Below are 60,948 nucleotides of genomic sequence, written 5' to 3' on the forward strand. Positions count from 1 at the left end.
CCTCAAGTGGAGTTCAAGGTGTCTAACATCCACCAGCTCCGTGATGTCATCATGGAGTAGTGGAAGAGGATTCCAGTAGCAACCTGTGCAGCTCTGGTGAATTCCATGCCCAGGAGGGTTAAGGCAGTGCTGGATAATAATGGTGGTCACACAAAATATTGACACTTTGGGCACAATTTGGACATGTTCACTGTGGGGTGTACTCACTTATGTTGCCAGCCATTTAGACATTAATGGCTGTGTGTTGAGTTATTTTCAGAAGACAGTAAATCTACACTGCTATACAAGTTGTACACTGACTACTCTAAGTTATATCCAAGTTTTATTTCTATAGTGTTGTCCCATGAAAAGATATAATAAAATATTTGCAGAAATGTGAGGGGTGTACTCACTTTTGTGATACACTGTATCTAACATTATGGTACACAGTATACCTAACACTATGGTACACAGTATATCTAACACTACGGTACACAGTATACCTAACACTGTGGTACACAATATATCCAACATTATGGTACACAGTATACCTAACACTATGGTACACAGTATACCTAAAATTATGGTACACAATATATCTAACACTATGGTACACAGTATACCTAACACTATGGTACACAGTATACCTAACATTATGGTACACAGTATATCTAACACTATGGTACACAATATATCTAACATTATGGTACACAGTATACCTAACACTATGGTACACAATATATCTAACACTATGGTACACAATATATCTAACATTATGGTACACAGTATACCTAACACTACGGTACACAATATGTCTAACACTATATCTAACATTATGGTACACAGTATACTTAACACTATGGTACACAATATATCTAACACTATGGTACACAATATATCTAACATTATGGTACACAATATACCTAACACTATGGAACACAATATATCTAACACTATGGTACACAATATATCTAACATTATGGTACACAATATATCTAACACTATGGTACACAGTATACCTAACACTACGGTACACAATATATCTAACACCATGGTACACAATATATCTAACACTATGGTACACAGTATACCTAACACTACGGTACACAATATATCTAACACTATGGTACACAGTATACCTAACACTACGGTACACAGTATACCTAACACTGTAGTACACAATATATCTAACATTATGGTACACAGTATACCTAACACTATGAAACACAGTATACCTAACACTACGGTACACAGTATACCTAACACTGTGGTACACAATATATCTAACATTATGGTACACAGTATACCTAACACTATGGTACACAGTATACCTAACATTATGGTACACAATATATCTAACACTATGGTACACAGTATACCTAACACTATGGTACACAGTATACCTAACATTATGGTACACAGTATACCTAACACTATGTTACACAATATATCTAACATTATGGTACACAGTATACCTAACACTATGGTACACAATATATCTAACACTATGGTACACAATGGGTGTGTTCGAAAACCTAGGGAGCTGCCTTGCTGTCTTACTGTCTACATAGGTAGCTGACTTAGTAGAGAGGATTCTAATAAGTCAGTGATTTAAAAGGCAGGTTATTCGAACGCACTACTTAGATAGCGATAACATCGGGTTTAGCATTTCGCGTTTAGCATTTAGCATCTCGCCATTAAAACCAATAAACTGAGGTAGCACAGCATGCTAACGTCAATAACATCTTCCTTCATGTATCGATAACGGTTAAATTTCCTGACAAGCCCGAACTTGCAAATAAAAACACTCGGTACAAGTTTATACAAGTTAAAAATCAGTAATATTTTATTTACGTTTGAAAATAACTCCATTCGTTTCTCCGCCCCGTCAGCCATGAATGCTGGGATTGTCTTGATCACTAAGGCAGCGTCCGATGCTCACTCGTTCTTGAGCCAAAATAACATTGAAATAATAAGATGCCTCAGAAGTGTGGATTTTAAGGCATCTAGGATTTCGAACAGCCTCCTTCTCGGGAGCGCGCACAGGATGACGTAAAATGCGTCTATGTAGACAGCACACTAGCTTTTCGAACACACCCAATATATCTAACATTATGGTACACAGTATACCTAACACTATGGTACACAATATATCTTACACTATGGTTTAGTGGTTTAGGTTATTCAGTGGTACCTTGTAACTCAATGTCCCCTAAACTCAAAATCTTTGAAACTCAACGCAAATTTGCACTCTTAAACTCAACGTTTTCCTTAAACTCAACGTGTTCAGTTTGTTTTTTTAAAATGTATTTATTTAATTTCAAATTAACAATGAACAGTTGCTTTGTTCAGAGCTCGGCTTGGACGGTGTGGTATAACGTTATCAAAGTGTGCATATGAGACAAATCTGCATTTGTGTGGAATAACCATCAGATTCACTCTGACCGTCTACATATATCTGTGTTTAGCTGGATTTTCCTCACTGTTTCACTTTTAAACTTGTGTTATAGCCTGATGTTCTGAGAAGTTGTGAGAATCAGCTTTTTATTTCAGTGTTTTTATATTATATTTGTGTTATTTTCAGTGTATTAGTGTCAAAAACAACCCCATTATTTTACATATGCCTAAAATATATGCAGGTCTACGGGACCATGGGATGCATTAATAGTTTTCCCATACATCCCTTTGGAAAAAAATACCTTGAAATTCAATGCCTATTAAACTCAACGCTAGTCCCAGAACCAATTGATGTTGAGTTTCAAGGTACCACTGTATATACTGTATATAAAAACTCTTTTTTGTGTTCCTAGTGACACAAACGTAAAAAAAAAAGCAGATGTTTGATGCATAGGAATTTAGTTCCCTGGGTCAATACTTGATCAAATCACCTTTGGCTGCAACTACAGTTGCAAATCTATTGTCTTTATTAGCTTTGCACATCTGGATAATGATATTTTTAAATACTTTTAGTTTGCCCAAATTTAATGAAAACCATTACTGAACAACAGCTTACCGTCTTTGCACATATTCTCAATAAAAAAAACAAAAAAACAAAAACACTTTGGTTCTAACAGGTTTCAGCAGATTTGTGTTCTTTGACTGTTGTTTACTAAAACTTGATAAATGAAATGTTTACTATGGAAGCACTTCTGTAAGTCGCTCTGGATAAGAGTGTCTGCTAAATGCAGAAAATTTAAATTTAAATGTAAAATCAAGGTCTAGGCATTGAATTCATTTTAACACAAAAATTTTCTTGGTATGCGCCATATGTAACAGTAAGGTGGTGAAAGATGCAAGGGCAGAAATAATGGAGAAAAGCTAAAACAAATGCACTACACGACTTGAGTAAAATCACCCAGAGCAGGGCTCAAACTAAAGGTGCAGAGCATGGAAGCACAGCACTATGCTGACTGAATTATGCTGCCGGGTTATTGTCACAGAGTAGAATGAGCTTAACTCTATTTTGTGAAGCCTAAGCAGTTCTGATATTTCTGCAGACACTCATCAACCTGCACTGACTTAAATTACTGATGAATTCGATCAGCCAACAACCCGACAGCACTGATTGTTATTTTCAGGGCAATTATTATTATTTTTATTTTTTTAAGTGAACATGATTAGCCCTCACTACCATCCAACAACACTGATCACGTTCGAATAAATGTTAGAAGTTTGTATCACGCAGGAGATGTCAAACTAAGTTAAACTAAGACACTCACACACAGCCATCTACCTTACCAGTTTTCTGTCATGAATTAAGACTTACAAATGCAGTGGCTCATTGGAGGTGTAGTCATTTTGTAGGTGTAGACTACAGGGCTTTAATCATTTCTTCCTGTCACCTATGAAAGCAGTTGAAGCTGATCGCCCTGTTACACCTTTCCAGTGTAGCTTGCCACTGTGCTTATATTTGCTGTATTGTTGAAAGGTAAAGCCCTGCCCCAGTCTCAAGTCTCACAGACAGGTGCAGGCTTTCTTCTAGAATCACTCTGTATTTTGCTCCATTTATCTTCCCTTTAACCCTCACTGTTCCTTTTAATTAACAAAAATCCCACACTAAGATGTGGTGGGGTGGTGCTAAGTTTCAGCCCAGTGCAGTTCTTTGCGGCAAGTGCAAAACATTTTCTTTGTCTTATTATACCAGAGAACCATGCTGTAACTATTTGAGGAGTCTCTTAAAATCTTTTCATTTTTATATAGTAATTTTTTTCTCCAATCCCCCTCCCCAATTTCTCCCCTAATATAGTCGTATCCAATTACTCTGATTGCGTTACTTTTCACCTCCACCGATACAACCCTCCACTGCTGACTGAGGAACTTCGCAACTGACACATGCCCCCTCCGAAACGTGTGCAGTACCGACTGCATCTTTTCACCTCCACAAGGTGAGTTCATATGCGGATCAGCCTTGTGCACGGAGAGCCACACCCTGATCAGCATTATTCCCCAACTCTGCGCAGGCGGCATCAATCAGCCAGCAAAGGTCACAATTGCACCAGTTATGAGGAACCCTGGTCCAACTTGTCCCACCCTGTGAACAACAGCCAATCGTTGTTCATGTAGCCACCCAGCCCAGCCGGATGGCAGAGCTGGAATTCGATACGATGTATTCGAAATCCCAGCTCTGGTGTGCTAGTGTATTTTACTGCTTCACCACCTGAGCAGCCTATATAGTAATTTTTAATAACAGCCTTCTTCTTGTCACTCTTTAATAAAGAACACCTTTGTGTCCAGCTGTGTGCTTATATGTGAATAGTTCCTCTTTCTAAGGTGTGGATCTTTTTAGTTCCAAGTTAGTTATTTTTGGCCACTTAGTTGCTTGAATTATAAATGGCATAGATTTAATAAGTAGTAGGAGTGTCTAATGGAGTGGACATTGAGTGGACACAGTATTTAAAAACTCCAGCAGTGCTGCTGTGTCTGATCCATTCATACCAGCACAACACACACTAACACACCATCATGTCATTGTCACTGCAGTGCTGAGAATGATCCAACACCCAAATAATACCTGCACTGTGGTAGTCCTGTGGCGGTCATGACCATTGAAGAACAGGGTGAAAGCAGGCTAAAAAAAAGTATGCAGAGAAACAGATTGACTACAGTCAGTAATTGTACACACAGATTGCTTCTATTTGGTAAGTGGAGCTGATAAAAAAGTGTGTGTAGAAACAAGGAGGTGGTTTTAATGTTATCGCTAATCAGTGTATGCTTTTAAATGTATTTCTTGATTAAAAACAGTTTTAGTCAGGGCACTTTAAATATGTTTGTCCCCAATACAGGCATACAGAAAGAAGCTTTTCAAGATGATAGACATCAATTATTTACTCTGTACAATCTTTTCTTTGCAATATAAAACAAAAACAGTGCCCTTTCAAACATATATGGGTCCATAGGCACCAGTGGAATACCTTTAGGCACAGGTTGTTCTAGGTTCCTTTTATGGGGGACAATGAGTCCTTAGTAAATCACTCAGCACACTAAATGTGCAGCTTCCCATGCAGGGTTATTACCTGTGCCTACTTTGAGGACACAAAGCTTGTGGTCTCTATCATAGACAGTCCCATCTCTGAGACCATGTATATCAGCTGAATTTCTGTTGCCACGATTTTCAAACACATTTTAATGCCTGATTCATACTACATGAAAACCATATTACCAGATGGCTGTATCATGTTAAGTTTTGAGATATTTCATGGTTGGTTTGTGGTCATCTCATCTGTACAATGGGAGATAAAAAAATACAAACCACGTGTCTAAGCACAGCAGGTCTCTAAAAGAGGTTTAGGCATGCTGATAGCTAGGCAAGCACTGCTGATAATAAATATTAAACATAAAGCAGTAAAGTGGGATATAAAGAAAACAATACAATATATTATTACGAGGGTTCTTCAAAAAGATTCAACACTTTTTTTTAAAAACTCTATTTATTAATAATTTCAAAAACAAATGACATCACTTTTCTACACTCACCTTCTGATGCATTTTTCCCAGTGTACCAACTTTTTAATGCCATCAGCAAATGTTTTTGGTTGAGCGCGTAGTCACTGATGCACCACTGCTTTCACATCATCACATGAAAATCTTCTTCCCCATAAAGCTTCTTTGAGTGGTCCAAAAGGTGGAAATCAGATGATGCTAAATCCGGACTATAAGCTCTCTCTCAGTCTCTCAGACATGACCAGTTACTACTCCTTTTGCCCTCACTGTTCCTAACCAAAATATATAAGTGTGGAAACTTTTTGAAGATCCCTTGTATTATTATTATTTTTAGATAATTGGATTATTGGTGATGATAATTGGAATATTATTAACCCATGATGATACCTGATTATTTTACCTGATTATTTTACCTGATAAACTGTGTTTCATGTTTAACACATGCAAACTGTGTTTGCATGTGTTAAACATGCAAATGTCTAATGTTAGTAGAGCTTTACACCCATCTAGCCTTACATTAGACATGGTCATCCCATAATTATGATGGCTTGTGCGTGGCTGATTGGTCTTGGAAATTGTTGTAGTTAATTTATTGACACTGCTTCTAGGTAATTCATTTTACCATTACAGGTCCCATCTTGTGAGTTTAAAATTGATTATGTGGACACCTGACCATGTTGGACACCCCATTTCAAAACCATAGGCATTTGCATTATCTACATACAGAGTTATACTGCACCAATAAAGTATCTCTGAGTTATCGCTGAGAACAGTTATGTAAACAATAATGTAATTGCCACTGTTGGATGGTGGAGGATCTGTGATGTTTTGAGGCTGTTGTTTTGAGCTATGAAAACCTTGCTCCATTGCATGATGGAGATTCATGGGTCACAGTTGGATATTTCAGTAGGACAATAAATTTATATTCCAACCAATACATAAATAGATATCACAGATCTAAGCTTTTTCCCAGGTCCTTTAAGTTTCTTGACTAAAGATAGGACCTTTGAGCTTTCAGGATCTGGAGAGATGATCTGTTGAGAAGAGCTTTTACATTTATTGCTCTTTAGTGAGAGAAGTTTTTTGCTCTGTAGACTCAGTGCTGTTATATTGCAGTAAGGATGCACAAAATGCTGAGTGCAAAAGTGCATGTAATTTTTTATATATGTGATGTATATATGAGTGTTTTTGTTCTAAAGTTGTATGTGTGAGATTGATCTTATAACCATGAACACATATTTTTATAACCATTGTAGCCATCTGCATCAAGGGTCCCAATAAATTTTGGAAGTGTACCAAATAGATGACTATATTCTTGATTTATATACATTGATTTTATTTCATTTCCATTAACCACTTTATCCTGGTTAGCGTTGTTGTAGGTCTGGCTTCACCCGGAAACACTTGACGCAAGGCAGGAACACAATGGACGAAACACCAATCCATCACAGGGCTTCAGCTTTTTTATTTAATAAAAATGTTTACTTGTGATTAAGTTAAATAAATTTAGGGTGAAATTAACCTTCTAATTTTGAGGTTCATCGCTTGGCCCAACTTCCCACAGTTTTAACAAGGTCTGGAAACTTGTGTACTCCAAAGCTGTGTATAGTATTTGATAGTGAATACACACAGCACTGCCCTCTCAGAATACTCAATGGAAAAAGCTGGACAATGTCCTGTGTTATATTTCCTCTCAAACGATGCATGCAACTTTAAACTTTGGTCCAAAAGTTCCAGATCCTAAGCTTCTTACCAGTCCATTTATGACATACAAGTTCCTTTCCACTGACAATAAAACTTAAATTTAACATTAGATATCTGGGGATATCTGTTAATGGTAAGTGTCATGAGATGATGCACACAGTATTTGAGCAGCAATAAAACAAAACAGTTTTACTTCTGCTGGATCTGTTGTCAAGAGCTGAGGTGCTTAACCTCATGTTTCTCTTGGGATCCTGCTACTTTAAACTACATGTACTTTGCAACATGTACTTTACTGGTTTTAGTGTCACTGGGTAGAAGTGTAGGAAGTCTCAAAGACTCATCTAATAATAAATTACATTAATATTAAAAAATTATAAAAAATAAAACTATATGTTTATAATATATACAAAATAATGAAGTTACAGTCAAATTAAACATGAAATTCATTATTTGAATATGGTAACTGACAATACTGTACTGTATTTGCTTGGTGTTCAAGTCGTTAATGCTACAAGGACACTAGTTCTAGTCAACTGAGAAAAGTAAATGCTAACTATTCCTCACATCCTGTCTACAAATGAACAAAAAGCTATTAAGCCTAATTAGTTAGCTAGCAGTTACTCACCGTATCTTTTATCTGGAAAAGAAGAAGGACTTTTTTGTAATATCAGGAGAGTTGAAGATGAAAGGAGAGTTTTTGCTGTTTCAACTCCTAATTTGTTTAATTTTAAGCAGGAAAATACAACCCCAAATCAGAAAAAGTTGGGACAGCATGGAAAATGCAAATAATAGTTTCTTACATTTACTTTCACTTTTATTTCATGGGAGACATGATGAACATGATATATTTCATGTTTTTTTTCTGCTCAACTTCATTTCATTTATTAATAAACATCCATTCCTGCATTTCAGGCCTGCAAAACATTCCAAAAAAAAGTTGGGACAGTAAAGCATTTACCACTTTGTAATGTTGCCATTCCTTTTCACCACACTTAAAAGATGTTTTTAAAAGTTATTTTGTCTCATTCTTCCTGCAAACACGTCTTAAGATGTGCAAAAGTATGGGGTCGTCATTGTCGCATTTTTCATTTTAAAATTATCCACACATTCTCTATTGGGGACGGGTCAGGACTGCAGGCAGGCCAGTCCAATACCCGTACCCTCTTCTTCCGCAGGCATGCCTTTGTAATGTGTGCAGCATGTGGTTTTGCATTGTCTTGTTGAAAAATGCATGGACGTCCCTGGAAAAGATGACGTCTTGAAGGCAGCACATGTTGCTCTAAGATCTCAGTGTACTTTTCTGCATTAATGCTGCCATCACAGAAGTGTAAATGACCTTTGCCAAGGGCACCAACACAGCACCATACCATTTCAATAATTTTCTCACGCATTTGTTGACAAACTGGAGATCCTCTGGCCATCTTTGCTCACCAAACCATGATCACCTGTTGACATCACCTGTTTGGAATCACATCATTATTTAGTTTTTTCACATGATTTCTAGCCCTAAATTGCCCCCGTCCCAACTTTTTTTGGAATGTGTTGCATGCCTGAAATGCACGAATTATTATTTATAATTAGTATAATATATTAACGAATGAAATGAAGTTGAGCAGACAAAACATGAAATATCTTGGGTTCAAACTGTCTGCTATCAAATAAAAGTCAAAGTAAATGTAAGAAACACTGTGTTTTTATTTTATTTGCATTTTTCATACTGTCCCAACTTTTCTCTGATTTGTGGTTGTACTAAACAATGACTAGTATTTCCTCACTGTATTAAAAAAGTTAGTTATAATGATGTCATAGTATTTAGTACAGTTTTTAAGAACCACAGCTATGTGAGGGCTCAGGCATTACTATTTTCCCTTCAGTATACTGTTTCAGCACGACCTTTCTCCTGTGCACAAATCAAGCTCATTAAAAAGTGGTTTGACAAATTTGGTGAAACTTATGTGACCTGTACCGAGCTCCTACCTTAACCCTTGTGAACACCTTTGGGATTAATTAGAATGTCAGTTGTCCAATATCAGTGTCTAAGCACAAAATGCTGTTTTGACTAAATGAAAAGATGCACTCCAAAATTGTATGGATATATTTTTATAAGAACGAAGGCTGGGGAATAGTGTATGTATGGACAACATCAAAATTACACAATTTAAAGTTAGGGTTTGCTTTTTACTGTTGCAATAGCTTAAAATACTATACATGCCAAATTAGAAAAAGTTGGGACAGTGCAAATAAAATAAAAACACAGTGTTCCTTACATTTACTTTGACTTTTATTTGATTACAGACAGTTTGAACCCAAGATATTTCATTCATTTCATTTTTTAATATACCTCCATTCCTGCATTTCAGGCCTGCAACACATTCCAAAAAAAAGTTGGGATGGGGGCAATTCAGGGCTAGTAATGAGGTAAAAAAAAAAAAAGATGTGATTCCAAACAAATGATATCAACAGGTGATTGTAATCATGGTTTGGTACAAAAGCAGCATCCAGGAAAGGCTGAGTCTTTGATGAGCAAAAATGGTCAGAGGATCTCCAGTTTGTCAATAAATGCATGAGAAAATTATTGAAATGTTAAAAAACAATGTACCTCAAAGAAAAATTGGAAGGGATTTGCATATTTCTCTATAGCTCATGCATTGCCTTCCTGCAGCAGGGCATGGTTACCCATTCTGTCTAGTTTAATCAGCAAGTTTATGTGGCTTTATGTGGCAACACAATTCCACCTGTTGATATTCAAGTTCTCATGTAGTACCTCCCACAGTAAGATGTGTAAACTGGCCATGTGTTGCAGTAAATGCACAAGGCACTGTTGCTTGATAATACTACATGAGGTCCATAATAACTTTAATAAGGATGCAGAAATTGACTAAGCAGTTGCTATATAAGCTGCATTCCTAGTAGCAAGGGGATGGGCGAGGAGGGAGAAGTTGAAGCTGTTCACAGGTCTAAGCACTTTATTCAGTATGAGATTGACAGTATTACAAGGGGCTCTGTGTACAGTCAATGAAAAGCACAGGACCTTCTGGGGATCCTCTGGTCTAGAATAAGCTGAAACCACAAGCAGCTTATTTTACAGCCCCCTTACCTCCATTTTTAGCGGAAATCTCCAGCTTCAGGGAAACACGCCTCTTTGATTGATCTCTTGCGAATTGAGCAGACTGCAAGTTTTCCATAGCCAGCTCTACCACTCCTGCCAATGTCAACTGCTCAATGTTATAAAATCTCTCTGTAAAGCCGGACCACAATTTACTTCTGAATGGGCCTTTCTTCAGAGCCCAGGTGTTAACAATAGAGGGGTTTAAGGAAGCCCCTCGGCTGAGCTTCTGCTTAAAAAGATGCCAGTATGTACTCTGAGAACCAACCTCTAATTCAAAGATGAAGGAGGGTTATGGAATCCTTTTACTTTTTTTTTTTAAACAGTGGCAAGCAAAAGTGTGTGAACTCTTAGGTAACACCTAAATCACTTCATTTATTACATTTAATGTCTGGGCTAGCGTGCTTTTTTTAGTATATGTGAGTTTTTCCAGTTAATGAAATAAGATGGAATGAGTGGGTTGTAGATGCAGCCTGCTTTGTAACATTGCAAACAAAGTCTGAGTTTACAGACTTTACTATAAACAGTTTCAGAGGACCCTAAAAGAAAAATGTAATACAGGGTTTATAAAAGCATTTTGACATACACCAATCAGCCATAACGTTAAAACCACCTTTTTGTTTCTACACTCACTGTCCATTTTATCAGCTCCACTTACCACATAGGAGCAATTTGTAGTTCTACAATTACTGACTGTAGTCAATCTGTTTCTCTGCATGCATTTTTAGCCACCTTTCATGCTGTTCTTCAATGGTCAGGACGCTCCCAGGACCACTACAGAGTAGGTATTATTTGGGTGGTGGGTCATTCTCAGCACTGCAGTGACACTGACATTAGTGTGTGTTGTGCTGGTATGAGTGGATAAGACACAGCAGCGCTGCTGGAGTTTTTAAACACCTCACTGTCACTGCTGGACTGAGAATAGTCCACCAACCTAAAATATACAGGCAACAGTGCCCCGTAGGCAGCGTCCTGTGACCACTGATGAAGGTCTAGAAGATGACCAACTCAAACAGCAGCAATAGATGAGCGATCGTCTCTGACTTTACATCTACAAGGTGAACCAACTAGATAGGAGTGTCTAATAGAGTGGACAGTGAGTGGACATGGTATTTAAAAACTCCAGCAGCTCTGCTGTGTCTGATTCACCCATACCAGCACAACACACACTAACACCCCACCACCATGTCATTGTCAGTGCTGAGTATCATCCACCACCCAAATAATACCTGCTCTGTGGGGGTCCTGACTATTGAAGAACAGGGTGAAAGCAGGCTAAATAGGTATGTAGAGAAATAGATGTACTACAGTCAGTAATTGTAGAACTTTAAAGTGCTTCTATATGGTAAGTGGAGCTGATAAAACAGACAATGTGTGTAGTGTATTTAATTGTCTATTATGATTTGAACAATCAGACCACAGTTTATAAATAATTAATTCACAAATCTGGTTAATTCCAAATGGTTTAGACAGTTTTATTCTCCAGCAGTACACTTTTTTGTTTGCACGTATTAATTTAATAAAGTGTAGCTTTGCTCAGTGCTACGCAAGAGCAGTTTGCAGGTGGGATTCAGAATTGCTCCCAGGTGCAACAAACAACATTGGATTTGCCTTTAGTGATCCTCTTCCCCTCAAAGCTTTGCAGCCTAAAGGACAAAACCTGGACATTTGTCTTGACAAATACCAGCTGTTTAGATTTACTTCAAAGAGGTAAGCCTTTGCCTTCAGGCCAATCTAGGTAATATTATACAACACAGTGCAGGTGAATGGGGGTCTATGGGCTTTGTGTAGATTTGTATTTACCTTCTTTTGAAAAATTGTATGCAATTACAGATGTTTTAGCTGTTTAAGAAGATAATTTCATGTCATTTCAATTAGATAATACTGTATGTTTGAAACACTATGAATATATGACAAAAATAGTATGCATCCCAACATCCACTCCAGAAAACAATAATGATCATTGTGCACAAACTTAAAGATCATGTAAAACCAGTACCTTATTAATGCTTTTTTTAAACAATGTGTAGCATTTCCGTAGTGTAAATGAGATGAAAGTCTTGGTTAGTCAGGATCTCTTTCAATGCTCAATGTAACAGTGCCTCCTTCATGCTCTGTGCAGAGATTGTCTGTGAAGTCATTGCTTCAGGACACCGGGTTAAGCCATCAATGACTGCAACAGTATCCCTGTGCTGGCCCAAAGAGATTCATGCCAATTTACTTTATTTAAATCTCTGTTAACTGAAGTAGTGCAGTGGCACATTTGGGGTAGCTGGTGGATTTACCAGCTTATGGCTTATGGCACTTAATTGTATTTGAAAATTATTGGATTTAAAATTTGTCTAAGCATACTCTAATTAAACTGGTAAATGTCTGTCCTTCAAATATTTTAAAAATATATTGTCATGCATTGTTCAAATCCTTGCATTTGAAGAATAGTTAGTTGAATTTGGTTTCATTGAATTTATTATGCTATAAAGGGTATAGGCAAAGGACAAAAATTGATGTCTGGTATATTTTGTGTTAAAACAAGAGTTATAGTAATTCGCTTAAAGCACAACATCAAACATCCACCAATCTTCTGAATTTTATATGTATTATAATAATAAACAATAAAAATAACCATAGAAAAGATATATAATAATTGTTCTTTGTATCCATCCCTCTGCCATGAATAGCTTTTAAGAAACTCCCTCTTACTCACCCACTGACTAAGCTGCTAATCCTTATTAGGTTCAGTGGAGTGCTGAAGCCTATTCCAGCGCTTATTTTCTAAAGGGTGGGGAAACACCCTGGCCAGGTCAGACCGGAGTGTCGCAGGGCAGATACACAGACAAACACATTCACACTCAGGTGCAATTCAGTATCTCCAGAAAGAATCCAGAGCGCCCTGCCTGGAAACTGAAACCAGGACCTTCTTGATGTGATTCATGAGCACTACCCACCACTGTGCCTAAAAACTTAAAGGCAGTGACATCAGACATATGAGTATATTAAAATCGTTATATTTAATAAAAATGTTTGACTCTGTAATTTCCTTTAGAACAGAGCATTTCACATCAAAACATTCCCAATGACTTGATATACATCCTATCAGATTAATTGTCTATATATATATATATATATATACAGTGGGGAAAATAAGTATTTGATCCCCTGCTGATTTTGTAAGTTTACCCCCTTACAAAGACTTGAACAGTCTATCATTTTTATGAAAGGTTTATTTTAACAGAGAGAGACAGAATATCAACAAAAAATCCAGAAAAAAAACATGAAATAAAAGTTATAAATTAATTTGTATTTAATTAAGGAAAATAAGTATTTGATCCCCTACCAACCAGCAAGAATTCTGACCCCCACAAACCGGTTATGTGCACATGAGGCACACAAATTAGTCCTGTCCCTGTATAAAAGACTGTCACAGAATCAGTTTCTTCTATTCAAATCTCTCGACCACCATGGGCAAGACCAAAGAGCTATCAAAGGACATCAGGGACAAGATTGTAGACCTGCACAAGGCTGGAATGGGCTACAAGACCATCAGCAAGAAGCTTGGTGAGAAAGAGACCACTGTTGGTGCGATAATTCAAAAATGGAAGAAATACAAGATCACAGTCAATCACCCTCACTCTGGAGCTCCATGCAAGATCTCACCTGGTGGGGTAAGAATGATTCTGAGAAAGGTGAGGTCAGTCCAGAATTACACAGGAGGAGCTTGTCAATGATCTCAAGGGAGCTGGGAGCACAGTCACCAAGAAAACCATTAGTAACACACTTCGCCGTAATGGATTGAGATCCTGCAGTGCCCGCAAAGTCCCTCTGCTCAAGAAGGCTCATGTACAGGCCCATCTGAAGTTTGCCAATGAACAACTGAATGATTCAGAGAAAGCTTGGGAGAATGTGATATGGTCAGATGAGACCAAAATTGAGCTCTTTGGTATCAACTCCACTCGCCGTGTTTGGAGGCAGAGAAATGCCCAGTGGGGATGGTGTTCTTGGGGTCATATCCAGCATTTCTCTGCTCCCAGCTCTCTTGAGATCATTGACAAGCTCCTCCCGTGTAATTCTGGGCTGATCTCACCTTTCTCAGAATCATTCTTACCCCACAAGGTGAGATCTTGCATGGAGCTCCAGAGCGAGGGTGATTGACTATGATTCTTCCATTTTTGAATTATCGCACCAACAGTGGTCTCTTTCTCACCAAGCTTCTTGCTGATGGTCTTGTAGCCCATTCCAGCCTTGTGCAGGTCTACAATCTTGTCCCTGATATCCTTTGATAGCTCTTTGGTCTTGCCCATGGTGGTCGAGAGATTTGAACGGAAGAAACTGATTCTGTTACAGGAGTATTTTATACAGGAACAGGACTAATTTGTGTGCCTCACGGGCACATAACCGGTCTGTGGGGGTCAGAATTCTTGCTGGTTGGTAGGGGATCAAATACTTATTTCCCTTAATTAAATACAAATTAATTTATAACTTTTATTTCATGTTTTTTTTCTGGATTTTTTGTTGATATTCTGTCTCTCTCTGTTAAAATAAACCTTCCATAAAAATGATAGACTGTTCAAGTCTTTGTAAGGGGGTAAACTTACAAAATCAGCAGGGGTTCAAATACTTATTTTCCTCACTGTATATATATATATGTGTATATATATACATACACTGATCAGCCTCCTTGTTTTTACACTCACTGTCCATTTTATCAGCTCCACTTACCATATAGGAACACTTTGTAGTTCTACAATTACTGATTGTAGTCCATCTGTTTCTCTACATATCTTTTTAGCCTGATTTCACTCTGTTCTTCAATGGTCAGGACCACCACAGAGTAGGTATTATTTAGGTGGTGGATCGTCTTCAGTACTGCAGTGACACTGACGTGGTGGTGTGTTAGTGTGTGTTGTGCTGGTATGAGTGGATCAGACACGGTGGCACTGCTGGAGTTTTTTAAATACCGTGTCCATTATTGGCCACCAGTAATGTCATGGTTCCAAAGAGGGCCTACAATTTAAATAAAAAAAAGTGCATAATAAAACCTCAAATCAGAAAAAGTTGGGAAAGTATGAAAAATGCAAATAAAAAAACAGTATTTTTTATTTACTTTGTACGAACCCCATATATATTCTTATGTTTTGTTTGTTCAACTTAATTTAATTTGTTAATATACATTCATTCCTGCATTTTAGGCCATACAACACATTTAAAGCATTTACCACTTTGTAATGTTGCCATTCCTTCACACAACACTTAAAATATGTTTTTGTCACTGAGGATACTAAGTGATGAAGTGTTTAAGGTTTTAATTTGTTCCATTATTCCTGCAAACACGTCTTAAGATGTGCAACAGTACATGGTGGTGGTTGTTACATTTTTTTGTTTCAAAATTCTCCTCACATTCTCTAATGGGAATAGGTCAGGACTGCAAGCAGGTCAGTCCATTTCCAGTACTATCCTCTTCCACAGCATGCCTTTTTATTGTGTGCAGCATGTGGTTTTGCATTAAAAAAAAAACATTGGAGCGTTCCGACTCTGCTCATATCATCTATTAGTTGTTATTTGTTTATTACTCTCATGTCTATAATTTTTACGTATTTCTTCCAAATCATTTTCTTTTGTGTTCAGGCAACAGATACGGTAGGCTACCATAGACCCTTTCAACTGCTGGAACCCAACCAATCCAGTATCCACCAGCAGCCAATGAAGCCCAGTCAAATGTCCACAAAATAGTGGGGGGAAAGGTGGGGATAAACTGCCACTGTCATTCTCTAGATTCGTCCCTTGTACTCATTTTCCAGGGCCACCGATGAATAGGTGTGCACATCTCCAAGAATACACCTCACTTTCACCTTCCATTGTGTATCCAATGATATTTTTGAATCAGGCATTTTTGTTCTATAGTTTGGGCCACTAATGTCTAATGTACCTGGTACCCTGTATTTTGTCTCCAGAACAAGAGAGGCCTGTGGGTCAGCTGAGACATGAAACATCTGGTCTATTTCCATTTTGGGACACTCTTTCCACATATGCTTAGGGTCTCTGCAGTGCCTACAGACCTGATCAGGCTCAGCTTCAGCTCTGTGGTGATCAATGATTGTACTGTGTTAGACAGAAAAGAGAACAAAATGCACAGAAAGGTTGAGGGGTTTACACAGCACCAGAGCCAGTGCATTTCAGTCAACTTATGGCTCTTTCCATCAACTCTTGGTTTCTGTTCTTTGCCATTGGGTGCACTTTTCCTTACAGTCTCCCATTTCACTGTTTTCTTGTCTGCCACTGACACCACTGAGAGGAGTTGCTTTTGACCTGGACAGGACACAGGTCCTGCAGTGGTTTTAGATCTGATAGAATGAGCTTTTGCTTGAGTACAGCCACAGGTTGTGTGGCTTTCTTGTCACTATCCACAGGTTCAACCTCCACTGCTAGGGTATCCACCTACAATAAGTTGTGGCTACAGCAGGCATCAAAAGGAGGAACAAGGCTACCTGACCTCTTTCATATATGGCAGATACTGCCAAATGATCCTCGGCCAGCTGAACTGTTATGTGGAGAGTGTCTAGTTTTTATTATTATCTGCAGGCAACACCAAACTGGGTGTTGTGGTTGCTGTATCCCTGCTAGCCTATGAATGGCTGAGCTGGCAAGTTCCCATGACTGAATAGTCCATGTTCTATGTGCTCCTGGGTTTTTAGCAATATTGTAACATGTTCTTTGGGTATCAAAGAGAACACTGAGAACACTCAGTGTCAAACAAACAGCTCAAATTACAATAAAAAATTGCCTTTAGGACTTGAATTCTCAGGTCTCCCATTCCTTCACAGATCAGCTTTTCAACAGCAACCTTCACACACACACACACACACACACACACACACACACACACACACACACACACACACACACACACACCAAGACAGAAAAAGGCAAAGGGGAAAAGCACAACTGTTATATGAAGGTAATTATAAGCACTGTAGGTGCATCCACTCACTCCTCCCATATCCTCCTTCTCTGCTACATCTCACACTCTTACCACACCCCACCTGTAAACAGCCATCTCTGCAGCATTCTATAATTCCGGCTTTTTTGGCAGAATGGTTAAAGTGGCCTTTATTGAGTAAAAGTCATATAATTGTAATGGGCCCACCTCCCTTAAGACAAAGCAAAGAGGCATGGATTACCTTACATGCCACCCAAAGCCAGCAGAGGGGCTTTGAGGTGCAGATGACTGACACGGCTGGTTCTTTCAACTGAAGATCTCTGCACCTATTTGAATTAATCCACTCCAGGTAAAGAATGTCCAGGCTTCTCTGTTGTAACCTGTTTGATCCTGCATTACACTTTTTCTGAGGCCATGATGCTGAGCTTGGTCTGGCCTGGTTTTTTCACCAGTGCATAAGTCGGCATTCTTTATCTTCTTTTTGTAGAACCCTGCCTGTGTTGAGGCCACTCTCAACTATCAAGTCTAAACTGCCCCAGACGGCAGATGTGTTATGAAGTCATCTCTATAAGCGAACAAATGTATCCATGTTGGATGCAGGCATTGTCAGTTGCTCTTTTTATAGTCATGGTCTGTTTACTTTATTATTATTTTTGGAGAACCAAGGTTGCCACATGTTGATGGACTAAGCAGCTGACATATTTTTGTGACAAACAGTTCTCATTCAGTCTATCCTTTTCCTGTCCTCTCCCTTCTCTCTCTGTTCAGCAAAGTGAGTAGAGAGGGAAAGAAAGCTCGGTGTCTAAGTCGACTGGTCCTGGCAAGTATACCACTGTATCTCCTCCCAGATGGCAGGAAATTATACAGTGTTTGGCTGAGGTGGGAGGGTCTCCAATTATGCTGTGTGCTCACACAGTGCAGGTGGTGGAGGTGATTTATTACCATAAATGCACAGACCTCCTCCTTTACTCTAACCAAAGTGTACTGCCACTCTGTCTGCTCTAAACACGCTTCTACTGAGGATGTTACAATTTAGGCAAGTCTCTTTCAGTATCATGTTGCTACTTTTCTTGATTCATCTATGTTCAGCAAATCCATTTCGTTCTCCAAAGATTGTACATTGGTGAGAAAAATGCTGGGAACTGGGGATCGATGCGGGTTTAGCTTTAGCTTACCGGGTTTCCCCTGCTTTTGTTTACGTTCTCAGCATTGGCATGAACTTCGCTCTGCTCTTTGAGTCGGTTCTGCTGCGTTCTGGAGATTTCTGGGGGAGTTGCAAGTCATTAAATATATTATTTATATAGTATATTAAAGCCAATTATAGAGCCAATATCAATCGGTGTCTGTTGGCTATATGAGATACTTAATAACTACTAAAAAGCAAAGTCTGGAGAGATGCTGAGCCTCACGCTGTGCATGTGCCAACATCTTGGTCAATCAACTAACCAAAACCTGAGCTACCACCTAAGCAAAACCATCACTACAATAAAACATGGTGGTACCAGGATCATGCTATGTGGCTTCTTTTCAGCAGCAGGGACACATTGATTGAATTGCCAAGGCAAAGCCCAGATTTAATAGAATAAAATTATTTATAGAATAAAATAAATTGTCATATACACTGATCAGCCATAACATTAAAACCACCTCCTTGTTTCTACACTCACTGTCCATTTTATCAGCTCCACTTACCATATAGAAGCACTTTGTATTTCTACAATTACTGATTGTAGTCCATCTGTTTCTTCACATACCTTTTTAGCCTGCTTTCACCCTGTTCTTCAATGGTCAGGACCACCACAGAGCAGGTATTATTTGGGTGGTGGATCATTCTCAGCACTGCAGTGACACTGACATGGTGGTGGTGTGTTAGTGTGTGTTGTGCTGGTATGAGTGGATCAGACACAGCAGCGCTGCTGGAGTTTTTAAATACCATGTCCACTAACTGTCCACTCTATTAGACACTCCTACCTAGTTGGTCCACCTTGTAGATGTAAAGTCAGAGACGATCGCTCATCTGTTGCTGCTGTTTGAGTTGGTCATCTTGTAGACCTTCATCAGTGGTCATAGAACGCTGCCCACAGGGCACTTTTGGCTGGATATTTTTGATTGGTGGAATATTCTCAGTTCAGCAGTGACAGTGAGGTGTTTAAAAACTCCAGCAGCGCTGCTGTGTCTTATCCACTCATACCAGCACAACACCCACTAACACACCACCACCATGTCAGTGTCACTGCAGTGCTGAGAATGTCCCACCACCCAAATAATACCTACTCTGAAAAACAGGGTGAAAGCAGGCTAACAAAGCATGCAGAGAAACAGATGGACTACAGTCAGTAATTGTAGAACTTCAAAGTGCTTCTATATGGTAAGTGGAGCTGATAAAATGGACAGTGAGTGTAGAAACAAGGAGGTGGTTTTAATGTTATGGCTGATCAGTGTATGACTATGAATGTCCTTGAATGACCAAGGCAAAGCCCAGATATAATATAATAGTATGCTTTTATTTGTCATATATACATATACAGGTGTACAGTACAACAAAATTCTTCCTTCACATATCCCAGCTTGTTTGGAAGCTGGGGTCAGAGCGCAGGGTCAACCATCGTACGGCACCCCTGGAGCAGAGAAGGTTAAGGGCCTTGCTCAAGGGCCCAACAGTGGCTGCATGGCAGAGCTGAGATTCGAACTCTCAACCTTTTAGTTGACAGCCCAAAGCTCTACTCACTAGGCATTTAAACCCCATCAAATATCTGTGGTGAGACCTGAAGATAGTTTACAGATACACACCATACAGTATGATGGCGCTTAAGAGGATCCATTAAGAATTAGATAAACTGCTGAGATTCAGGTGTGCATAGAGACGTACCCAGGAAGACTTGCAGTTGTAAGTGCTCACAATGAGCTTGAATAGATTGTAGTTTGATTTTTATTATTCATTAAAATCAGATCCATAACACAAAAAACTGTGCACAAAAGTCAAGTGGTCTGAAGACTTTCTGCATTCACCATGTTGGTTAAATTTAGCCTTGGCATCAAAGCAATTTCAGATGATCAGATAATTCTTGGAAGTTGAGTTAAACTGCAACAAACCATGCCTGATGAAATCAATTTTTATTTGTCCATATGATTCAAATTCTTCCTGACTAAAACTGAATGAAGAGATTTGAGCAGTGATTACAACATAAGAAGTTTATTCTCTTCCATGTGTCATTCTTCCAGAAGCCTTGCTGTGAAGTGTGCAGTGCAGGCTACGGGATGTAGGAACTACACAAACAGTTTCTTCATGGTGAATGAGTCAGTTTAGTTCTTCAAAGTGCTGAAAGTGGTGATTATTGATTCAGTGCACATTTAAATATTATGTGGCACAGCTGTAACATATGGGAAAAAACCTAAAAATGGTGAAAATGGTTTAAAGAAAACGTTTTAAGCAATCACAGCTGCTCTTAAGAACAAAACACCAAAGTACATGGTAAAAACTTTTAGAACCTGCACAATTATACAACAAAATTATTATACTAAAGGTACAACAGTGTTTCTTACATTTACTTTGACTTTTATTTCAATGCAGCCAGTATGAATCCAACATATTTCATGTTGTCTGGTCAGCTTCATTTAATTTGTTAATACATCTCCATTTCTGCATTTAAGGCATGCAACACATTCCAAAAAAAGTTGGGACGGTAAAGTGTTTACCACTCCGAATTGTTGCTATTTGTTAAACAGTTAAAAGATGTTTTGGCAGCAAATATACCAACTTATGTGTGTAGCATGTGGTTTTGCATTATCTTGTTGAAAATTGTATGGACGTCTCTAGAAAAGATGACGTCTTGAAGACATCATATGTTGCTCTAAGATCTCAGTGTACTTTTCTGCATTAATGCCGTCATCACAGAAGTAGGGCACTGATGCAACCCCATACCATGACAGACCCTGGCTCTCGGACTAGTTGCCGATCAGTCTGGATGGTGTCTTCTAAAAAAGATCTGAAATACTGACTACAAAACATGTTTCCATTGCGTGATGGTCCAGAGCCCATTGAACTTGAGGCTTCTTTTTTGCACAGTAAAGTTTTAAGTGACATTTGTGAATGTAACTCCATACTGTAGTACTTGACATAGGTTTACCAAAGTAATCCCCAGCCCATGTGGTTACATTAGCTATTGGTGAATAATGGGTCTTGGTGCAGTGCTGTCTGAGGAATCTGAGATCGCAGGTGTTTAGCATAGACTTGTGCCCTTGCCCTTTATGCACAGAAATTCCTCCTGATTCCTTGAATCGTTTAATGGTATTGTGCACTGTAGAGGGAGAAATATGCAAATCAATTTTAACCTTTCCTAGAGGAAAGTTGTTTTTCAATAATGTTCTCATGCATTTGGAGATCCTCTGCCCATCTTTGCTCCTCAAAGACTTAGACTTTTGTGGATACTGCTTTTGTACCAAATTATGATTGCATGATTACATGATTACCAGTTGTGTGAGATCGAATGCTGTTATTAGTGATGTCCATTCTCCACTTCTGCTAACTCCTGCTTACATGAATGTGTGAGCATTTATGACTTCATTGATGAGGTGTATTTGTGTTTGAATTCATTGAGCAAGTAGGCCTGTGTGTAGTTTTAATGAATTGGATACTGAGTTTATTGTGCACCACCAGGCTTTCTGTACCAAAGATCCCACCTGTTTTCAGTCACTGGAGTTACTCTTATTTTACCACCCGTTCTGAATTTTGCTAATTACCCTAATCTGTTGCAACTATTGTAAGTTTGCCTTGGCTTTGCTTTTTCTCCCAATTTTCTTTAGCACGTCCAGTTTTTACCCAATTGCATTATGCTTCCTCTTTACTGGTGCTGACCCCCACTCTGATTGAGGAGAGCAAACTGACACACGCCCCCTCCGACACGTGTTCAGTAGCCAACTTCATCTTTTCACCTGCACAAGGCAAGTTCATCTGCGGGACAGCTTTGTGTACAAAGAGCCACACCCTGATCCCATTATTCCTTGACTTTGTGCAGACACCATCAATCAACCAGCAGAGGTCGTAATTGCATTAGTTACGAGGTCCCTATCCGGCTTTTCCCCCCCTCGTATGAACAACAAGCCAATTGTTGTTCATATAGCCGCCCAGCCCAGCTGGATGGCAGAGCTGAGTTTCAAACCGACTAGTTTGAAATGTCACCTGAGCAGAGGCTTTGCTTGTTTTGCAGGCAGTTGTAGCTTAGTGGTTAAGGTACTGGACTAGTAATCATAAGGTAGCTGGTTCAAACCCCACCACTGTTAGGTTACGCCTGTTGGGCCCTTGAGCAAGGCCTTTAACCCTCAATTGCTTAGACTGTATACTGTCTCAGTACTGTAAGTCACTTTGGATAAAAGTGTCTGCTAAATGCAGAAAATGTAAATGCTACCTATTTAAACCTCTTTTGTGTGTGCAGACCAGTTAGGTATCAGAGCAGAATCCTAGCTTTTTATGAGTGGTTTGTTTAGAATATTGAGTTTGACCTGTTTGTATTTCACTTTGCAGCATCCAGATTACAGATTTGCAATGTATTTAAGTTGGCCATGTGCAATGTGAGTAAAAGATTTCTCTTTATATAAGCCTTGTGTGGAAAGTCCCTGCTAAAATATAGTTTTTAAGGGGACAATGTGTGTCAGGAAAAGTAAACAATGCATGAAACCTCTTGCAAATTGGATGTGAGGTAATTTGTCTGCCTGCATCCTTGAAAGGATCCTTGTGTTCACATTCACTGTGCAATAAGATACCTATAGAAATACTTTTTTTCTAGGAAGGAACAAAAAGATGGAATTTTATTCCATACTACTGACTCATGACTGACTTATACAATACTTTAGCTCTTAGTGGAATACACTGATCAGGCATAACAGTAAAACCACCTCCTTGTTTCTACACTCACTGTCCATTTTATCAGCTCCACTTACCATATAGAAGCACTTTGTAGTTCTACAATTAGTGACTGTAGTCCATCTATTTCTTTACATACTTTTTTAGCCTGCTTTCACCCTGTTCTTCAATGGTCAGGACCACCACAGAGCAGGTATTATTTACTGTAGGTGGTGGATCATTCTCAGCACTGCAGTGACATGGTGGTGAAGTGTTAGTGTGTGTTGTGCTGGTATGAGTGGATCAGACACAGCAGTGTCCACTCACTGTCCACTCTATTAGACACTCCTACCTAGTTGGTTCACCTTGTAGATGTAAAGTCAGAGACGATCGCTCATCTGTTGGTCATCTTCTAGACCTTCATCAGTGGTCAAAGGATGCTGCCCATGAGGCGCTGTTGGCTGGATATTTTTGGTTGGTGGACTATTCTCAGTCCAGAAGTGACAGTGAGGTGTTTAAAAACTCCAGCAGTGCTGCTGTGCCTTATCCACTCATACCAACACAACACACACTAACACACCACCACCATGTCAGTGTCACTGCAGTGCTGAGAATCATCCACCACCCGATAATACCTGCTCTGTGGTGGTCCTGTGGGGGTCCTAACCATTGAAGAACAGCATGGAAGGGGGCTAACAAAGCAAGCAGAGAAACAGATGGACTACAGTCAGTAATTGTAGAACTAAAAAATGCTTCTATACGGTAAGTGGAGTTGATAAAATTTTAATGTTATGGTTGATAGCATCAGTGTAAGCATCATGTTTAATATCATGGTGTGCTGGGGCTCTTGTTTGTAAAGTTTAAATTAAACTGGGGTCATGGGTTATTTCAGCTTTTACAGAGAAATGTGCACTCTTAATGCAGGCTCCAAACATACCACTATAATGTACCTTCAATTTGACCTAAACACCATGTAATAATGTGACCCAGATGGCAGGATTTTTTCACAGGCTCTGATTGAACATAATTTAGGGATGTACACCCCCCATGGAACATGAATAAGAATAACATGTGGAAACATGCATAAAATAAACAGCAAAACATTTTAATTAGATCGGGTTTCAGCAGCCGTGCTGACTGATTGTAAGCTGACACTAGAAAAATAAACCAAGAGACAGGGGAGGAAAAGAGATAGAAAGAGAGAGAGAGATTATAAAGTAATGCAATTTAGCAATGGCTGACAGGAGTAGAATTTCACACACCTCCCAAAAACATGCATTGGCTCCTCTAAAAATGCCCCTAGATCAAAGTAAAAAAGTAAAGGATGTGACGTAATGAAATACAGCCCTGTCCTAGGTGAATTCATTTCATTTTTTTTTTTAAACAGTGCACAGCTAAATAAATATTATATTGCATTTATTCAGTTTAACTAAGCACTTCACCGCTGTGTATTTGGTGCCACCCAAAAACACTGGAAAAGGAAGGAGTACAACTATGTATGTCACTAAATTGCTCGATGTCTAAATAGTGCTAAGAAAACAACATTGCTTTTGTAAATAACTGATCCACTATTGGAGGGAAGATCTGGTCATTTAAAGTGGGACGGTGTCTACTCTTCATGGAAGAGTGCTGTTCTCATTTCTTGTAGCATAGCTGGCAGGCTTTATGGTGTCAGTGTAGAGACAAATAGTGGTAATTAACAATGCAGAGCCAAACAGGCTAATCCGACAGTCTGCGAGTCACCATCAGACATTACCTACAACATTTAGGTCCCAAACTATTAAAACTGTCTCATTTAATTAGTATGAGTTTAAATTACTCTGATTATTACAATGAGAAAGTCAGATTAAATTTACTACATTTTAATAGATCACTTACATCTAAAGCTGTAATTATAAATGAAATCTTCATGCACAATGTCTAACTGATTCCTGGATAAGTCTGAATGAGTATTTGGGTTTAAATGAAGCAGCTCCGCTTGAATAAAAGTATGCGCATACACAATATGTCAGGGAAAAGGAGCAGGCACCATCTGTGACAAAGACATAGGCCTAACTGCTTAACATCTAATTTGAAAAGCTAATTGCTGGCGCAGCGAATCACTCCTCATTCGATAAAAAATGGCAAAATAGAAAGAGGATTTCAAATTCAAAGTGTGCCACCTTGCCCTAGTAAGGAGCAAGTCACTTGGAACAGCATGAGCGAGATTAGTGACTTATGCAACAGTGCTATCCAACCTAATTCAATTATTCCAATCTTCCTAACTGAGCTTACTGCATTGATTGAATCATTAAATCCATCAGCATGTATTGTTGCTTCTTTTTCATTCTTTTTATCTATTTTATTTATGCATTTTCTCCTAACTTAATGTAGTCAATTTGTCTTCCGCTTCTGAAGGATCCTTGATAGAGTAGAGGTGGGTATATTTCTGCGGGTATATTTTTTTACCCATGCATTCTGTATCTATCTGCTATTCTCTATCTGCTAATCAGGGTCCTTACACAGCTTTAAAAGACCCCACCCACATAGTCCAGCCATCCTGCCCTAGCAGAAATGTGTCTGCTGCATTCATAAACATGGAATCAGTTTTCACTGACATGCAAACGACACACAGCTGTGTATATCATCCAAACCCAACAGCAATACAATTAGTAAGATTAAGAATTTTGTAAACATTATAAAAGACCGGATGTCATGTAATTTGCTTCTACTTAATTTAATTAAAACAGAGGTTTTACTTGTTACATCTAAGACCGTGAGGGATAAGTTGTCTAACCTGGTGCTAAACTTTAATGTTTTCTCTGTAACATGAAGCTCAGTTGTTAAAATTAGGGCATCACAGTAGATTCAGACACCCTCCCCTCTTTAATGCACATACTAATAATACTACAAGAGTTTTTTTTTTGTCCAGTTGGTTTAAAATGCAGCAACTTGAATGCTTACTAGAACTAGAAAGTTTGATCATATTAGTTCTACTGCATCATCTCTGCACTAGCTGCCTACTGTATTCTGCATTCATTACTTTTAATATTACTTTTATTACTATTATTACTATTTAATATTAATATCATATTACTATTATTATTACTAATAATAATATAACTAATATTACGATTACTTTTAATAACATTTAAAGCACTACACAGTCTACATCCAGAGTATCTTAGTGAACTTTTTGAGCACCACAACCTTGCACCCTTACTTTGTTCACAAGGTGCATGGCTACTTATAGTTCATAGAATTAAAAAAAAAAAACACAGCAGGGGAAAGAGCATTCTCTTACATAGCCCCACAACCACACAAATAATCTCCCTGCCTCTGTTTGTGATTCAGACAGTCTCAATTTTCAGGTCCTGATTGAAAACATACTTACTAACTTGCTCAGGCTTTTGATCAGTCTTTCCAAACCAGAGATGTGTGGTTCTGGATGCTGACAAGTTGCTTTGAGACAATGTCAATTGTAAAAAGCTTATACAAATAAATTTGACTTGACTTGACTGGTCAGAGCCCAGATCCACACATTTACTCATTCACACCTAGAGACATTTTACTTTTTCCAGGTTCTCCAAAAAAACAGTGTTTTTGGAGAACCTGTGTGGGGTGTTCCTCTTATACTCTGTCTTTGGACACTTTGGCATAACATGAACAAGGCAAATCTAAACAGTACATTGACTTTTCTGGGAAGTTCAACAACTGTTTAAAGTTGGTGACATTTCACTGGGAGAGGAAAAAGAGATTACCTACTTTAGAACTGGGCTGAATTGAAGAAAGGCTGATGGATTTTATTTACATCTACAATCCTCCATGCTGGCAATTAAGCTATGATTCATCCCATTTTATGCATATGCTTATTATTAATATTGCTATTATGTACTTTGTACACAGATATAATTAATTAATTCATTTTCTTATTCGCTTATTCAATTAGGGTCATGGGGAAGGGGAGGGTGCTGGAGCTTATCCCAGCTTTTCAATGGGCGCAAGGCACACAGTAACACACCAGTCCATCGCAGGGCAGACACACATACACACACCCATTCACTTATAGGGCTATTGAGTGTCTCCAATTAACCTGACTGCATGTTTTTGGACTGTGGGAGGAAACTGGAGCTCCCGGAGGAAACCCGCGCAGACACGGGGAGAACATGCAAACTACGCACAGAAAGAACCCGGACCGCCCCGCCTGGGGATCGAACCCAGGACCTTCTTGCTGTGAGGTGACAGTGCTACCCACTAAGCCACCATGCCGCAATAGATATAATTCCATATATGTAAATAGTTAAAGTTATAACTATATATTAATATTAATCTATCTATCTATCTATCTATCTATCTATCTATCTATCTATCTATCTATCTATCTATCTATCTATCTATCTATCTATCTATCTATCTAATGAAGCGGGTGGTCACATGAAACACTTGAAACATGAAAATAGTCTCACTTTACTGTGAGCAGGCAGCATTTTTTTTTAACATAAAGGGTCAGATTGGCAGATGCAAGTATTAACGCAAATTAGCCTAAAAATGTCAACCCATTTGAAGCATGTGAAGCACCCCTAAGAGATACACCAGATGACATCGAATTTTTGGTACTATTTAATTTGAAATACATTCCTGGAAATTTAAATCATATATGTAATAATTTAATTTAATGTATAAATATACGTAGATACATAAAATAGACACCCATTCACTTCTTGTTTGTCAGTTACAAGGACATTTAACAGAACTGGAAAGAATCCCCTTTTATTAAACAGTGGATGGACTTGTGAAATAGCAGGGGTGATCATGCAGGGCAACATGCCACAGGAATGTCAGTCATCTAGGCTGCCTTATGGTAAGTTAGCAGGTGGCCTCTTCTGTTCATCCCACATCAATCCTCGATTTTAAGTCCAACCTCTGCACCATCTGTCTGTCCACACCACTGCTTTTAATTAAGTGTAATACAGTCTCAACTTCCTGCCATGGAGATTGATGATGACTGATCACACAAGCTTTTCTAATATTGCTATCAAAATTATGTTTGTGAATTTAAACAAGTATGTATGAGCAAGCCATAATGTTATTTACTTTGTTTAGGCATAGATACATTGTAATTAACAAGTACTGTGCCGAAAATATACAACTACAATGGAATAAAGAACTTCATATATATATATATATATATATATATATATATATATAAACTGACTTTATCAGCTCCACTTACCATATAGAAGCACTTTGTAGTTCTACAATTACTGACTGTAGTCCATCTTTTTCTCTGCATGCTTTGTTAGCCCCCTTTCATGCTGTTCTTTAATGGTCAGGACTCTCCCAGGACCACTACAGAGTAGGTATTATTTGGGTGATGGATGATTCTCAGCACTGCAGTGACACTGACATGGTGGTGGTGTGATAGTGTGTGTTGTGCTGGTATGAGTGGATAAGACACAGCAGCGCTGATGAAGTTTTTAAACACCTCACTGTCACTGCTGGACTGAGAATAGTCCACCAACCAAAAATATTCAGCCAACAGCGCCCTGTGGGCAGCGTCCTGTGACCACTGATGAAGTTCTAGAAGATGACCAACTCAAACAGCAGCAATAGACGGGTGATCATAAGTGGAGCTGAAAAAATGGACAGTTAGTGTAGAAACAAGGAGATGGTTTTAATGTTATGGCTGATCAGTATTTATATATACTGTATATAGATATATCATTCTTTTACACATTTTTTCCTGTGATATTTTGCTGCTTTGTAGATTAGGTGGCACTGAGCCATTATTCCAGCATTCAGTCAGCCCTGTGCAGATTTACTACTGTTCCAAGTTTCCTGTATTTGTAGGAAATTGCTCTGTCACTTTAACACATTTCAACAACTTGGCTCATTTGGAATTTCCTAATATTTTGGCAAATAAAACATAATTGTCTTCCAAAATTGTGTATATATAAAAAGTTCATTCTTTCTAACACTACACTTTGTATGTTGATCTGAAATGAATTGTGACAAGTATAAAAAGGAAGCAATTTTTTACACAAATGTTATTTGGGTTACAATTCATTTTGCTTAAATAAACATTTAAAAACTAAAATTAAACTGTGTCATTTCGCTACCTTATACAACCCCAAATCAGAAAAAGTTGGGACAGTATGGAAAATGCAAATAAAATAAAAATGCAGTGTTCCCTACTATTTAGTTTGACTTTTATTTGACTGCAGACAGGATGAACCTGAGATATTTCATGTTTTGTCTGCTTAACTTCATTTCATTTATCAATAAACCTCCATTCCTGTATTTCAGGCCTGCAACACATTCCAAAAGAAATTGGTACAAAAGCAGCATCCAGGAAAGGCTGAGTTTATTGAATGGATATTTGTAATAAATCAAATGAAGTTGACCAGACAAAACATGATATATCTTAGGTTCATCCTGTCTGCAATCAAATCAAAAGTCAAAGTAAATGTAAGAAACCCTGTTTGTGGTTTATTATCTGCATTTTCCATGCTGTCTTAACTTTTTCTGATTTGCGGTTGTAGAATGCTTATTCACCAAGGTAAGCAGCAAACTGCAAAATGAAGCAATAATTAAAATACAAAATAATATAAATGTACATATATAAATGACTAAAAATAAAAACACAGAATAAAGAGAAAAATGACATTACTATGATATTTTTTTGAAAATATATTTAATAACACATTATAATTGTTCTAATAAAGTAAATGCAATATATTTAGCAAAATATATTACTTAAATTACTAATGTAAGGAATAAGAAATCAAACATCCTCATTACTGCTTACTGCACTGATTTTTTAACAGCTTTCAGGTAAGCAGTATCTGCTTTTGGTACCTGCAAGTTTGAACCGGTTCTATGTACATTCTACTTGGTCAGTTTTATTAAAGTTAAACCAAATAAATAAATAATATGGATAGCATTCATGAACTAGTATATACATAACACTGTACATCAAAAGTCAGAACTGGATATTTGCTGTGTGTGTAACTGCAGCATTTTTACTTATACTAATTAGCCTACAGTTAAACTCGAAAATGTACACACACTTTAGGGATTCAGGTATTTTTATTACTTCTGACACCGTTATTTTTCTTTAACATCATGACTGGATAAAGTCTTAGGCCAACATTTGATTTATTGTTGTAGCAATGGTAGAATGGCCATATATTTCTTGGTCACCATATATGCCTTATTAGAATACAGCCATAAAATAAAAAGAGAGACCAGATGAAGACCAGCAAGGATCTGGCTTAGATTCTGGCAGCTTAATCAGGGTGCCGAGTTGACCCTTCTACAGTCTGCAGTCAGAAGAAGCTTGTTTGGAAATTTTTGGAAGGGTAGCAGCCAAGAAACCACTTTTACCACAGGCTTACAAAGACTGGAATAGAGATCAGTGGAAAAGAGTATTATGGAGTGACGAATCCAGTCCAGAGTCCAGTCTTTAACAATATGTGAGAACAAAAGTTGGAGAGAGATGGAAGACAGAGTGTTTGCGGCCTTTAGTGCAATATGGTGGAGGGTCTGTCTGCCAGTGATGTTAGCGATTTTTTTATTTTTTTTATTCTATTTTTATTTTATTTTTTTATTGAATTTTTTTATTGAATTTTTTAAATTGTCAGGTTATTTTAATTAATTTATAGGGAATAGTTTTATTTTCTCTCAGCATGTCTGCGATATATCTCACTATGGATGTCCATTCATCACCTAACACCTAAAACTTAATCCCAGCAAGACAGAACTGATACTTATTCCTGGAGATCAATCTTTAACCCAGGATCTAGTCATCTCTCTTAAAGACCTGCAAATCAAACCATCTGACAAGGCACAAAACCTTGGTGTTGTCCTGGATAACCAGCTGTCCTTCTCTCCTCACGTAGCTAACATGACAAGATCGTCCTGGTTCCTCCTTTACCACATTAAGAAGATTTGTCCACTCAGATTCTTGTTCAATTACTCATAATATCTCGGCTGGACTACTGCAACTCCCTCCTGGCAGGTACTCCCATGTCCACTAGTAAACCCTTGCAACTATCACCCCACTGCTGTGTTCTCTTCACTGGCTTCCTGTAGCTGCCAGCATTCAGTTTAAAACACTGATGCTCGCCTACAAAGCCAATGGACCAGCTCTGTACCATGCAACCGCCGAGCCTCTAGTCTTGCTCGCCTTGATCCTCCACCCAGAACTCAGGGAAGACACGCATCAAGACTCTATTCTGTACTTGCACTCTGTCTGAACATTCGAGTCTCTCAACGTCTTCAAAAGACAATTAGAAACCCACCTCTTTACTAAGCCACTAAGCTGAGAACTAACATGTACTTCTTATTCATTTCTTATTTCCTAAAATAGAGTAGAGTAGGAAATGTTTACTCTGGAAGCACTTCTGTAAGTCGCTCTGGATAAGAGCATCTGCTAAATGTAATTTTTGAACCATGATAATGATCCCAAGCACACTGTCAATGCAGTAAAATCATACTGGAAAAGAAAAACGGCTGATGAAACACTAACAGTCATGGACTGGCCTCCACAGAGTCCAAACCTGAATATTATAGAGGCAGCATGGTATTACCTGAACAGAGAAATAAATAAAAGACAGCCTAAAGAACTCAGAGAAGTGTTAAAAAGTTAATCACTTATTATCAAGGCAAAAGAATGTTCCACCAAGTACTGAGGATAGGGCTAAATAATAGTTCACATGCGCATTTCTCAAAAATACTAGATGTTTTTTTTCATTTCAACTGTTCTCCAAGTGGCTTTCAAAGCTGTAGTTGAGATTTAAGTGGCTGATTTTAAAAATGGGGCTTCTGTATTGTAAAACAGCTTGAAATCCTCACATGTTACGTAAAGCTTGGCTGACTGTGAATTGTGACACCTTTGTTCCAACAGCAGTTTTCATGGCAGATTACTTTTTAAATGACATATTTTTTACCTAAAATCTGCAATACACTAAAACTCTAACCCCAACCCTTCCAATCATTCAATCAAAGAAAAAGAACAATTGTAGAAATTCTTAAAATTCCAAGACTACTACTGACATACATAACCTTATTCATGTACGTATGTACAATTTAGACCTCAACTGAAAAGTCCAAGATTTTGAAAAGACTTTTAGTTTATAAACCCCACCATTACTGTGTTAATATATCCCATACCAGGCTTAATCTATGTTCACAAAACATACAACCAAACATGTATGGTCTTCACCTTCAGTGGCACCCACAAGATCTGACTACCATGTTGCGGTACTTCTTTAAAATTACATTGGAGCTGTCATCGAAGTAAAGTACAGATATGGCATTTAGTTTGGTTGGGGCACAGCAGGGCTTTGGCACGTTATCAGGAAACATAAGATGGACCTGTGGTTGGAAAATAAACAAAAATGGTAAAAAAAATTATTAATAAGTTATATGCATATTATACATGTTGGTATTGAATTGAACGGATAGAATACAACAGGTGTAACACTGGTATGTCAAACAATACCCACCAATGTCTGAACAATTGCATGATTTGTTGCATTCATGTGTGCGTTGAGCGGAAACGAGCATTCTCCATCGCAGTAAAAAGCTGCATAACCTTCAGGAGCAATAATCCAATCCTTTAGAGAGAAGAGAGATAAAGATTAAAAAAGAGGAACATATTACTAAGAACATTATGTCTTATACACCGATCAGCCATAATATTAAAACCACCTCCTTGTTTCTACACTCACTGTCCATTTTATCAGCTCCACTTACCAAATAGAAGCACTTTGTAGTTATATAATTACTGACTGTAGTCCATCTGATTCTCTGCATGCTTTGTTAGCCCCCTTTTATGCTGTTCTTCAATGGTCAGGACTCTTCCAGGACCATGACAGAGCAGGTATTATTTAGGTGGTGGATCATTCTCTGCACTGCAGTGACACTGACATGGTGGTGGTGTGTTAGTGTGTGTTGTGCTGGTATGAGTGGATCAGACACAGCAGTGCTGCTGAAGTTTTTAAATACCGTGTCCACTCACTGTCCACTCTATTAGACACTCCTACCTAGTTGGTCCACCCTGTAGATGTAAAGTCAGAGACGATCGCTCATCTATTACTGCTGTTTGAGTTGTTCATCTTCTTGACCATTGAAGAACAGAGTAAAAGCAGGCTAAAAAAGTGTGTAGAGAAACAGATGGACTACAGTCAGTAATTGTAGAACTACAAAGTGCTCCTATATGGTAAGTGGAGCTAATAAAATGGACAGTGAGTTTAAAACAAGGAAGTGGTTTTAATGTTATGGCTGATCAGTGTATATTTACATTTCCTTATTTATTTTCATGTGTCCCATACCTGCCAGCCTAATTCACGGAAGCTAACATAAAGCTCATGCTTCTTACAGGCCTGCTTCTGCTCGCTGGTGTTTTGATCTAGATAAAGACAACAAAAACCCACCATCAGTGTTCAAACACATAGTCATTTAATGTTGTTTAGTCTACCCCTGCATGGGTGGGCTTAGTAGCTAACCCTCATGCACATTTCCTCTGTATGTCAAGCTGCCAGAAGGAATGCACCCAAAAATAAAATTGGGTCAGACTTCTGCTATATGCTGATAGATTTTTAATACACACATTTTAAAACACGTACTTAATATAGTGCAGTCCCAGTGGAATCTACAGCCTGGTGACAAGTTTTAATAACATTATACCTTCAACCCTGGGAGCCTGGGAGGTTTTCTGTTGAGTTCTGCTTTTGTTCCTGCTAGGATTCTTTCTCTTCCCCCCTGTGGCTCTTACAGAGCGCAGCAACACCTCACTGGCTTTGAAAAATGCGACAAGAAAAGGCTGCTTGGATTGTGGCCCACTCCTGCCAATGATCCCAGCTGACTTCATGTTAATGCTCCGACCTATATATTTAAACAGTCAAAACACATCAACAAAAAAGGAAACATTATATGCATTTTAAATAAAAAAAAATGTTTTAAAAATAAATGGTGAAGCTCATATGGTGTATATCAGTCTAGAAATGGTTACAGAGCTATTGGCTCTAAATTTAAAGCTTTTTTGAGAAAAGTGGAAACTACTGCTAAGAAAGAAATGAAGTGCACCTGGATAGTGCTAGACTTTATCATAAACAGTAATTTATGTAATTTACTTATTATAATTTATCTACAGGGGGCTCATTATTTTTTGTTGTAGTAGGTACATTACACCAGTAGCTAAACATGTTGGGGGAGGTGTGAAGATTTGGGAGTGCCTTGCTGCATCAGACTTGTCATGTGAGAAAGTTAGGACAACCCATGTGAACCTTTGTCTTTTTGAACATATTTAAACATATGGACTGAGAGATGGAGCTTATTTCATTAAACAAATAAAACTGAAAAAAAATACTTTTAAACTCAAGTTGGAAATTGATTGTGAGGAAAAAGTTAGGACACCCTATGCCCTAATAGCTGGTATTTCCCCCTTTGGCTGAAATAACCTCTATTAGACAGTTCCCATAACCATCTACCAGTCTCTGACATCGACTGTGAAAAAGTTTTCCCACTCCTCCATGCAGAATTTCTTCAGCTGTGTGAGGTTAGAGGGGTTTCTTGCATCCACAGCCCGTTTCAAATCACCCCACAGCATCTCAATAGGATTAAGATCTGGGCTTTGACTTGGCCATTCCAGAACTCTCCATTTCTTTCTTTTGAACCATTCCTTGGTGGATTTACTGGAATGTTTTGGGTTGTTGTCATGCTGCATGGTCCACCTCCGCTTCAGCTTCAATTTTTGGACAGATGGTCTTACATTTTCCTCAAGCACCCTCTGATACAGTGCTTCAATCATGCATTCATTATGGATTCTATAATGGAGAGCTTGCCAGGCCCTGCTGCTGCAAAGCAGCCCCAAACCATGACATTTCCACCTCCATGCTTCACAGTTGGTATGAGGTTCTTGTGCTCAAATGCTGTGTTTGGTTTGCGCCAAACATGTCTTCTGTTACTGTGCCCAAATAATTCAACTTTGGATTCATCTGTCCAAAGCACATTGTTCCAGAAGTCCTGGTCTTTGTCTAGGTGTTCTCTGGCAAATTTTAGTCTTGCCCTGATGTTTTTTTTACAGCAAGCGTTTCCTCCTTGCACATCTCCCATGAAAATCAAACTTGTGCAGTCTCTTGCTGATGGTAGATGCATGTACCTTGACATCAACTGTGGAAAGAGCTACCTGTAGGTCCCGTGATGACATTGTAGGATTATTGGAGACTTCTTTATGCATCTTGCGATCTGCTCTTGGGCTGAACTTGCTAGGACAGCCTGAACTGGCCATGTTGGCAGTTGTTTTAAATGTTCACCACTTGTAAATGATTTTCCGGACAGTGGAATGGCTGATTTCTAATTGTTTTGAGATCGTTTTAAATTTCTTCCCAGACTCATATGCATCTACAACCTTCTTTCTGAAGATCTCAGAGGGCTCTTTAGATCTCACCATGGTGATAACACTCACTTCAACAATCAAGAGCAAACCAAACTAATGTCTGAGGTTTAAATAAAACTCCAATGTCCTCTAACGATGCTCTAATCATTGCAGCTGATGTGGTGCACTGGATTCTAATTTTAGACATTTTAAGTAGTAATAAATGTGGGGGTGTCCTAACTTTTCCTCACAATAAATTTCCAGTTTTGTTCATTACATTTTACAATTTGTGTTTAAAAGTATTTTTTTTTAAACATTTTTATTGTTTAGTTATATAAGCTCAATCTCTCTGTACTGTTCAAATGAAGCTCAAATGTCCATATGTTTAAATATGTTAAAAAAAGACAAAGGTTCTAATGAGGTGTCCTAACTTTTTCACATGACTGTATATAGACTCATGCCTCACAATGCACTTTCCACATCTTTCAAACTTTCTAACTTTATATAGATCGACATTTAGATTATAGATACAACAAATATTAGTTTTAGTGCAGCATACACTTCATTCAAAATCATAAATGCTTGTTCAGTACAATCCTGCTTTTACACTGAAATTGAAAACTTAATTAAACACAAATATGCTGGTTGTTCAAAGCCCAACTGTTTTATGGCAGATTTAACTGAATTGTTCGTAATTAATGCCATACTATCCTACTGTATATTATTATTAATACTGTAAAAAAAAAGCATTCTGTGTGCTCATTGCCTGTAGTACAGCTGCAATGCAGCTGAAAAACATCCAGTGAACATCCAGTGTAACCTCGATTTCTACACAAAACTTCATGCAGTCAAGTCAACACTCTTGATTTAAAAGGCAATGACATCACATACAAAGAACACACAAATACAATATTTAAATAGGTGGTTTGCTTGTATTAGTTTGTTCTAGAGTTCTAGATAATTACAGTGTTACAGATATACTGTTATTGGCATGAATTTGTGTGGCGACATCTCACAAAAAAGGCTGACTTTAAAACCTAAGAACAACCTAAGCAGTCTTTTTGTTAAGCAGTTGGCAATTAGAACATGATAAACACAGAACATTAAAGTCAAATTATTATTATTATTAAGAAATATGACACTGGTTTATCAAGTAATTTAATTTCATGTACTTTGCACACTTAATTATAGTTACAACAAAATGGACATTGTTTTGAAATCCTTTTTAAAACTGGCAAGCACTTGATAATTAGGGAATCGGAGTCAAAACAGGAATCTATTAACCCTCTAGTCAAATTACTAGACATAGCCACAACAAACAGCATTTATGTAAGTGGAACTAAAAATGGTAAAACACATATTTTATCATTTAATTCAATTCCCAATTAAAGGGACCTGTGTTTTATATTGTTTACTTCAGTAAAACTGTTAAAACTGACTTTACTCTTAGACATTTTCAGCAGCACAATGCTGCGTTTCTTTATAATGAACTTATGTTATTGCCTTACCATCCATGGTCTCTACGCTGAGCTGTAGTCCCATGTTCTGCTGCGGGTTAAGCACCCAGTGATTGCTAGTGGCTGTGATGTCAAACACCAGCCACCCCCCATCTGACGCCCGAATCTTCTTTGAATCAAGCAAAAATGTTTCTGCATCCCTAAATAGCAAATTCAGATACAGAAATACAGATACTGCTGTTAGACAGTGCATTATACATCGTGATTATAAAATGACTTTTTTTATTTCTACATTTCTAAATAAAGTTGTATATTTTTAGAAAATGTAGAAAATATATATAAAATAATATAAAATATTTTTAATATAAATAATATTTTTTTATATATTTTATATTATAAAATGTTTATTTATTTATTTTTCTATTTTTTGCTTATAAAATTGCTATTCTAAATTGTGCTTATAAAGTGGGAAGAACAAGTAAGCAAACACATAAAAATAACATGGATTTCTGCACCGATTACAAAAAATATGGTCTGATTGAAGTCACAGCTATAGACAGTGTGTTTAACAGGTGCTTTGCCTATTAAATAAAGGCACTGACGAATCTGTTCCCCATAAGAAAGATTGGTAAGAGTGAACCATGCCTTGAGACAACTCAGAAAATCTCAGAAGCCATACTAGAGAAATGCATGAAGCTGGAAAAAGCTACAAAAAATTGCTAAAGACCTGGGTGTAATCAAAATGGAGAATATTCATGGATTTTGCAATACTTAGGAGTGAGCGTGCTGTTAATATCACTCTGAATAAAAAAGAACCCAAAGGTAACAGCAAAATCAAAAATGACCACAAGCTAAACAGTTATTGGGTGATGCAACAAAACTTTGACCTTAAAGCACACATGTAAATCAACAAAAATGAAGATTTTTGTTTTGTAATGGCCAAGTTATGCCTAGTTCACACTACACGATTTTTGCCCTGATTTTCGCTCGCCAACTGATCGCCGCTAGATTTGCCAGCTCAATGACTCGATCCGAGCAACTGAGGAGAGATATCTAGCATGTTAAATATCTGGCTATCAGTTGGCTATCATTCGACTAGCAGGGGAGGAGTTGTAAAACTTGGGACCGGGGCATAATATAGTTTATATCAGAATACATCAGCACACACACGTTTTACAGTATTTCTGACCTTATCATTCTCGACAAAACATAATACGAACATTGCATTGCAAAAAATATTTATTAACCTTCAACTCACTACAGAAAAATCCATGCTGTTCGCGTAGCCAAATCCACTCAGATTTATTTATTTTTATTCTTTGCTTTTACGCTGCACATCAGCGCACAAACAACTTTGATCGCTCGCTTATTGTTGATGTGCATTTTTGGATTTAGTATAGTTAGACCCCTCGTCACTTCTCGCGTGTGTTTTCGTGACAAAACGTAGTTTGGGAGACCAGACAGACTGATCTGTGATTCCTCCTGGTGATAGATCGTGTAGTGTGTAATCCCCTATAGCCGATCAGTCGTGTAGTGTGAAAACCACAACGACTGAAAAGACTCCCAAATGCAAGAGATCCAGTTGTGTAGTGTGAACTGTACAGCGATCTGAAGAACTTGAAAGTTGTGTAGTGTGAACTTGGCTTAAGAGTCCAGACCTTAAGCCTATCAAGCTGCTTTTACATGATCTGAGGAGGGCTGTGCATGCTAGGCATCCTAAAATACTGATGAACTTAAACACATTTGCAGAAAGGGAGGAATGATAAAATGATAAATGATGAAAATCCTCCTCAACACTGTGCAAACTGCATCTGTAGGAAACATTTGGTGGAACTAAAGGGGGCTCTACTTTAGAGGTCTTTAAACTTTTTGTCTTGCAATACCCTCCTCCCTGCCTAAAAAAATGGTCAAGTATCGCAACCCCACTCTTTTCCAATCCACTGATTTGACATGATACTGTAATGGCTAACTTCCCTTAGGCATTAACCACACCATAGAACATAAAGAAGAAGCTAAGATGCAACAATTATAAAGTTTTAACAACAAGAAGTGTAATGCAAAAAATGTAATTAAATAAACATGTCAGAGCAGCCAATCTGTGTGGGGACTGAAGGGAAAGGGGAGGAGAGGAAGAAAACATTTGCACCCACACACTTTTGCATTTTTTGCACAAAAAGTTATTATATTTCCAGGTTTATTAACTTGATCGGGATGTCTTGTTTTAAGATGCCTTTTTATGTTGACTGGTTTTAAACTATATGCCAGAAAATCACAGCAAAAGCACACATTGTAAATGCTCCATTCATGTTCGACATTGCATGTGAAGTCATATCTTATACACCTATTAGGCATAACATTATGACCACCTTCCTATTATTGTGTTGGTCCTGCTTTTGCTGCCAAAACAGCCCTGTACATGGGCTAGAACAATGCTTAGGTAGGTGGTACATGTCAAAATAACATCCACATGGATGGCAGAACCCACGGTTTCCCAGCAGAACATTGCCCAAAGCATCACACTGCCACCGCCGGCTTGCCTTCTTTTCATAGTGCATCCTGGTGTAATGTGTTCCCCAGGTAAGCGACGCACACGCACCCGGCCATACACGTGATGTAAAAGAAAACGTGATTGATCAGACCAGGCCACCTTCTTCCATTGCATTGCTCTTTGGTCCAGTTCTGATGCTCACATGCTCATTGTTGGCGCTTTCGGCAGTGGACAGGGGTCGACATGGGCACCCTGACTGGTCTGCGAATATGCAGCCCCATACACAACAAACTGTGATGCACTGTGTATTCTGACACCTTTCTATCAGAAACAGCATTAACTTCTTCAGCAATTTGAGCTACAGTAGCTTGTCTGTCGTCGTGTCGGACCACACAGACCAGCCTTCGCTCCCCACGTGCATTAGTGAGCCTTGGCTGCCCATGACCCAGTCGCCGGTTTACCACTGTTCCTTCCTTGGACCACTTTTGATAGATACTGACCACTGCAGACCGGGAACACCTCACAAGAGCTGCAGTTTTGGAGATGCTCTGACCCAGTCATCTAGCCATCAAAATTTGTCCCTTGTCAAACTCGCTCAAATCCTGACGCTTGCCCATTTTTCCTGCTTCTAACACATCACTTTGAGGATAAAATGTTCACTTGCTGCCTAATATATCCCACCCACTAACAGGTAACGTGATGAAGAGATAATCAGTGTTATTCACTTCACCTGTCAGTGGTCATAATGTTATGCCTAGTCGGTGTATATTGTTTCTGATAGCCCCGACAGGGCTTATTATATGTTTTTTTCTTCTGGAGCCACCGTTTCATCTTTTTTTTTTTCCTTCAGTAAAGCAGGAAAGATAAGTTTGCCTACACAGGCTATTCGGTCAATCTCTTTACTCTGGAGGAACAGTAAGGAAACACTCTTAATTGCACATCTCTGGGCTGCTGAATAGTTTTGAAAGTGATTGATTTGAATGTAAAAAACATTATTTAAAAAACAGACAGAACATCATAATGCGACTCTTCCTGTACATAAATTCCATATATACCGTATACATCTATAGATCTTGTTCATACCACTACTATTTACCCACTGTAAATAATGTATATCATAGATACTGTATATCCTGCACTTTCTGGTTATTGCACTTCTGGTTAGATGCTAAACTGCATTTCGTTGCCTTGTACTTGTACATGTGTAATGAAAATAAAGTTGAATCTAATCTAATCTAATCTAATTATATTTACCAACTTGTTCAGTCTGCACCATGGATGTTACTCGGTGTGCTTAATAAGACACATTAACAGTACACACAATCTGTGTGCTACTTGTTTAGTTAAATTTTGTTAGTCTAGGTCACACCTGAGCACTAGGCTTACCCTTTTGGCTGTCCCCAACAGGCCCGCATGAGGTCAGTGGCGATTAAAAATCAGACGTAAATAAATGTACATCACACATGCAGTACAACAGGATTGTTTTAATTTTGAAGTGACCGCTATTTCTTTAAATTTACGCGTGTGTGAGAAAAGACTGCATCTTTTCATCTGCACGAGGCGAGTTCATATGCCGATCGGCTTTGTGCATGGAGAGCCACACCCTGATTAGCATTATTCCTCGACTCAGTCATAATTCATTTAGGTATGAGGTTCCTATCTGGCTGTATCCTACCCTATGTACAACAGCCAATCGTTGTTCATGTAGCCGCCCAGCCCAGCTGGATGACAGAACTGACATTCAATACGATGTATTTCGAAATCCCAGCTCTGGTGTGCTAGCGTGTTTTACCACTGTTTTTATTTACTAAGTCAGATGTAAACATTTTAAATCTAGGGTTTAAATCACCATTACGGTACTAAACACAGAACAATACAAGAACTTTTTATTACGTTTTACACATCCATGACTGGAGCGGTCAAGATCAGCTTTGTCATTTCCAAAAACTAAATCCAAATATAACAAAGGACTGAAACAGCAAATGAGGTAATTAGACTCCATAACCATAACATTAAAACCACCTTCTTGTTTCTACACTCACTGTCCATTTTATCAGCTCCACTTACCATATAGAAGCAATTTGTAGTTCTACAATTACTGACTGTAGTCCATCTATTTTTGTACATACCTTTTTAGCCTGCTTTCACCCTGTTATTCAATGGTCAGGACCCCCACAGGACCACCGCAGAGCAGGTATTATTTAGGTGGTGGATGATTCTCAGCACTGCAGTGGCAATGACATGGTGGTGGTGTGTTAGTGTGTGTTGTGCTGGTATGAATGGATCAGACACAGCAGTGCTGCTGGAGTAATTAAATACTGTGTGCACTCACTGTCCACTCTATTAGACACTCCTACCTAGTTGGCCCACCTTGTAGATGTAAAGTCAGAGACGATCGCTCATCTATTGCTGCTGTTTGAGTTGGTCATTTTCTAGACCTTCAACAGTGGTCACAGGACGCTGGCCATGGAGCGCTGTTGGCTGGATATTTTTGGTTGGTGGACTATTCTCAGTCCATCAGTGACAGTGAGGTGTTTAAAAACTCCAGCAGCACTGCTGTGTCTTATCCACTCATAGCAGCACCATGTCAGTGTCACTGCAGTGCTGAGAATGATCCACCACCCAAATAATACCTGCTCTGTAGTGCTCTGTAGTGGTCCTGTAGGACCATTGAAGAACTGGGTGAAAGCAGGCAAAAAAGTATGTAGAGAAACAGATGGACTACAGTCAGTAATTGTAGAGCTACAAAGTGCTTCTATATGGTAAGTGGAGCTGATAAAATGGACAGTGAGTGTAGAAACAATGAGGTGTCGTAGTGTTATGCCTGATCAGTGTACTTTACTGCTTTTTATAAAGAGATACAACTAATATTGAGCAAAATTAAGTTCACCCTATTGGTCCGGCCCTCCACAACAGTCCCAGTTTCTTATGTGGCCCCTTGGAAAATGTAATTGCCCACCCCTGGTCTAGGTTATTTCAAAGGGTTCACTTACTTTTCTTGCAAATGTATACTAGCCAATAAATACATAAGATTAAAATGAGTTTCTTCTTAGCATTTATTTGTCCTTTTTGGAATTGATTTTGTCAACAGTCCTGTTAATCTAATGTTGCGATGTTTTAAAACAGCCTATAGACCACACACTGAGAGAGGAGACAAAGCCCCCAAATCTGACAGTTTAACAGGCCCAGGCCTGCCACACACTCACAAACATACTCACACACATACAACACAAACCACATACGTAGAAACACACACACACACACACACACACAGTTTAGTTCTAACCACCCTCCACAAACTAAAACCATTTTAGACCAGGATTGTTCTCTAGTGTGGTTGTCCCTTCTTTTAATCTTTCTAATATAATCATACTAAATCCCAGGTGCTCACTTTATGCCCTCAAACAGATCACATTACAAATGTGTTTTCACAACATGTTTAATACGATCTATGTCTGTAGCAAAACTCTGAAGCAGGACTAAACAAAAAAAAAATTAAATACACCCTGGACATGGTACTATTTCATCACAGTACTATTTCATTTCTTTTTAAACCTAGGGGTAATTTAGCACAATCAATATACACTGATCAGCCATAACATTAAAACCACCTTCTTGTTTCTACACTCACTGTCCATGTTATCAGCTCCACTTACCATATAGAAGCACTTTGTAGTTCTACAATTACTGACTGTAGTCCATCTATTTCTCTACATACCTTTTTAGCCTGCTTTCACCCTGTTCTTCAATGGTCAGGACCCCCACAGGACCACAACAGAGCAGGTATTATTTAGGTGGTGAATCATTCTCAGCACTGCAGTGACACTGACATGGTGGTGGTGTGTTAGTGTGTGTTGTGCTGGTATGAGTGAATCAGACACAGCAGCGCTGCTGGAGTTTTTAAATACCGTGTGCACTCACTGTCCACTCTATTAGACACTCCTACTTAGTTGATCCACCTTGTAGATGTAAAGTCAGAGACAATCGCTCATCTATTGCTGCTGTTTGAGTTGGTCATCTTCTAGACCTTCATCAGTGGTCACAGGACGTTGTCCACGGGGCAGTGACAGTGAGGTGTTTAAAAACTCCATCAGCATTGCTGTGTCTTACCCACTTATACCAGCACAACACACACTAACACACCACCACCGTCAGTGTCACTGCAGTGCTGAGAATGATCCACCACCTACATAATACCTGCTCTGTAGTGGTCTTGGGAGAGTCCTGACCATTGCAGAACAGCATGAAATGGGCTAACAAAGCGTGCAGAGAAACAGATGGGCTACAGTCAGTAATTGTAGAACTACAAAGTGCTTCTACAACCCCTGGCAAAAATTATGGAATCACCACTCTTGGAAGATGTTCTGTCAATTGTTTAATTTTGTAGAAAAAAAATAAATCACAGACATGCCACAAAACTATCATTTTTCAAAATGTCAACCTTCTGGCATTAAGAAACAATAAAAAAAAGAAACAAATATAATAGTTGTGGTCAGTCACAATTGCTTTTTTTAGATCAAGTAGAGGAAAAAAATATGGAATCACTCAAATCTGAGGAAAAAATTATGGAATCACTCTGTAATTTGCAGTTTAAAAACAAAACATCTGCAGCAGATTAGATTTGCTAATTGTTCTTCAGTTTAAAAAGAGTGCTTACACCTCGGAGAGCTGTTGCACAAAGCAGATTGTCATGAATCATGGTTCCAACACAAGATATGTCAGTTGAAACAAATGAGAGGATTATAAAATTCCTTCAAGAAGATAAATCATTGTGGAATGTCGCAAAAGATGTTGGTTGTTCCCAGTAAGCTGTGTTTAAAATCTGGACCAAGTACAAACAAAATGGGAAGGTTGTAAAAGGGAAGCATACTGGTAGACCAAGTAAGACATCAAAGCATCAAGATAGAAAACTTCTTGAAAACAGAAAATGCACAACAAAACAAATGAGAAACAAGTGGCCGGAAAGTGGAGTCAATGTCTGTGACTGAACTGTAAGAAATCACCTAAAAGAAATGGGATTTACATACAGAAAAGCCAAACAAAAGCCACCATTAACACCTAAAAAGAAAAGAACAAGGTTAAAGTAGGCTAAAGAAAAGCAACCGTGGACTGTGGGTGACTGGATAAAAGTGATCTTCAGTGATGAATCGCGAATCTGCATTGGGCAAGGTGATGATGCTGGAACTTTTGTTTGGTGTCTGTCCAATGAAATTTATGAAGATAACTGCCTAAAGAAAACATGTTAATTTCCACAGTTGTTGATGATATGGGCCTGCATGTTGGGTAAAGGCACAGGGGAGATGGTCTTCAATAAATGCCAAAGTCCACATTGAAATTTTGGACGCTTTTCTTATTCCATCAGTTGAAAGGATGTTTGGTGATGATGACTTCATTTTTCAAGATGATAATGCATCTTGCCATAGGGCAAAGGACGTGAAAACTTTCCTTCAAGAAAACATATAATGTCAATGGCATGGCCTGCAAATAGTCCGGATCTCAATCCATTTGAAAATCAAAAATTGAAGAAAATGGTCAATGACAAGGTTCCAACCTGCAAAGCTGATCTGGCAACAGCAAGAGACAGTTGAAGGCAGATTGATGAAGAATACTTTTTGTCATTAGTTAACTCCATGCCTCATAGAGTTTAAACCATTATAAAAGCCAAAGGTGGTGCAACAAAGTAATAATGGTGCAGTGTTTTCTAATGATTCCATAATTTTTTCCTCAGATTTGAGTGATTCCATATTTTTTTCCTCTACTTGATCTAACAAAAAGCAATTGTGACTGACCACAACTATTATATTTGTTTCTTTTTTTATTGTTTCTTAATGCCAGAGGGTTGACAGTTTGAGAAATGATAGTTTTGTGGCATGTCTGTGATTTATTTTTTTTCTACAAAATTAAACAATTGAAAGAACATCTTCCAAGAGTGGTGATTCCATAATTTTTGCCAGGGGTTGTATATGGTAAGTGAAGCCGATAAAATGGACAGTGTGTGTAGAAACAAGGAGGTGGTTTTAATGTTATGGCTGATTGGTGTATCTTTTGCAAGTTTTGAGAGGTGGAAGAAAACAAGGTACAGAGGAAACCCAGATGAATATAGGGAGAATATACAAAACTACCATTGTGCTGCCATGGCACTTAGTTATTAACAAATTACATCCAGTATTCAGTTAAATTTCCTACCTGCAAATAATGTGAGATATGCTAAGTACGCATCCTGCTAGCCACAACCTGATCAGGATAAAACGGTTAATGAAAAGGAAATTAGCAGCAAGTGGCGCAGTGGGTAAGACAGCACTATCACCTCACAGCCGACCGACCATCCTTTCTAAGTAAAGTTTGCATGTTCTTTCTGTAACCACGTGGGTATCCTCCTACAAGTCTAAAAACATGCATTCAGGCCAGTTGAAGCTACTAAAAATTACCCCTACGTGTAAATGTGTGTAAATGTATGTGCATTGTGTGTCTCTATGGGGTGTTTCCTGCCTTTCAGCTCTTGATTTGGACCCACTGAGACCCTGACCAGGATAAAGTGGTGGCAAACAGACAATGAATGTTAAATGAATGAATGAATTCAAATATAATGTTTTGTAAATTTGACAAATACAAGCTAATTCACTTTACTGGCTTTGGGATGGGATGGCAGAAAGCCTCTAGGCATATTTAAACAGCATGTTCATAAACATTCATGGCATACAATTATAACGCTAAAACTAAACTGTGTTTAAATAGATTTGTTATAATGGTTTAAAATGACAGGGGTTGTGGTGATTAATGTTGATGTTTATGGGAAACTGAGATTGGCTGCTGATTTCAGGCCCTCAGGTCAATAGTTTGCTTTAAACCAGTTTGCTTTAAACCATGTAGCATCCCAGGAGACCCATATGTCTCATTCACAGTGTGAGCACAATGCATGGTAATCGTCTGTCCATTTGTGACTGAAGATAAACCACAGGCTTCCTTTCTGGACCATTATAACTGTAAAGGGACAGGTGGGCTGGTGAGCACTTTCCAGAAATGTGGATCTACTCACTTGGCGGCCGTTATTAGGAGCACATGGTCATGTTTGAAATGTGAGTGGTCTGACAAAGCAGCAGAGATAGACTGAAAGCGTTAACTGATGGGCTTCCGAGACTTCATAAGTGGATGGAACTTGCAAATGAGCTGTTAATGGAAACCTCTGATCTCTGGGTTTCATGTGGGAGTATAAACGGTGTGAGTGAGGCAGAGCAGGGTTCGAGTAGAAAGGCAGCTAATGGAGGGGGATGACAAAACCACGCAAAGTGCACATGATTTCCGAGACCATAGAAACACAAAAGTATGTGGCCAGAGTATGACACAAACATGCAGCACGCTAATAGATAAGATAAAGCACATAAGCACAGCTGGCTCCAACTCATGTTTAAGTGGGGTTTCAGAATGTGATTGTTTTCTACTCGCCCATTCATTACATCTGTTCATCATAAACTGCAACAGTGCTGCGACAGACCTCCCATGCTTCATAATATCAACATTTTTTTTTTTTATTCTAGCCAATAATGCCACAACATATTTACAATTCTGACTAAAACACAGGGCTTTATATTACTGTGGTCTGTAATGCCCACTCCCTCCATTTAATTGTTAGGGACACAGCTTACAACTTTTCATGTATTTATATTGCCCCAATTCCAAATGTACTTGTAAGGAATCATATCTAGTTGAACCTTGCTTAAGCTGGGTAAACTAGGTACTTATACACTGATCAGCCATAATATTAAAACCACCTTCTTGTTTCTACACTCACTGTCCATTTTATCAGCTCCACTTACCATATAGAAGCACTTTGTAGTTCTACAATTACTGACTGCAGTCCATCTGTTTCTCTGCATGTTTTTTTAGCCCCCTTTCATGCTGTTCTTCAATGGTCAGGACTCTCCCAGGACCACTACAGAGTAGGGCTGCAACGATCCATATTTTTTGCTCTCGTTAATGAGAGCATTCATTCTAAATAATAAGCCTCATCCACTTAATGATAGTTAGCTCAGCAGATAATTCAGTTAAGATATTTAACCTGTTATGGTTTAGTTGGCATAGCCAGTACACTATTTGTAATAAACTATGATACATAGCCTTCAGTTTGTGATAATTAATACAGCTTTCTCTTTTGCTCTTTCTATTAATAGCACTAAGCAATGGAGTGTGGATGAGAAGAGAAGAAATTCATGCACCCCTCACATGGCTGAGGTCTTCACAGACAGCATTCACATGTTTCTCAACGACATGTTATGTTTTTGACTTCCAGAGTGATAACTTCTGAAACATAACAGTTTCTAATGCTGTCCAAAGCTTTCTTATTAAATTGAATTTTTTTTATTGTGATTGTGTATTAATGTTTCAAATCTATTTAATTAAACTATCAAGCTTAAGTTTCATATTCATGTTTCATGGGTCATTATTTTAATTTGATATTGGAACTTAAATAACATAACAGGGTTTTATGTTAAGGCAGAGATGGAGGGTATGACATAAATAATCGCTGACTAGTCGACTAATCGGAAAAAATAATCGTCAGATTAGTCGACTACTAAAATAATCGTTAGTTGCAGCCCTACTACAGAGTAAGTATTATTTAGGTGGTGGATCATTCTTAGCACTGCAGTGACACTGACATGGTGGTGGTGTGTTAGTGTGTGTTGTGCTGGCATGAGTGGATAAGACACAGCAGCCCTGATGGAGTTTTTAAACACCTCACTGTCACTGCTGGACTGAGAATAGTCCACCAACCTAAAATATCCAGCCAACAGCGCCCCGTGGCCAGCGTCCTGTGACCACTGATGAAGGTCTAGAAGATGACCAACTCAAACAGCAGCAATAGATGAGCGATCATCTCTGACTTTACATCTACAAGGTGGACCAACTAGGTAGGAGTGTCTAATAGAGTGGACAGTGAGTGGACACGTTATTTAAAAACTCCAGCAGTGCTGCTGTGTCTGATCCACTCATACCAGCACAACACACTAACACACCACCATGTCAGTGTCACTGCAGTGCTGAGAATGATCCACCACCTAAATAATACCTGTTCTGTGGTGGTCGTGTGGGGGTCCTGACCATTGAAGAACAGGGTGAAAGCAGGCTAAAAAAGTATGTAGAGAAATAGATGGACTACAGTCAGTAATAGTAGAACTACAAAGTGCTTCTATATGGTAAGTGGAGCTGATAAAATGGACAGTGAATGTAGAAACAAGGAGGTGGTTTTAATGTTATGGCTGTTCAGTGTATATCTCTATATTTGAATCTTTTAAGAACATTTTATTTAAAAGTACTATAAAACACTAACCCAGTAAATCATGATAAACATATAACACTATTATGTAAGATAATATGTAAGAATTTTAAATTCTTTAATTGTCAGGCATTATTTGTTTTATTTAACAAAATGTCTTTAAAAAGTACTAGGTTCCAAATTCCTCCAAATTGAGGATGACAAAATGTATGGTTAAACATTCCAAGAGTGGTAAAGGTTACAGGACCTGTCAAAATAATATACTGAGAAAACATACAGCATCTGTTAAATAAGAGCAAGCTAAATAAGTCTTAAACATTTCACAAGTGAAAGCCTGCAGTGGAAATGGAACCAGAATAAATCACTAATGTGTATACTGTATTTCAAATGGTTTATATAAACACCTGTATTGCTGCATATTGTGTAATCCATGCATTTTTAGGCTAACTCTGTATATTAGCTGACAGGTGTGCGTTACAATCATTGTCAGTATTTCAATGGTGACAAATTACACTCTTAAAACTTCCTGAATCATGCTGCTTAATCACCACTAGAGAAGACTCCAGACAGACTCCAGACACACACAAGTGTAAACAGGATGTCCTTTTATTTTCTGCCTGATTTCCTAACCAGTGTTTAAAAGATCTGGAATGGCCTGAAAAGTCTTAAAGGTTTCAGTGAGAAAATGTAACCCAGAATGTCACTCATGCTTTGTAAAATTAACCCAGGCAGTGCTGAAATTATATATCAAACTAATGTATTAAAAAAAATAATAATCTAATTGTCAGTTGACCACTTTAGTCTGTGCAACAAATTCCAGTAAATCTATCAAAACATACATGGGCTGTCATGGTAATTTCTGATTTGCTTGCTATAGTGTATTACATAATGAATAAAATTTTAATAATTTGGGAATAAGCAGTCCGTCAAACAACATTTCAACATGATTTAAACTGACTTGATCTTAATGCAAGGGGTGGCACAGTGGGTAGCACTGTTCCAATCCTAGACCAGATAGCCAGGGTCCTTTCTGTGTGAAGTTTGCATGTTCTAGTGCTCTGGTTTTCTTTCCACAAATCTAAAGACATGCAGTCAGGCCAATTGGAGCTACTGAAAATTGCCCTGAGTGTGAGTGTGTGTGAATGAGGGTGTGTGAATGAGTGTGTTTCTGTCCTGTAATGGACTGGTAACCTCTCCAATAAATCAGACCCACAGCAGCTCTGACCAAGATAAAACAGTGGTAAAATGATTGAATGTTAAGGTAATTAAGGCAATGCATCTATCCCATTTTATGTTCTCCAAATGGAACAGATGTAAATCCACTAAAAAAAAAACTAGAGATCTGCATCCAGTATCCATAGTGTAGACGAGCAGTATAACATTGACAACATTACATTAATTTACTTTAATTGCAAAAAAGAAGGTCCTTCTTGTGTTCAAAGTTAATCATTTTTTTTCCATGTGAAGGAAAACTTGTAATGTACACAGCTGGGATTGTGTCACTTAAATCAGATAAAAAATACAACCTAGTTTGCTGCTGACAATTTAAAATAAAGGCAATATTATATAAAGTGAAATAGTCTTTCTAAATTAGTCTTTTAACACTTTTAACACATTTAATCTTTTTTGCATACTAAAGCATTGGTTTTCATCCCTTGTTTAAACAATACAAACTGAACATTTGTCTCATGGCTTTACAAAACTACATTTTTATAAAGATATAATCCTGGTAAAGGTCGTCGTTCCTAAAAAAATATCTATATACAGTGGTACCATGAAACTAAACGTCTATTGGTTCTGGTAGTGACGTTGAGTTTAAAAGGCATTGATTTGTAAGGTATTTTTTCCCAGGAGGATGTGTGGGGAACCTGTTAATGCGTTCCATGGTCCCGTGGAACTGCATAGATTGTAGGCTAATGTAAAAGAATGGGGTTGTTTTTTACACTTATACACTGAAAACAACACAAATAGAATATAAAAACACTGAAATACAATTAAAATCAATCAAAAATACAAAACAACCTGCACTTTACCTTTACTTCTTGATGGTTTTTTTACGCTTTTTAATTAGTGGAGAGAACTTATGAGCAGTGATAATTAAGAGAGCTTTAGTGTTTCTCTGTCGTTCTTTTAAAACTTTAGGGTGGCTCGGAAAAGCCGATTCTTACAATTTCTCAGCACCCCGAGCAGTTACACAAGTTTAAAAGTGAAACAGGAGGAAAACCCAGTTATACACAGATACATGTGGACGCTTTCAGAGTGAATTTGACGGTTATTCCACTCAAATGCAGATTTGTCTTGTATTTGCATGATGTTTTACTGCACCGCTCAAGCCGAGCGCTGAGCAAAGCAGCAGTTGCAAAAACGTTGAGTTTAATGGTACAAATTTCTTGACAAAGGGCATTGAGTTTCAAAGATTTTGAGTTTAGGGGATGTTGAGTTACAAGGTACCACTGTATTTGAATCTTTAAAGAACATGTTATTTAAAAGTATCTGAAAATAATAACCTAGTAAATCATGATAAACATACACTAATAAGCCATAACATTAAAACCACCTCCTTGTTTCTACACACATTGTCCATTTTATCAGCTCCACTTACCATATAGAAACACTTTGTAGCTCTACAATTACTGACTGTAGTCCATCTGTTTCTCTGCATGCTTTGTTAGTCCCCTTTCACCCTGTTCTTCAATGGTCAGGACTCTTTATTATTTGGGTGGTTGGTCATTCTCAGCACTGCAATGACACTGACATGGTGATGGTGTGTTGGTGTGTGTTGTGCTGGTATGAGTGGATAAGACACAGCAGCGCAGATGGAGTTTTTAAACACCTCACTGTCAATGATCCAATGATCCAACACCCAAATAATACCTACTCTGTGGTCCTGACCATTGAAGAACAGGGTGAAAGCAGCCTAAAAAATTATGTAGATAAACAGATGGACTATAGTGCCGCTACATGGTAAGTGGAGCTGATAAAATGGACAGTGAGTGTAGAAACATGTTATGCCTGATCGGTGTATACTAATATTATGTAAGATAATGTAAGAATTTTAAATTCTTTAATTGTCAGGCTTTATATGTGTTTTATTCAACAAAATGTCTTAAAATCACAACCCACATTAAAAGTTTAATGGTAATGGAATGCTATATTCTACTATCCATTACTAGAATATAGGTATGTTTATCCAGCGAATAACAAAGGTGGTACTAGTTTGGGACTGTATAAATCATAATGTTACTGTTAAAAACATTTTTGCAAAACACATGATTATGTTCAACAAAAGGTTTTTAATGATCTTAGTTAAGTCCCCAATTAGATATGTAATACCTTTCTGTAATAAAGGTTATTTAAACTCACCTGTTTGGATATTCCTTGATTACTTGGTATATAGAGACCTTCAGTGTGACATTTTCAAATCTGCCATGACTCTGATCTTTATAGATGCGAAATTCAGCTGCTGTAACAGCCTCTCCATCAGGAATCTGAGTCAGGTCAAAACGGAACTCTTTATAGTGCCTCCGTTGGTGCGAGAAATCCCTGTCCCGCTCCACTGCAAGAAAACATTACAAACGTTTAGCTTTGCACACAAGTATTCACAATTATTATTATTATTATTCTATGCTTTCTCACAAATTTTACTGACAAATCTCTGTTAAAGAGACATGACATTGTCACACACAATGTATCACCAGTTGCTTACTTGAAAGCAAGCCATCGTTTTAAATTCTTCTTCACTGCTCACATGGTTTAAACATTTGGAAAAAAAACAGTTTATTAAATACAGCAACTATCATTCTTTAGACAGGCTCTCCACTGTGAGCCTTCATGATTCTCTTGCTTTGATGAATGGGCTGCCAGTTAAGCAAAACAGGCCTTCACTAATGACACTCTGCCCCTTAGCATAGGCAAGACCACAAGATAAAGCCTTTGTTCTCCAGGACAAGTTGAAAATATTCACATATTTCACATATTTTACCTCACAGATGTTTACTTCTCATTCTTTAAACCATAAACCAAATCACATTGCTGATAATCCTTCTATATAACTGATGTGTGTTTAAACATGCAACATAAAAACTGTATAAACTGTATAAACTGTTTTAGAGCAACAACATCAAGATTTACATAAATGGCTTTATGCACTGGAAACTATTCCAAACAGCTGGACAGTTGTTTGTATGAGATCATCACACATATGTCCTAATATAATATGGTCACCTGTGAGATCATACTTGAACCATTAAAGTAATGAATGCATGTATATATATATATATATATGTGTGTGTATATATATATATATATATATATACACCGATCAGACATAACATTTAAACCACCTCCTTGTTTCTACACTCGCTGTCCATTTTATCAGCTCCACTTACCATATAGAAGCACTTTGTAGTTCTAAAATTACTGACTGTAGTCCATCTGTTTCTCTGCATGCTTTGTTAGACTGCTTTCAACCTGTTCTTCAATGGTCAGGACCCACACAGGACCACTACATAGTAGGTATTATTTGGGTGGTGGATCATTCTCAGCACTGCAGTGACACTGACATGGTGGTGGTGTGTTAGTGTGTGTTGTGCTGGCATGAGTGGATAAGACACAGAAATGCTGATGGAGTTTTTAAACACCTCACTGTCACTGCTGGACTGAGAATAGTCCACCAACCAAAAATTTTCAGCCAACAGCGCCCTGTGGGCAGCGTTCTGTGACCACTGATAAAGGTCTAGAAGATGACCAACTCAAACAGCAGCAATAGATGAGCGATCATCTCTGACTTTACATCTACAAGGTGGACCAACTAGGTAGCAATGTCTAATAGAGTGGACAGTGAGTGGACATGTTATTTAAAAACTCCAGCAGTGCTGCTGTGTCTGATCCACTCATACCAGCACAACACACACTAACACACCACCACCATGTCAGTGTCACTGCAGTGCTGAGAATGATCCACCACCTAAGTAATATCCGCTCTGTGGTGTTCCTGTGGGGGTCCTGACCATTGAAGAACAGGGTGAAAGCAGGCTAAAACATATGTAGAGAAATAGATGGACTACAGTCAGTAATTGTAGAACTACAAAGTGCTTCTATATGGTAAGTGGAGCTGATAAAATGTGACAGTGAGTGTAGAAACAATGAGGTGGTTTTAATGTTATGGCTGATCGGTGTGTATGTATATATATATATATATATATATATACACACACACACACACACACAAGGCTAAAAAAAACATCTAAATGCACTGCAGTACAGATGGGTGTTTCATGGTGTCAGTGAAATAATACAGTGTTGTTTTTCTGATAATTTATCTATAGCAAAAGTCTGTGTCTGCATAACAGGAAGAGGTCAGAGGCCAGTCTGAGTTCTACCAGCTGGTCAGGCTCAACTTCTAATCAAGAACAGGGGTGAGGGCCTGTCAGGGCACAACGATCATTAGCTTCATTTATAGGATTAATGTAATGTAGAGTTTTTTCAAGAAGGTCAGCATTCTGAGGGGTAAACACAGTTTAAATCAGTTACTTTACTGTGTTTTTAAAAGTTTAGTTATTCTTTAATTGTTAGGATAATGTTACCACTTCCACACAGCAAACACTAGTTTTATTGAAACGTATTGTATCCAACATGCTGTGTGTATACATACATATACATAGATTTTTTGTTCAAATGGGTTGAGATTTGGTGACTGGAGACTTTCATAGGTTTAATACTCATCAAACTATTAAGAAACCATTAAGTCTTGTAAGCAGCAATGTCATTCGAAAAGTCCATCAGGACAAAAATGCATTACAATAATAATCTGGTTTTAGTACTGGTTCACAGTGACCCTTCTCTAAGGGATAAGTGGGCTACAAACCACCAAAGCATCTAGCACAGCATAATAGAGATAAACATTTAGGCATGTGCTGATCTCTAGGTGTCCTACACATACACTTGCTCATTTACTGAGAACTTCTGTATACTAGTCCCTATTGTTTTTGCACCACTAAAGTAATCTTCTTGTCTTGGCCATTTATTCAAAAATCAAGGACGGTTTATCCTGGAATGTTTAGAACCTTGTTTAAAATGACATTTGTGGTCTACATGTAAACAAATTATAATTTTTAATACTGTTTAACTTTAAAACATCTGTATACTAGTCCCTATTATTTTGCACCACTAAACTAATCTTCTTGTCTTGGCCGTTCAATCCAACATTAAGGATGATTCATCCTGGATTGTTGTTTAAAATCCTGTTTAAAATTACATTTGTGGTCTACATGTAAAAAATAATAATCTTTAATACTGTATAACCTTAAAACTTCTGTATACTAGTCCCTATTGTTTTGCACCACTAAACTAATCTTCTTGCCTTGCCGTTTAATCCAACATCAAGGACGATTCATCCTGGATTGCTGTTTAAAATCCTGTTTAAAATGACATTTGTGGTCTACATGTAAAAAATAATAACCTTTAATACTAATATTTTTGTATGCGTTTTTATGTATTCATTAAAAAAAATAAAAAAATAAAAAAATCAGTGTATCACCTATAAACAATCAATCAATATTTATTTAACATAAAACACATTTAATTTTAGGCCTGGTATAATTTATGGTATAATGTAGTTGCATACATTATTCCTAAAATTTATTTGTCACCCCTTTATTTTAATATAGTTATTGTTATTAATATTTATTACTGTTATTTTAGTTAACTACAATGATTTTTTGTAGTTTACTGGTTAGTTTTCAATAATTAGAACCACAGTAAGTGAATTTAATGCAATATATCGTCAAAAAATACAAAGACGATAATACTGTTAAGTACACAGTACAGAGATGTTAAGAAATACACCAACCTACACTGCACCGCCTGATTACAGACTCAGTCTGTCTCTAAATTAAAAGACCTGTTCTTTCAAAGTGAACTGTGCACATGCCCCCATGATTCTGTAAGTGAAAACATATGGTCATTGTAATGGCTTTCCCTGTGAGCTTCATTTCAAACATTTCAAAGGTCCAAACACAATCTGAATCTGACTTTCCACTCTAACAACACAGTTTTGCTTTGCTTTAATGATTTAACTGCAAAACTACCAAGTACATGTTAAAATCTGTTTTAGTGATGAAAAGTTTCACTGTTATGAAACATTACACAATGCAAACATGAACTAATGTTTCTATAAGAAAAGCAAACACATGTGAAAGCTTTATGACTAAAACAGGTCTACCCTCATCGACTTTTTAACAACAGGAAACAATTAAGCTAAATTCTGAAAAGGGCAGACAGTCATTCGATAAGTTTGTATGAGCGGCTGGGTACGAGAGGTCACAGCTACTGAAGCATTACAGTGTTAATCAAGCGTATCACTGTGACTGTTTCTAAACACACTGCATTCCAGAAAACTGAGGGCTGTACAGACTTAAAGGCATGATTTGAGCAACACACTTGAGCTTGTCTCCAAAAATTTTGTTAAGGTTTCCTTTACCCCTGCATATAATACCATGTGTATACAGTTTGTGTTGCTTGTTAAACTGAATATGGGCAAACACTATAGAGGTTCTATTATTAAAAGGGGACCTTTAAAGCAAATTATCTAATATAATAATTAATTGTATTTTTAGATATAGATGCTTTAGATGTTGCCTTTTATTTTCTCTCTAACCTGTAATGGCTCTGCTTATTAGAGACCATATGGTTTCATTTTATCTGCTTTATAGAGTTTCAAAGGACTCTAAATAGGTTAAATATAAGTAGAAAATAGGTAGAAAATGTAAATAGGTTAGCCTACATTTTCCTTAGTAATGGGGTGTATATAAAAGGGTGTTAAAGATATAAAAGCACCTGTTGTTTTAATCTTTTTGTTATGTTCAGGATTTACCATTCTAATCTAAATTAGATTTATTCTGATTTTAATAATGTATATTTTTGTTGTACATGACTTAAAAAAATTGTACTGATGTCTGTGATTAACTATTATTTTATTTGAGTAATTCTTTGCACAGTATATTTAGACCAACAGTCTATATATATATATATATATATATATATATATATATATATATATATATATGTAACATAATGTAACATAAAAAGGGACCTCTGGATCTCTGTACTTGCCTGCCACACCTTGTAAGCTCGTAGCTACAATACCTTGCAAAATGATAACATTTTATGTAATTAATAAAACGTCAATTATTACCACATTCAACATTAATTACCTGTTTTTTTTTCTTTTTTGTTATTGCAAGTTATGAACTATTTCAAAAAGTGAATTAATTTGCCGATGTGACCAAAACAGTAAGAAATTCCAATGAAGAGTGTTCACAAAATACATCTAACAGTGCCCATTGTACGTAGCTGTATGTATGACCCAACTTATTTAAGAAATGAAGTGTGGTGGGCTGCATGGTAGGTGAATTGGTTCTACTTCATCATGCAGCACTTTCTAGAACATAAGAACACTACTACATTGGCCAAGGGCAACAAAGACTTTTGGTAAAGTAGTACTTAACATGATAATACTTATATAAACAAAAAATATGCAATAATCCTTACAAATAAATATATCTGTACATCTGTATGATGTTATCATTTTTACAGTTACAAACAAGTAGAGTGACACCTAATATTAGTAGATGATATAGATGGTTTATCTAAACATGGCTCACACATGGGAATGTGATTTTGTTATTAGAAATGTGATGTGATACCAGTGAGAGATACTGTGTAGTACTAGTCAGACAACAGGAATTTATGTGTGAATTATGAGCAATTCACACATAAATTCCTGTTGTCTGACTAGTACTACACAGTATATATATATATATTTCCAAGCCAAGCCAAATAACAATATAGACCATAAATAAAGCATTGTTCTCTATTTTTTTTTATTATGGCCCTAAACTGGACCCAGTGGCATTTTTTGTATAATGATAATTGTATATGTTTTATTAATATTTTATATAATAAATAACTTAAACTGTATATGAAATAAATGATTTACATAACTTAATAACAATAATGATAATAATATTAATAATAATAATAATAATAATAATAATAAGACTTAAATAAACAAATGTTTTTAATTAAATATGTTCTATGTCGCAAACTGGCAGATGAAAAACGGTGGGTGACACACAACATGGATCTTGGGAACCATTCGGTCACTGACCCACCTCACAAAAAAGTTGGACTGGCTACTCTAAATAGTTCCTAGGTGTGAGTGAACGGATGTGTAAATGTTTTAAGCACTGTGGTAGATTGTTGCCCAGTCCAGAGTGTATTTCTGCTCTTACAACTTATAACTATTGTTTCTGAGTAAGGCCACACAACATAGCAGGATAAACTGTTAATAAAAATTTAAAAATGAAAATGAATGTTACGGAGAGCTTATTGTGCACTTTTATCACTGGTCAGTGGTTTTATAAACGGTCATAGGACCAAAGTAGAGCCAGATAGAAAAACAGAATAGAATTTACAAATCATTATAAAGCACAAATTCAATTGATTTAATAGCAGTAACACTCAGCCACTCCATCCTCATAATAAGCTATTTAAACAAACACACAGGCTGTCCATGAAATTATAAACAAACACGTTTTAGACATCACCTCATCAGGTAATGCATACCTACCCAGATTCACAAAGCTCATGACCATGTCGGCATCGTTCAGAAAGTTGGTATCATGGGAAGAGGCTAAAGGTGGACTCTGGCTGGCCCATGCCGCTGGAGCTCGGGAGTATCCGTACGGAGACGCGTGCTGGTTTTTACGCGATAAAGAGTTCATACTGATCCCTTTGCTTTCAGTCTCCAGTATCGCTTCTTCCTCAGTTTCCTCTGTGGTCATGGCGTTGTACAGATCGAGCATGAAGAGCGGGGCAGAGGAAGCCTGTTTAGCCGGAGAGAAGGGTTTCGGACGATGGGGTAAACCCAAGATGGACAGAATCTCTCTCTGAATCTCTCGGCGCTCGTGGTTTCTCAAGCGCCTGTAAATAAAACTTGAGTGAACATGGTTGTCTCCTAAAGCGCATTGAACGCTTTGAAAGAAGCCGAGGCAGCTACAAAGAAGTGCCAATGCTGCCCAGTGGCAAAGTGTTAACACTTTCATGGCTGTCTTCTTATTTCTGATGCTGTTTCTTCACCAAACAGGTCTCGGGCAGTTCACGAGGTCCATAGTAGAGGGTAAACCAGATTAATATTGTTGTTTTGGTAAATACTGTGTACTTTTTTATTAATACAATTATAATGAAAATAATATCAATAGATAAACTGTATTTCTTTGCCCTATAGATAAACAATTTGGTTTGGTTATGTCCGCAAAAAGTCCAAAAGGTCGCAGTCCAACGCTCCTCCTGTCCACTGATGATTCACATAACGCTCGATCCTTCGCCGCCGAGATTTCCTCTGATAAACTTCTCAAACTGATGCACTTTGTTCCAAACTCTCTCACTAGAATAAACACCCTGCTTTTGAGAAGTGAACATGCTCAATTCACAACTGTTCCCTAAGTATCCCGAGAACAACACGCAACAAACAGGGAGAGCAGAATCCCATGTGTTTAAAGTCTGTGTTCCCGGTTTAAAGCAACCGGAGCTCCAGCGCCACAACGTAGACATCACAAAAAACGTTGAACTGGTCCGTCCCACACACACACACACACACACACACACACACACACACACACACACGCACTTCATACATTTCAAAGACTTTCATTTAAATTTCCTTAAAACCACTTTTTTTCTCGATATGGCAGCATGCATTAAAACCACCTTCTTGCTTCTACACTCGCTGTCCATTTTATCAGCTCCACTGACCATATAGAAGCACTTTGTAGTTCTACAATTACTGACTGTAGTCCATCTGTTTCTCTGCATGCTTTGTTAGCTCCTTTCATGCTGTTCTTCAATGGTCAGGACCCCCACAGGACCACCACAGAGCAGGTATTATTTAGGTGGTGGATCATTCTCAGCACTGCAGTGACACTGATATGGTGGTGGTGTGTTAGTGTGTGTTGTGCTGGTATGAGTGAATAAGACACAGCAATGCTGCTGGAGTTTTTAAATAACGTGTCCACTCACTGTCCACTCTATTAGACACTCCTACTTAGTTAATTCACCTTATAGATGTAAAGTCAGAGACAATCGCTCATCTCTTGCTGCTGTTTGAGTTGCTCATCTTTTAGTCCTTCATCAGTGGTCACAGGACGCTGCCCACAGGGCACTGTTGGTTGGATATATTTTTGGTTGGTGGACTATTCTCAGTCCAGCAGTGACAGTGAGGTGTTTAAAAACTCCATCAGTGCTGCTGTGTCTGATCCACTCATACCAGCACAACACACACTAACACACCACCACCATGTCAGTCTCTCTGCAGTGCTGAGAATGATCCACCACTCAAATAATACAGTGGGGCCAAAAAGTATTTAGTCAGCCACTGATTGTGCAAGTTCTTCTACTTAGAAAGATGAGAGAGGTCTGTAATTTTCATCATAGGTACACTTCAACTATGAGAGACAGAATGAGAAAAAAAAATCCAGGAAATCACATTGTAGGATTTTTAAAGAATTTATTTGTAAATTATGGTGGAAAATAAGTATTTGGTCAATAACAAAAGTTCAACTCAATACTTTGTAACATAACCTTTGTTGGCAATGACAGAGGTGAAACGTTTCCTGTAAGTCTTCATTAGGTTTGCACACACTGTAGCTGGTATTTTGGCCCATTCCTCCATGCAGATCTCCTCTAGAGCAGTGATGTTTTGGGGCTGTCGCTTGGCAACACGGACTTTCAACTCCCTCCACAAATTTTCTATGGGGTTAAGGTCTGGAGACTGGCTAGGCCACTCCAGGACCTTGAAATGCTTTTTACG

The 60,948-nt window shown here is 37.9% G+C and overlaps 1 protein-coding gene across 1 annotated transcript; it reads right to left on the reverse strand.

Annotated features, from left to right (window-relative positions):
• Positions 1-30,162: 30,162 nt before the first annotated feature.
• bmp5 (bone morphogenetic protein 5) lies at positions 30,163-59,185 on the reverse strand. Its single transcript, XM_062995873.1, has 7 exons — positions 58,711-59,185; positions 52,443-52,635; positions 37,372-37,520; positions 34,174-34,371; positions 33,819-33,895; positions 32,991-33,101; positions 30,163-32,859 (listed from the first exon to the last, which is right to left on the reverse strand). The coding sequence occupies exons 1-7, from the start codon at positions 59,183-59,185 to the stop codon at positions 32,710-32,712; spliced, it is 1,353 nt and encodes a 450-aa protein (XP_062851943.1). The 3' UTR covers positions 30,163-32,709.
• Between the last annotated feature and the right edge of the window lie 1,763 nt (positions 59,186-60,948).

Source organism: Trichomycterus rosablanca, chromosome 5, assembly GCF_030014385.1.
Source record: "Trichomycterus rosablanca isolate fTriRos1 chromosome 5, fTriRos1.hap1, whole genome shotgun sequence".
Lineage (NCBI taxonomy): Eukaryota > Metazoa > Chordata > Actinopteri > Siluriformes > Trichomycteridae > Trichomycterus > Trichomycterus rosablanca.

Excerpts from the sequence above, each read along its gene's own strand:
- bmp5 (XM_062995873.1), bottom strand. The coding sequence starts at position 59,185 with ATGAAAGTGTTAACACTTTGCCACTGGGCAGCATTGGCACTTCTTTGT. Across the intron at positions 37,521-52,442 it reads ATCAAGGAATATCCAAACAG|GGATGCAGAAACATTTTTGC; the intron begins GTGAGTTTAAAT and ends TTTGCTATTTAG. Across the intron at positions 33,896-34,173 it reads CCAGGCTCCCAGGGTTGAAG|ATCAAAACACCAGCGAGCAG; the intron begins GTATAATGTTAT and ends GTCTTTATCTAG.